The sequence below is a fragment of the Hakea prostrata genome, chromosome 2 (genome assembly GCF_041222555.1).
Source record: "Hakea prostrata isolate BN-2017 chromosome 2, UWA_Hpros_2, whole genome shotgun sequence".
Taxonomy (NCBI): domain Eukaryota; kingdom Viridiplantae; phylum Streptophyta; class Magnoliopsida; order Proteales; family Proteaceae; genus Hakea; species Hakea prostrata.
Window position 1 is genome coordinate 10,870,393 of NC_142601.1, and position 72,089 is coordinate 10,942,481.

General features: G+C 37.9%; 3 protein-coding genes across 6 annotated transcripts in view; 1 reads left to right on the forward strand and 2 right to left on the reverse strand.

The window, feature by feature from the left end:
- Positions 1 to 3,554: 3,554 nt before the first annotated feature.
- Positions 3,555 to 50,206, reverse strand: LOC149023707 (RAP release 2, galactose-binding-like domain protein, putative (DUF1997)). Of its 3 annotated transcripts, none has more exons than XM_089144209.1 (7): positions 49,823 to 50,206; positions 49,547 to 49,737; positions 49,350 to 49,395; positions 36,488 to 36,570; positions 36,260 to 36,376; positions 24,375 to 24,435; positions 3,555 to 3,675 (listed from the first exon to the last, which is right to left on the reverse strand). In XM_089144209.1, exons 1-7 carry the CDS (start codon positions 50,043 to 50,045, stop codon positions 3,659 to 3,661), a joined length of 738 nt encoding a protein of 245 aa, XP_089000335.1. In that variant the 5' UTR covers positions 50,046 to 50,206; the 3' UTR covers positions 3,555 to 3,658. The 3 variants fall into 3 exon arrangements, with proteins under 3 accessions (XP_089000335.1, XP_089000334.1, XP_089000336.1); XM_089144208.1 differs by lacking the exon at positions 3,555 to 3,675 and adding an exon at positions 23,691 to 24,048; XM_089144210.1 differs by lacking the exon at positions 3,555 to 3,675 and having other exon boundaries at positions 24,072 to 24,435; positions 49,823 to 50,205.
- A 359-nt stretch (positions 50,207 to 50,565) lies between these two features.
- Positions 50,566 to 51,351, reverse strand: LOC149023708 (histone H2B.3-like). The gene has a single exon (XM_089144212.1). The coding sequence runs from the start codon at positions 51,252 to 51,254 to the stop codon at positions 50,808 to 50,810; it is 447 nt and encodes a 148-aa protein (XP_089000338.1). The 5' UTR covers positions 51,255 to 51,351; the 3' UTR covers positions 50,566 to 50,807.
- Positions 51,352 to 63,944: 12,593 nt separating this feature from the next.
- The window catches only part of BTR1L (binding to TOMV RNA 1L (long form)), an 11,070-nt gene continuing 2,925 nt past the window's right edge, over positions 63,945 to 72,089 (forward strand). For both annotated transcript variants that reach the window (XM_089144213.1, XM_089144214.1), the window contains exons 1-5: positions 63,945 to 64,411; positions 66,848 to 67,086; positions 67,202 to 67,308; positions 68,308 to 68,501; positions 69,381 to 69,505. In XM_089144213.1, coding sequence (XP_089000339.1) covers positions 64,330 to 64,411; positions 66,848 to 67,086; positions 67,202 to 67,308; positions 68,308 to 68,501; positions 69,381 to 69,505 — 747 coding nt within the window. In that variant the 5' untranslated portion in view covers positions 63,945 to 64,329. The remainder of the gene's footprint in view (positions 64,412 to 66,847; positions 67,087 to 67,201; positions 67,309 to 68,307; positions 68,502 to 69,380; positions 69,506 to 72,089) is intronic.

Genomic DNA, 72,089 nt, shown 5'->3' on the forward strand with positions numbered 1-72,089 from the left:
GCTAATCATTATCGAAGGGATAATCATCACATAACCTAAAGGTTATCTCAGGAGTCCTCTACTAGTCCAAACTAGTAAAGTCTATTGCTCAACGGATCTAACTGTTAAGATCCAACGACTACCCGAAGAAGGCTCAAGTGCATCCAACGAAGGAGATTCGAAGGTACACTCTATATAAACCTCACTACCATACGAGGTGAGGGGATAAAAAACACACAATCTGAGACTCAGATTCGGATACATACTGATAGATGTAAACTATCAACGGCTTACGATCTAGATCACCTTTCCCAGTTCTTTATTCCTTAGCTCGGGGGCTTTGGGGGGGCGGGTGTGGTTATTTTCTTCACCCCGCGTGCGTGGCTTCTTTTTTTTTTTTGGGGGTTCAGGGGGGGGAGGGGGGGGGGGGAGATCTTTCCGGGGAAAAAAAAATATAAAAAAAAAAAAAAAAAAATAGTTGTTATTATAAAAAAAAAAAAATATTTTAAAAAAAAAAATATATATTTTTTTTTTTTTTTTTTTGTTTTGAGTTTAAATTTTTGTGGGTTTGTGTTATTAAAAAAAATTATTTTTTTTTTTTTAAAAAAAAAACACCCCCTCTCCTTTTTTTTTTTGGTTTTTAAACATAAAAGGACAAAATTATCTTCAGATTGTTTAATGACAAAAAAAAAAAGTCCCCCTACATATTCTATTTCCATTCTTATGCCAAGGGTTCGCATTGCCCAGAAAAGAAATGTTGATGAAGAGCAAAAGAGGAACTTTACTCACTCATTACTGTTGCAAAAATTCCACCTGAAGGGCTGAAGGAATTTGGTTCAAAGGTTATTGAAGAATGTAAATGAGCAAATGTTAAGTAGGATGGGAACTTAGAGAATTTCAACCAAAGTATATGAGAATTTTTGTTTGTTTTGAGATCAAAACTTAGAGAACCCAACGCTAGTCTATGCTCTTTTTCTTTTATTCTTTTTGTCTGATGTTCATCCGGGTCAGCTTGTGCGCGAAACTTTGTTGTCCGCAAAGGTCGAACCCATGACTTCTCCATTGAGAAATATGGATCTTACTACTCTACCAACCCTGCATTAACACGCTAGTCTATGCTCTACCAAGACTTTAAATCTCCTTGAGGACAGGGGCAAAATTCCACTGTATATTGAGATTATATACAAAAAAAATAGTTGTAGTTAAAGGTCTTCGTTAGTTAGCCTGAAAAATCATGCATGCGGTTAAATGCTTTTCTTTCTTTTTATTGTAAACTCAGATTTGCTCATTAATATGATCTTCTGCTTGGAAATAAAATAAAATAAAAACTTTCTATGCACCACAGGAATCAGGTGTGACAGGTTTTCATTAATTCATATGGTTCTGTAAAAGATGAAAAATGAGGCTACAGTGCATTGGGAGGAAACATCCGGGTGAACTGGTTATTGTGATTTTCGAGTTTTTTGTGGTGCCTGGCCTTTGGCCTTTGGCCTTGTCTTCTTGTTTGGTTGCAGATCGAAGGGAAGGTGCTTCCTCAGAATGTGATAGTATTGTTAAATTGTTCTCATTTATATTTATAATATAACATTCTCACCTCGATTTAAAAAAAAAAACCAAAGTTAATTTTATTAGAAAATGACAACCTCACCAATATGTGAATAAGAATTAGAGCAAATTTAGACCCGTAAATGGATAGCCCAAATCCGCCTCCGAATTCGCATCCGTATTCGTTTTAGTGTATCCGTATTCGGAATTTTTCTTACCGGATTCGGATTCGGATAATTGCTTATTGGATCAGATAATATCCGCATAAAAATTTATCCTGATAAAGCAAAGTATTTAACATTTGTTTTTCTCTAAAAATAGATGATAATCGGATTCGGATACCAGTAATAGGATTCGGAAACGGTAATCGATAATCGAAAATTGTAAATTTAAAATAAAAAAATGACAATCACCAATCAATAATCGGATAGTTTATCGGATCGGATTATTATCGAATATCCAATAAAGTTTTGGATTTGAATTCGGATGCTTTCTCTAAATTTTTGCCGGATTCGGATTTGGATAGCGGTTTTGCTAGTCGGATTTCGCTCGGATACACCAGTATCCAAATCCGAATCCGATCCGGTTTACAAGTCTAAGCAAATTGCAGAGATGCCTTAAATGAAAGTTTTAAAGCAATGACACATCACTTTTTTTTTCTTCTAAAAACACATAGATCATATTCTGTTAGAATGGATAATTATATTATCACAAAGACTATTATACCGTTCCAAGAAATCTTATTTTTATTTACCAAAATAAATAAATAAAAAGACATTCTTTTGCGGTTATATGATGACGTTGTTAGATTTTTTTATCTTTTTCCCTCTGGTTTTAGTAAGGGCATTTTTTGAATTAAAGAAAAATAAATAATGGATTAACTGTTTTACTGATATAATGGACTTATGGTAGGGTGGACTTATGTGCTTTAATTTGAATTCAAATCTCTGAGCGGCGAATCGTTGGTTAGTTTGAATTTTTGGAATGAAATTTCAGATTATCCAAAAAATATTAGTGAATGGTCAAACTTTAATGCTTTGAGAGGGGGAATGCCTCCATTTTAGGTACAAATGTGACGCCGGCCCACCAACGCCCCTGGACGGTTTGCCGGCCGGCCCTGTTGGGGCTCAAACAAAAATGGGCTTTCATGCCTCCATTTTAGGACCAAGTATTCTTAAAAAAATTTAAAATGTCATAAAATAGCTTTAATTAAGATACTAGGTTCAAAAAAAAAAAAAACCAAACAGATTCTATTACAATTGCTTAGAGATTGATAAAGAAAAATATGCAAAAAAAAAATTTAGAATTATCTGATCCCATTGGTGACCCAAAACTGCTAATGTTTAGAAACATCCAGAAATCTTACACTTCAGACATTAGAGAAATTCCAATGCATCATTGATAGTAGTTGCAAAAGTTGATCTAGTGTCATTGGTTCTAGACACTATGGGGATGACTATAACAAAATAAAAATCGGTAAATTTAACTATGATGATTTCTTATACTCGAGTAAGAATAATATAGTAGTAATAAAATTGGTAGAAGATGTGGAACCATCCTAGCTGATGGAGATCCAATAAAATGTGATGTTTATACTAACTATTTTATTTGGTATACCAGAAAAATGTTATCCTCAGGAAGCAAGAAAAATCCAACCATTCCTAAGGCTTTGCACTCATTCGAGATTTGTATGGGATGGAATTTATATTTGAAGAGGCTTTTTTTGTCCCTTAGCTTGTGTTTGGTTGTCAAAAGATGGACAGAATAGAGAAGGGTATCTAGAATCTAGACTAGAAAAAGAAAATGATATGATGGAAATAAATAAGGAAATAGAAAATCTGTTAATTTTTTGGTTAAGATAGAAAAGAAAATAGAAAAAAAAAATTATAAAAATATAAACATACATAACCAAGGCAGAAGGAGAGGATTTGAGAAAAAGGAGATGGCCTGGTCACACGTACAGATTCTGGAATTGGAAATTTTTAAAATAGAATCCTCAAGTTCTCTTACCAACCCAATGCATAAACAATTTCAAGAAGACAGACATTGTTGTTTTGTTTCTATTCATCTTTCGACAACCAAACACAGCCTTGAATTATTTCCAGCAGATGCGCACCCAAAGATCCGGGGAGACCTATAATGCCATAGTACCTAAATAAATTGAGCCAAAAACAGAAATCAATACAAGTGTTTGAAGGTCAATTTTTATCCACTGCAAAGCCACACTTTAGCCTTCATAGCATACAAAACCACCATTTCTAAAAGGATAATTATCCATTGATACTATAAGTGAGCATCTCCATCCTTTAGAGGGTGGAATCCTTCCATGGAAAGCAGAAGCGAAGCGAATAACAGACTTTTTGAAAGAAAGGATTTGCAGGAAAAGTGTTCTTATCATACAGGTTGATTGATGTATGTCATGCCCAAATGCTAAAGTAGAGAAGTAGCAGAGATTCATGGAAGTATCAAATCGCACCAGTCCCAACAGGCTGCCTCGAAGTGTCACCTGAAGCCCAAGCTTGATAATCCTTGACTAGTTGAAGAACCAATTAAAGAAAACAAAAATGTCAATAAGTATGCCAGATGAAAGAACCAACACTTGTATCATCTCAAGTAGGATTTGTCCACAGGGCCAATCTGAACAGTCATTGAACAAATCAAGACAAATAGATTTTGGGTCTGAATGATATCCACATCGTAAACCAATCCAAGGATGAAGATACTTTCCTAACAAAAGGAATTGTCAGTAATTCATCCAAAAAAACGAAGGAATTGTATGTAGGGACCATCATTTCCTAACAAAGAGAGCCTAAAAGAAGTGGTCGCCTACTTGGATAGAAATGGTAAATAAATGTAGGGTGATGATTATAACCTTTTGATAATTAAGTTTTGATAACCATATACTTGAACTTGATTTATTATTGTCCTTTTAATTATGCTATATCATGTGTTGTATGGAATTCTCACTGAACCTATGTCTTGCGGTGTATCACCTCAACGGGTTTTTGGGAATTGCCGGATCCGGCTGGGTGGGGTGTGACAAGTTGCATCCTTAGGGAGCCCCATTTTATCAGGATTCAAATGCATTTTCACTACTCTTCCCTGGTCACCAACAACCTTTCTAACATTGCCAAGAGAGAAATTTTCATAAATAACACCTCTAAATTGGACACAAACAACTATGGGAGGGAGAATGTGACCTTCCCTCCTTGTATTCGGGTATGGGGCTAATAGATAAATGGAGTAAACAATTTCCAAGCCACCAGAGGGAGAGAGAAAGGATCCCATTTTTGTGTTCCTCAGAAACACAAACAGCTCCGAACAAATTTAAGCCCATCACAAACACCGACTCAACACCAAGGGGAAGCCAAAAATCCATTAACTTCTTACAAGTAGTTACAATGGAGTCCTTAGTAAAACCGATTAGATAGTTGTTGGTGCTAAATTTGCCAATAGCTTTGAACCGCAATCTTCGCACCAAGCTCTTCAGATCTGGATCGATCTGATTTGTTTGATTCCTCTGCTAGTCTCTCGTTCACTGGAAAATGAAACACCGGTTAGAAACGGAGCCGATCATCTTGATTGGCGTTGCGTCTCCGACGGTCTAGTTAGATTTATGAAGACAGTTCTTCATAGCTCGAAGAAGCTTCTGAGGTGTTCTAATGGAGTAAAATCAGGAATGAATCCAGTGTTTGAATTGATCTGAGAGACTTACCCCTGTCGAGTCCTTTGCTTCCTTTTTATATAGGTTTTCCCGCTTGTAGTGTTTTCAACCGTGATCGTCGGATCGTCGCTTATGAATGAATGGCTATGATTAGCCTTTCTTTGTAAATCTTGAGCGGGACCCATAGATTACTTTGTTTAAACAATTGAACCCAATCGCATTGTCATTGGACCGGAGTGAACCGGCTTGAACCGGGACTGGGATATTTTAGTCACAACACAAGCCCCCAAGCTTGCTAATCAGGTTGAACTCATATGAGACTCTGGTCGGGAGGTTTGAATTTTTCTTCCAAGCAACTCCAGAATACTATATTTAACTCTGATCAGAAGACTATATATGTTGAATCTGAATCATTCAATCAGAATAAAGATTTTCTTCATATTTTTCCTTTGTGATTGTCGACTCTTGATGTTCCTCGTTAACCTTTGCATTGCCTTTTCCACGTAGCTAATCTTCTCTGGATCAATACTTTATAACTTTTCCCAAGAGATTTATGATTTTCAAAAAACGTAATATCCAGGTTGTCAAATCATCATTAACTCGAACGTTGATATGTGGTTCATCTTCTATGTAAAATCACAATTTCTCGATAACCAAACCATCCTCCATAATCATGACGTTTATGTGCTCAGCCCCCAAATCATCTTGCAGACCAGCCGAAATCTTTGTCTTGTCAGAACTTTTATACATTCTTAAATATAACTTTTCATTTTCCTTGACATTATCCCCTTTTGTGCCGTTTGATCATAAATTTTGTCTCTTCCCAACGTACGGTTACCATGTCCTTCCCCACTCCTCTTATATCATCCTTATGTTCTCAACCGCAATACCTTTAAATCCACCGATTGACTCCACGTGTTGGTTACAAAAAGTGATGACCATCGATCTTGAAACATCGTATATTTCCCTCCACTTTTCAAGAAACCTCCTTTGCCTCTCTTCATTCTTTATATTTATTCATTAGCTGCTATCTGTTCCCGTCCGTACTCTGTCCGCTTTCTTCGAAAATATCAAATATATCCATCCGCCATTTTCTATTATTCTTCTTCAAGTTTCCGTCTAAGTTGCATTTTGCAAATCTTTCTCCTCTTTCCTTTCTGTCTTAACCATGGACGCTACAACTATTCCTTCAATGCTCAGCATACTTCTATACAACCCACTGTGCTTTCAAGTGCCAAACAACCGAAAAATACCTTAGGTACTTCCTCTTCCGATCAGACTTCTTAGACTAGAAACCCTCTCCTTATGCCCACGACGAAGTTATTGTTCCTTATACGCCTGTGGACATGTCCAAGGAAAAGAAAGACCCAAAATACACTAGTCCAGAATTGTACCCAACCAAGGTAAAGAAATCTCACCTGTTGTCTTACTTAGAGGATTATCACTTTCCCTCCGATGCCAAGATATGGGTCCCTGAACCTGCTGATTGTCCTTACACTGTTGATCCAAGAGTCATTACTGTTTATCTCTATCACCTTGAATCTGGTTTTAGAGTACCTTTAGTCCCAATAGTCCAATCCTTGTTGGACTACTACCATGTCTGTCCTTCTCAGCTTACTCCAAATAGTTGGAGATTTGTAACTGCTTTTTTGCCTTTATTCTTAGAATGAAGCGTCTTCCCTATGTTGAACTTTTTAGAAATTACTATACCTTGAAAGTATCCCGCGAACATGGATACATTCACTTTGCAAGAAGAACATGCATTGCGAATGAACTGGGTAAAGAGTCCCGGATTTTTATTGATTCCTCCATCCCTCATGATAACGAGCAGTGGTGAGAGAAATATTTTTTCTGTGCCATTCCTAATCCAAATTTCCGTTCCCGTTGGTGCCTGCATTCCTTGAATTCTCTTCTTCCTCTGAACAAGCGTCCTGAACTCAACGAGTATGATCGAGAGACTTGGGGTTTGATTTCTACTGGAGTTCCGATTGACGCAGCCGACCTAAAAATTGATGCAGGTCTGGCCAACCATGGTCTTTTTCCAGGTAAAGAACAATGATGATGATTCACTCTTCTTATTTTTTTTTGACCTTGTCTTCGCTCTATATATATATATATATATATATATATATATATATAGGAACTGTTGTTCATCAAGTCCCCAGCGTCGCCGAACTTCGAAAGGCTGTTTCAGAAGAAGAGAAGTTTGATCTCAAACTTGCAAGATATGTTAAGAAGAGAAAGCATGCTACCCTCCGTCCTTCCAGTTGACCGTAGTCACAAAAAACCTTCCGAGAAAAAGGCTGTTGAGAAGAAATCTTCTCCTGGTGAGGGAAAAACTGACCAAACACTAGAAGACATTGTTAGAGAAGAAACTGTTGAAGAAAATCCTGACATTCAGCTTGTCAAAGTAATTGCTAGTGATAATCCTGCTGTGAAGACAAGAACCTCCAGAACCTCCAATACTTTGAGATGTAGACTCCGGTCTACAGGTCCTGCTTTTGGTCGGGGATTATCTGGTTCCAAGAAAAGAAAGAAGAAAGAATTTGGTTCTTTTCTTGCTGAAATTCCTATTGAACAAAGTAATCTTCATGAAGAAGCCCCCACTGGTACTGATAATATAGTTGAAGAAATTACAGAACTCGTATTTCCTTCCAGAAAATAAGTTTGCACTCCTCCTGCATCAGCCGAATTACCCCATGATGCTTCTATTCTCCCAGAAGAAATGGTTGAGAATGAAGGTCAAGGTAAGGAAACTCCCGATTACTCTTTTGACCATTTGAAGAAAATTGCTAAAGTTATCCTTGCTCATGCTGGAGGTGACATTATTGAATAGATTGCTGATCAGTTGTTTGATGAGAATGTTGTTGTGTCTGATCCTCTTTTGGAAATTGTTATTGGAGAGAATATTTCTAAAAATATTTCTCAAAATGAAAATGTTGTTGTGAATGATGCTCCTACTTTTGCTTTCCCTTTACCAGATCTTGTTGTGAATAATGTCATTTCAGACATTAACATGGCTCCCGTTATTGAAGAAAATGTCCAAAACATCCCACGAAATGAAGAATCTTTTGATGCTGCTCCCCTTGAGGTTAATGTTGTTCCCCCTGAAGTTAATGTGCCAGCTGATCCTCCAATTGGTCCTGGGGACCAGGAGAACATTGCAGCCGGAAACTTTGATATGCAAGTTGACTCAAATGATGCTATTGTGAATGTTGGTCCTCATGATATAATTGAGGCCGCCAATCCTCACCCAATTCCTGATCAGTTAGATGATACCTAGAGTGTTGCTGATTCAGGGAATCATTTTAACCCTGAGTGGATCTTGAAGGAGAACCATACAGCTAGCCATAACGGGGAAGTTGCCCGCGAATGGAAAACAAAGGGTAGAATCCCTCATGATAAAAGAGAGACAGCTCGTATGACTGATCCTGACCTTTACTCTCATGCATGGGGGTAAGGAATCGATTTCTATTTCTCTTATTGAGACTGACTTATTAATTGCTTCATTTATTTATTTTGTTTGGTTTTTATTGCTTGACTTGCAAATGTTTTGGAGCTGCTTTTAATGCTTTTTTTGAAGTGTTGGAAAGAGAAAAAGTTCTTTCCCAGGAAAATGATAGTTTGATCAAAAGGAATTTTGAACTGTTCAATGAGGTACAGGAACTCATAAACAATTTGAAATCTTCAGAGAGAAAATTGACAGCTGCTCAATTCAGAGAGATAGATTTGTGCAATGATATAGATGATTTACAAAATGATTTCCAACTCTGCTCTAACCTATGCATTGACTTGCAGGAAGAAGTTTCTCTTTTAAGGATTTCTGTTTTAAACCACAAAGATGAGCTTCTACAGCTCGAAATGTTAAAGAATGATGCTCTGGAAAGGGCTAGACTTGCTATGGTTGAGAGAGATGATCTTAGAGAAAAATTAGCCAAGGCTTTTGCTTGGTCGAAAGGCGTTGAGAAAGAGAAAAGTGAGCTCTTCGGGTTTTGTAGGAAAAATCTGATTTGGAATATCAAAAAGATAATTTGGGATTGAGATTTTGCGAGGCTTTTGTAGAAAGAGATAATCTCAAGGTCTCTCTAGATTTGATTTCTAAGGAAAAAGAAAATCTAAATGTTCTTTTGGATGAGACTTTGAAGAATAAACTGCTATGCTTGAAGAAATACAATTAGAAATGAAAAGATTTGAACTAGAAAAGAAAAGAATTCATAATGAACATCAAGTTGTCCTTAGTTCAGTTACCTCATCAATGGAGGAGGCAGGAGATAATTCAGCTTTCCTTGGATTCTGCAAGAACGTGGTAAAGGTCTGTTCTGATCAAATCTTTTCTGAAATTCTCAAAATTTGCCCCAATGTGGATTTCAAGCTACTGCCTCCAGAGTTTCTCCCGTCTAGAAAGTTTTTTGATCTCATAAATTTAAAGCATCCAGATTCTAGTAGTTCTTCGGAAGATGATAATGATGAGACTGCCAGTTCTGACAACAATTATTCTTCCAATGATGATGAGGAGGAGGAGTCACCTCCAAAAGGTGATAAGAATGCTGGTACAGATAGCAGTCCACCAGCAAACCCAGATGTTTAAGAGAATATTTTCCTTTGTCCTTTTAACTTACCTTTTTGTTAACCTTTTGATACATTGGCTCTGACTTTGTTAATCTCTTTTTTATATCAATAGAACTTCCCTTCCTTTTCTTTTGCTCTCTGTGGCTTTGATAAAATAATATTTTGAAGAAAACCTTTGCAACGTTGATCATAAAAATGAAAAAATAGCAGCAATCTTTAACCTGTTGCACATCTGATCACACACTATGCTTCTAACCATTTGTTGTACTTCTAATCCGTTGCTATATCTTTGATCAGTTGCTAATGAAGTATTCTTAGGAAAAAGTAACTGATAAAATGTAATTAAAATCTTCAATATAACCTGTTTTGTGAGAAATCCTGTTGATCAGCTCCTCTGCCCTTGATCGAAAGGCTGCCTCGAAAGGCTGACTACTTGAGCTTGACTTCGGCAAGTTGGGACCACCCTCGGAAGGAATGATCCTTGATTAAGCTAGCATGACCGTGCCTCGGAAGGCTGGCTACTTGAGCCTAACTTACGGAAAGTCGAGACCACCCTCGGAAGGAATGATCCGTGATCATCTTCGGAAAGCATGACCAGGCCTCGGAAGGCTGGCTACTTGAGCCTGACTTATGGAAAGTCGGGACCACCCTCGGAAGGAATGATCCGTGATCAGCTTCGAAAAGCATGACCAGGCCTTAGAAGGCTGGCTACTTGAGCCTGACTTACGAAAAGTCGGGACCACTTTGGAAGGAATGATCCGTGATCAACTAGCATAATCAAGCCTCGGAAGGCTGGCTTACTAGAGCCTGACTTCGGAAAGCCGGGATCACCCTCGGAAGGAATGATCCTGGATCAGCTTTAGAAAGCATGATCAGAAAACTGGTTCGACGAAAAAGACCTTTTACGCAATTTGAAGAAGAATCTTTTGGTGACGATGGTTGATAGAAATAATTTCTTCAAGAATATCAGAAAATTCTGCTCCCTTTCTATTGATAATACTTCTTGAGGTGAATTACATTCCATGGTCGCCTCAAACAACTTCCATAAACATCTCTGAGCCAATATGTATTTTTGCTCATAGTCTTTGTTACCACATATGGTCCTTCCTAGTTTGCAAAGAGCTTTCCACAGTTCCTCGGGTCCGATGTTGATTTTTTCCTCAAGACCAAATCTCCAACTTTAAAAGATTTAGGTCTGACACGAGCATTATAGTATGCCGTTGTTCTCCTCTGGTACTCTATATTTTGATACAGAGCCTTCTCCCTAACTTCATCCAAAAACTCTAGATTTACCCTCAATCCTTTTTTGTTGGTTACTGGATCGAACCTCTCTGATCTATCTGACCCGACTATTACCTCCACTGGAGCCAATGCCTCGGATCCATATGCCAACTTAAAAGGTGTTTCTCCTGTTGGTGTTTTGAATGTGGTTCTTTATGCCCATAACACATGAGGTAACTCATCAACCCATAGGTTGTTTTCCTCATCCAGTCTTCTTTTAATTCCCTGTAAGAGAGTTCTGTTAGTTATCTCGATCTGATCATTGCATTGAAAATATGCCACAAAAGAGATTTTGCATTTGATGTGGTAATCTGCACAAAATTCCTTGAACCTTTCATTGTCAAACTGAGTTCCGTGATCTGTCAATAAGACTTTTGGCAGACCATATTTGAAGATGACCTTATTTCTGAAAAACTTCTCAATTTGATTTGTTGTGTTTGTGGCTAAGGCTTCTAGCTCCACCCATTTTGTAAAATAATCGATTGCAGCTACCACAAATTTTCTTCCTCCAAACGCAACAGGAAATGGACCAAGTAAATCCATCCCCCACATTGCAAATGGAATGGGATTGAGAATTGATGTTAGCTGTTCTGCCGGTTGATTTTGGATTGGAGCATGAATTTGGCATTGATGGTATCTCCTTACATATTCAATTGCTTCAGCTTGCATTCGTGGCCAATAGAATCCTTGCCTCAGAATTTTATAGGACAAAGCTTTCCCACCTAGATGACTTCCACAGATCCCTTCATGGACCTCCGCCAGAGCATACTGTGCATCAGATGGTCCCAAACACTTCAAAAGTGGCCCAGCAATCGTTCTTTTATATAACAGTTCATTCTTTAGAATAAACTTTGCAGCTCTTCTTTTCAAAGTTCTGGCCTTTTCTCTATCTTCATGGAGAATATCCCTCTTTAAGATATTATATAATAGGATCCATCCAAGACACTTCTGTATCAATTTCCATTATCTTTGGCTCTGAATATGCTGGAATATCCAGCTCCTCAATATGTACAGCCTGTGGTAGAGAAGTAAATTTTGCGGATGCTAACTTTGAAAGAGAATCTGCCATTGTGTTCTGATTTCTAGATATTCTCATAATTGAGAATTGTGAAAACCACTTTTTACATTCTAACACCTTCTTAAGATAACTGATCATTCGATCATCTTTCGCTTCATATACTCCTGTGACTTGACTGACCACCAGCTCAAAATCGCTTTTCACTTCAATGTTTTGCACACATAGGGATTTGGCCAGTCGTAATCCCGCAATAAGAGCTTCATACTCTGCTTCATTATTTGAAGCATGAAAGTTAAATCGAAGAGTGTTCTAAATTACAAATCCAAACGAACTTTGTAAAATCACGCCTGCTCCTGATCCCTGAGAATAACTTGATCCGTCTACATGAAGAATCCACCCAGTAGATATTTCACTAGAATCTTTCTGCTCTTCTGGTGATGAAATACTTTCAGCAATAAAATCAGCTAAAACTTGTGCCTTTATCACAGTTCAGGGCTTATAGTCTATATCATGTTTTGTTAATTCTACTGCCCATGATACCATTCTCCCGGCAAGATTAGGCTTATGTAATATTTTCTTTAAAGACCAGTTAGTAAGAACAATAATTGGATGAGCCTGAAAATAGTGCCTAAGCTTTCTGGCCGCTATTATCAAAGCTAAGGCCTATTTTTCAAATTCTGGATATCTAGACTCTACATCTAACAATGTATGACTTACAAAGTAGATAGGATTTTGGACAGTACCTTCTTCCCAGATTAATACTGCACTCACTGCCGCTTTCGAAGAAGATAAATATATCTGCAAGACTTCCCCTGCCTTCGGCTGAGATAGAATGGCGGACTGGTCAGCCTCCTTTTTAATTCTTCAAACGAACTTTGACAGTCCTCTGACCATCTGAATTCTTTAAGTGCATTTAAATTTTTCAACGCCTTGAAGAATGGTGCACACTTATCCCCTGATTTGGAAATGAATATGCTCAATGCTGCAACTCTGGATCTCCTTCATATTGCTGGGTGCCGACATATCTAGAATGGCTTTGATTTTTTCTGTATTTGCCTCAATACCCCTCTGTGTAACCATATAACCCAGGAATTTACCAAATGAAACTCCAAATGCACACTTCTCAGGGTTAAGTCTCATTCCATTCCTTTTGAGTACATCAAAGCATTCCTTTAGATCAGTGAGATGATCATATCTAAATTGGCTTTTTACGAGAAGATCATCAACATAAACTTCCATATTCCTTCCGATATGATCAGCAAACAACTTATTCATTGCCCTTTGATATGTTGCTCCAGCATTTTTTAATCCGAAAGGCATAACTTTGTAACAATAGCTTTCTCGATTCGTCATAAATGCCATGTGAGGTTGGTCCTCCTTCTTCATAAGAATTTGATTATAGCCAGAATAAGCATCCATAAAACTTAACATTTGCTGACCTGATGTGGCATCAATCAACTGATCAATTTGCGGCAAAGGATAACAATCCTTGGGACAAGCCTTGTTCAGATCAGTATAATCCACGCACATTCTCCACTTGCCATTATGCTTCTTCGCCATTACGACGTTTGCCAACCATTTGGGACATTCAATCTGCTCAATAAATTTTGACTTTCTGAGCTTTTCCACTTCGATTTTGATCACATCATGTTTTTCTGATGAGAAATTCCTCCATCGTTGTTTTACTGGTTTAGCAGTATTGTCTATCTAGAGACAGTGTTTTGCTACCTCCCTGTTCAAACCTGGCATGTCTTTTGCTGACCAAGCAAAGACATCTGCATTTAGTCAAAGAAATTCTTTCAACAGGTCCTTGTCTTGATTGGTCTAATCAGCCCCAATCATGGTTCCCCTGTCTGGATTTTCGAGATCAAAAGAAATTTTTTCTAGCTTCTCCACTGGTTCTCCTCTCTGAATTTTTTCTTCATCCCTATTATCCATAACCTCAACAGTAAGGGCAAGAGCTTTACCTTGTGGCTTAGAATCTTTCAAGAAGTTGTATAGCTTTGCCTCGAGGTTCTTTGATCAGACTTGCATTCTCCAATGCCTCATTCAGTTGGGAATTTTACTTTTAAATGCCTCGTTGAAACCACAGCTCCAATAGAATTCAGAGTTGGCCTCCCCAGAATTATATTGTAAGCTGACAGATTCTTTATCAACAAAAATTTAGTAATTGTTGTTACTGTTTGTGGATGTGTCCCCAATGTAATTGTTAACTCCACAATTCCTTCCACCGAAGTAGATTCTCCAAAAAATCTAAATAATCTTGTTCCACAAGGTTCAACCATTGAAAGGCTTCGTAAGACATAATGTCTACAGAAGACCCCGTATCAATTAAAACCCTGTGAATATCTCTGTTTGCCACCTCAATGACTATAATGATGGCATCATCATGCGGCTCTTGAATTCCATCCATCTCCTCCTCCGTGAAGACTATTTCCTTCATCTTCTTAATTCTTTTAGGAATAACATGAGATTCGACAGCATTGACATACCTAGCATGAGCCTTAGACTTTGAAATTGAGTTTAAATCTAAACTCCCCAAGATGATCATGACAGGAGACTGCTTCTGCTGAACTTGTTGGTTTTCCTAATGTTTAGCATTTTCATCTAGAGAACCAGATTGAAAATCTCTCTTCGCCTGGTCCTCCTTCACTGGTGTCTGGTTATTCCATCTTCTCGGCTGATCAGCAACATTTCTCTGGTGACCTCCATTTTCCTTTGAACATAATGATCCAGCCTCCCTTGACTGATTGATCGCTCAATTTCATTCTTCATAATTCTGCAATCATCAGTATCATGACCATGATCTCTGTGATACCTGCAAAATCTGTTTGGATTCTACTCATCTGCCTTTGCTATCATCGGTGCTGGCCATTTTACAAATCATTGATGTTGAATTTGCATCAAAATTTCTGATCTTCTAGTATTAAGAGAGGTATAATTTTCCAGGAATGGTCTCGAAATATCCCTTCTAATTTGACGATCATGACCATTTCTCAGATAATTTATGTTGTTTCTTCGATCTCTCTGATCAAACCGCATGACTCCATCTTCCCTCTTTTTGCTTCCATCACCATCAGTCTCCTTCCTAGCCTGAAGGATATCTTTCATGTTTGCATATTGATTACACCGGGTTGTCAATTTTGCAATGTTCATCGATTTGTTCATGATCAGAAATTCTAACAAATGATCGTCCGTCAAACCTCTGAACATAGCATCATAAGCTACTACTTCATTTAAGTTATTTATCTGAATTGATTATTGATTGAATCTCTTCATATAACTTCGAACTGACTCTCCTGACTTCTGACTAATTGCAGCCAGATTATCCACTCTTTTGCTACTTTTCATGCTACTTTGGAATCTTGACAAGAATATTTTTGTCAAATCTCTAAAATCTCTAATGGAATCCGGTAACAGACTGAAGAACCAAGTTGTTGCAGGACCTTTCAATGATGATGGGAAGGATCGACACTTTAAAACATCAGAATTACCTGCCAACATCATAACATAATTGAATTGAGCCAGGTGTTCCAACGGATCTAAGCTTCCATCATACATTGTGAACACCGGATGTTTAAAATTATGCGGCAATGGTGCTGACATGATGTCTTTAGAAAATGGATTTTGATTCATCGCTTCTTCCACTTTTTCTCCATTGTCTTTGTTCGTCAATCGTTGAATTTGATCGTCCAGGATACGAAATCTTTTACTGATTTCAGATCCATGAACTTTAGATCTGCTACCTTCCGATCTCCTTGCTTCTTTCTTATCTCTCCAACTTCCAACAGTTTTACTCTTTTTACTTTGAATGTGGCTTAATCGATCATCCTTAGATGATCCTTGATTTTCTGATTCCAGAGGAATCTAATTTGGATCTGCACTTTTTCTTGATCCCTCCCTGAGAATTGATCTCCTTTGGCTTTCTCTTGACCTCTGGATCTGAGGATTCGGTACAGAAATCGCCTCAGCTCGAGAAAGAGTTCGAGATCTTCTAGCTGGTGAGATCAGAACTCTTCCTTTTGGTTGAATTTCGACTTGCTTGATGAACGACCTCATCAGATTTTGCGTTTCAAGTATTTGATATTGCATACTTTCAAATCGTTCAGTGATTTGATTCGGATCGAGTTCCAAATGAGAAGCAACCAACGTATCTGCGAGTTGTTTCTCCTATCTTTCGAAAATCTCAGCAGGATGAGGTGAGCGATCTTCCGTCATTCTTTACTTTTTCCTAGTCTGCATTGTTGGAATTTGCAGTGTTGGAACTGTTTCTCTTGTTCTTCTTTTCGGATTTACTCTCCTCGGCTCCCTCTGGGCTTGCTTCGCCATTTCAACTAGTAATATCTCCTCTCACTCAGGTGATTGAGCCATGAACATTTGTTCTAAACTTGTTCAAGCTGATTTCCCACAAATGGCGCCAAAATGTTGGTGCTAAATTTGCCAATAGCTTTGAATTGCAATCTTCGCACCAAACTCTTCAGATCTGGATTGATCTGATTTGTTTGATTCCTCTGCTATTCTCTCGTTCACTGGAAAATGAAACACCGGTTAGAAACGGAGCCGATCGTCTTGATCGGCGTCGCGTCTCCGAGGGTCTAGTTAGATTTATGAAGACAGTTCTTCAGAGCTCGAAGAAGCATCTGAGGTGTTCTAATGGAGTAAAATCAAGAATGAATCCAATGTTTGAATTGATCTGAGAGACTAACCCCTGTTGAGTCCTTTGCTTCCTTTTTATATAGGTTTTCCCACCTCTAGTGTTTTCAACAATGACTATCCGATCGTCACTTATGAATGAATGGCTATGATTAGCCTTTCTTTGTAAATCTTGAGCGGACCCATAGATTACTTTGTTTAAACAATTGAACCCAATCGCATTGTCATTGGACCGGAGTGAACCAGCTTGAACCGGGACTGGGATATTTTAGTCACAACAATAGCCAAAGAAAGTGCAATCGAGCTCATTAGCAGGCATAGGTAGATTACCTTTTGTAACTCTTAAAGCCAATAAAGCCATCTGGATGTTTCCATATTGCATACCTGTTTGCAGATTTTTCATTATACCTGGAAAAGCCATGGCCCCATCCATTGTTAGGAGCAAAAGGTGGCCTATAGGACCTGGCAGCAGGGTGGTGTTGCGTGGTTCAGTGTTGCGTGGTTCAGTCAGATTGTCTCCCCATCCTAGAATGTCAAAGAGAAGGGAGAAAAGGTGGCTTGTTTTCTGTGTACAGTTATCTAAAATGGTGAGGCATAGAGGATTTGCAACACCTTCAACAAATATTGGTTGGTAGGATGAATGACTGTAACTTACAACAAATGTTAATGCATGGCTTCAGTAGGATGTTTAAAAAGATAGTTGGCATTGCACAGAAAGGATTAGATGCGAGAGAGATGTTAAAGAGTTGAGGAGTAAATGGGTGATAATTTCCTCAGATGCACTTTGGAAAGTAGGTGAGAGAAGTGTGTAAATTTAAGTGGTCTTGGCTAGGGGAGCAAGAAAATTGAATAAACCAAATAAACTTAGGGAGAAGTCAGCTATACTACCATGTACCTGCACAGAAAAGTTAAGGCTTGTCCTGCATCATCAAATGAAGCCCCTCAGGTAGATTAGTTTAGTGACATTGTATGCCCCTTGTGGGACAGCAAGGAAAGAAAGCCATAATGAAAGCTAACAGATCCATTCGGAAACTTTTGGAAGTCACTGCAATTCGGCTCAAATTTCAGATCAGTTTGGATACAAGAGAACTAGTGCAACTCAAATAAAGAAGATATTATCAGTAGCAGCAGTGATATTCAATAAACTTCAATCCATACTAAAACTCTTCAAAGAAAATAGATTCTCAGAGAATCAGAGAGAAAAATTTTGCGATGTGTTGAAACGTAAAATAAAAAATCTTTAAAAAGCCCACAACTGAGCAAAATCCTTCACTTTTTTCTTTCAGATACAAAGTCAGTTATTTAAGCGAGAAAAACTCTCATACTTGTTATCTATGTTCTTATTGGTTCTTCTGTTCTTCAAAGACGACAATGTCAGATTTCGAGAAGCAGTTGAAAGAGATAGCCAAGAAACTCGAGTGTTTCTTCAAGAAGCCTTTTGTTATCTACAGTGAAAAAGGTAGAAAATGAAGGATGAAGTAGTCTCCTCTTTTATTTTTTCTTTTTCAAACGATTTTGACTATAGGATTAAAATGATCCAGATGTAAAAAATCAAACGACCAATTGGATCTAACAGTAGGGTTTTAGTACTGGAGCAAATAAAAATTCATAGGATCACCAACAAATTCCACTAGACATTTCCTTCAGTTCCATTAGTTGATTGGTGATAAAAGTTTAACAACTCTTCCATTTTCTGTCTATCATTGCTGAATATGAAATCATTCCAGACATTGTATTCTCTTGATGTTCTCATCCATCTAATCCATCCACTTATTAAACTTATCAAACTCTTTTCTCATACTCGTTTTCATGGCATCAATCTTTCTTCGCCTTCGCTTTCATCTGGTTGAAAGGAGAAGGTTGATTTAACTATTAACAATCTATTGAGAAAATATGACTAATCCAAAATCAAGATTCCTAATTGAACCAACTTTTCATTTATTCGATTATCAGGTTGAAACCAGTTTATCACAAACCAAAATTAAGAAGGCCTATACCTTCGTTGCCCTTTGTATAATTGGGTCATGCTTAGATAATAACTGGGTGAAATATATGGGCTTCAAATCTGGCTGTGTGATTGTTTAATTCCAACACCTTTTTAAAACTAAAATCCATTAAAATTGAGTATTTTAGTTCCTCAAAAAATTAAAACACAATTTTTGGAATGTAGAAAGTAGAACACACATATAGAATTGGGTTTAAAGAGAATAGAGTACACGAGTTGTTTAAATGGAATCGGAGTCCTAACAAATTCGGAGTTTGACTCTCTACATGCTGATTGATGTACATGTCTAAGGGTCTGCGCAGCACTGAAGCAAGACCCACATGACCCCTCCTTCTCAGGCTTCGTTCGCAGACTGAAAAAGCTAGAACAAAATGAAGAAGACAATTAGTTTTCCTTTGATTCTTCAATTCAAATTGTTTTTTTGAACCAGTTTGGTTTTGAGTCGAACCGAATGACCCGCATGAGCCAAACCAAATGAACCGATTATTTAACTTAAAACCAAATAGACCTCACATGTTGTAAATCAATGGCTGTAATTTGTTTATATTTGCTGGCTCAATCTGAGCCGTTCGCAGCTTAGTGATGCATATTAAATGCACAACCCTGAAGCAAAATCACATGTCTAAAGGCTTTGTTGAGAATCAGCAAAGATTCATGAAAGTCAAATCTCACCAATTCAAAAAAGATGCCTTGAAGCGTCACTTGAAGCCCAAGCCTGAGAAACCTTGACAAAGCTGATGAACCAGTTGTACAAAACAAAAATGTCAATGAATATGCCAGATGAAATAACCTAATGTTTATTTGTAGTTAGTTTTTATTCAATTAATCAAAATTGCATTAAGTGGTAAGTGGTATGTGGATACATAATCTTATCATTATTAAAATCTCTTTAATTATAATTTAACTAGAAAAATATTAAACGGTTAAAATTAAGAGCCTATGATAAATACATACTTATAAAGTATGTTTCGTAAGTGATTTTCTCCAATGCCTTAGTCTTCTCATTTGCAGTCTTGTTACTTCTATAATCACGAATCATTTTCACAATATTCAAGCAAAATATGTCAATGTTTATAAAAGTGAAAATGGTATAAATAAATACTTGGACAAAAAGGAGTTGTTATAACCAAATATCATGTGATTTTGTGCGTCTCTATTCATACCATCAACATGTCGTCTATTCATACCATCAACATGTCGTCGAAGCCTTATAAATTTTTTTTTCTTGTGACATAAAGCTTTACATACAGTTAACCATAATGTAGGGTTAAAAAAAAAGTCTTTTATTCGTGGGTCCTCTTAGTAAAGCATAAACTAACGTTGGGTCCCCTTAGTGCAATAAATTACATTTAGATCCCAAAGCAATTAACACCGCCTCCCACTTTAAGTTTCTTCAAATTTCAAATATGGAGGATAAAAATACCCCTCAGGTTGTTTAATGAAAAAAATAATCTCCCGACATATCCTATTTCCATTCTTATGCCAATATGGATGTTAGGGTTTGCATTGCCTAGAAGAGAAATGATGAAGATGCAAAAGAGGGACTTTACTCACTGGTGACCATTGCAAAAATTTCACCAGAAGGGCTGAAGGAATTGGGTTCAAAGGTTATTGAAGAATGAGAATGAACAAATGTTAGGTAGGATAGAGAACTTAGAGAATTTCAACCAAAGTATCTGAGAATTTTTGTTTGTTTTGAGATTGAAATTAAACATATGTAAGAATGATTTCTTCCATTTCAATTCCTCATCGTGCCCTAGTTTCTCTTTTTAAATATATCAAACAAAAAGAGCATTGTCTTTGTCTGCTTTGTCTCCCAAGAAAAGTCTGGAAGTGTGGATTATCGTCTCCGAATGGGATCGCTGGAGGATTTGTTTGGGCCTGGGGGGTTTTGACCTTTTGGGCATTGGAGTTTGCCGGCTAAACCATAATGAAGGCTTGGATAGTTTTCCTTTCTATTTTGCAGTCAGAGCTCGTTGCCTTAAACTCTTATTGACACTAGGGTTTCACTTAATTTTGCTAGAATCAAAAGCCTAGGTTCGTTTAGGTATTACAATCTTTGTCGTAAGAATGAAAATAAGATATGCATGGGGGACTACTTTTGTCATTATACAACCTGAGGAATATTTTTGTCTCTTTAGGATTGAAATTTGAAAAATACATAACCATAGGAGACCGTGTTAATTGTTTTGGGACCTACACATAATATATTGCACTAAAGGAACCCAACACTAATCTATGCTCTACCAAAACTTTGAATTTCCTTAATGAAAGGGGCAAAACTTCACCATATATTTAAGTTATATACAAAAAAATACCCCTGAGGGTGTAGTCTACCAAGGTCTTCGTTAGTTGGCCCGAAAAGTGATGCATGCATGTTTCTCTTTCTTTTTATTGTAAACTCAAATTTTCTGATTAATATGATCTTCTGCTTGTACAAAAAATAAAATAAAAACTTTCTATACACCACTGGAATCAGGTGGATAGGTTGTCATTAATTCATATGGTCAAGGTTTAAAGTATCCCACGATACTATAAGATACTAGCCGATACGTATCCATATTTGAATGAATCGATACAATACATCTCGATACATCTCTCCATTGAATTACCCTAAAATATATTAGCAAGAGCGATACAATACTCGATACAGGATGATACGTCTCTTAAAATCACTAGACCGATACGATCCTCGATACCAATACTTTAAACCTTGCATATGATACTGTAAAAGATGAAAGAGGAGGCGACAGTGCATTGGGAGGAAAAATCTGGTTAAAAAATCGGGTTAACCAGTTATTGTGATTTTCAAGTTTTTAGTGGTGCTTGGCCTTGCCTTTGGCCTTGTCTTCTTGTTTGGTTGCAGATCGAAGGGAAGTTGCTTCCTTGGAATGTGATGTATTGTTAAATTGTTCTCATACATATTTATTTATAATATAACATTCTCACCTCGATTTTAAAATTAAAAAAACAATGTTAATTTTATTAGAAAATGACAACTTTTTTTTTTTTTGTGTCTGAGGTTCATCAGAGCCAATTTGGGCATAGCTTGATTACATCTTTAGAGGTAGTTTTTGTTGTCTATAAGAATTGAACCCATGACTTCTCCACTAAGAAGTATGGATCTTACCACTCTATCAACCTTGCATTGACAAAAAATGACAAACTTCACCAATATGTGAATAAGAATTAGAGCAAATTATCCTAGGCCCCCCAAAATTGAGGCTTTAAAACACTAACACCTCACTTTTTGTTAGTAGGTAGTTATATTATTGCAAAGACTATTATACCCTTCCAAAAAATCTGGACTTATGTGTTTAATGAATTTTTTACTGTTTTACTAACATAATGGACTTATGTGTTTAATCATTTTTCTTTTATTTTTTAGTATGAGGTTCATCCAAGCCAACTTGCGCACACCTCGATTACATCCTCGAGAGGGAGCTTTGTCATCCACAAGGGTCGAACCTATGACCTCTCCACTGAGAAGTATGGATCTAACCACTCTACCAACCCACCATTGATGTGTTTAATAAATTGGGGTGTATGTGTTTTTCAAACAAAAAGTGAGGTGTCATGCTTTAATGCCTCCATTTTGAGGTGCCAATGCAATTTACTCTAAGAATTATTAAAAATGTCATAAAATAACTTTAACTAAGATACTAGGTTCATAAAAACCCCAAACAAATTCTATTACAATTTATTACCAAAAAAATATTCTATTACAATTGCTTAGAGATTAATAAAGAAAATATGAAAAAAAAAAAAATATGGAATTATCGGATCCCATCGATGACCCAAAAATGCTAATGTAACAAACATCCACAAATCTTACACTTCAGACATTAGAGAAAGTTCAATGCATCATTGTTATTCGTTGCAAAAGTTGATCTATAGACCCTATGGGGATGTCTATAATAACAAAATAAAAATCGATAATTTTAAGAATAATATAGTAGTAATAAAATTGGTAGAAGATGTGGAACCTATCCTAGCTGATAGAGACCCAATAAGGGTAGTTTTCATCCGGACCCTGGTCCAAGTTACTTTTAGTTCAGTTTAAGTTTCTTTTTGCAAATGGCTCCCTTGTGATTTCAAGAAAAGATTAAATAAGGACATGCTTAACAGAAATAGTTAGTTTAATAAATTTTGGAACAAAAATATCCTTGTGTCCATTAAACGTGGCCTAGAGAGGGCGAGGGAGGGAGCTGGGATATAAAAAGCGGCAGCTGGAGGAGCTTCGATCTGATGCAGTACATACTCGTGGCCATTCAAACGATTGATTCTAGGGGCTCTACTCGACGATTGATTCTAGGGGCTCCTCATAGCCCATTCCATGGAAAGTATAATTCTAATTTACAAGGTTATTTATGGAGATTAGTTAGTCCTCCTCCCTAAAATACTTCGTTAAAATATTCCATCCTAGCTTGTGCATTGAAATTGCACCAGATAATATTAAAAAATTCTTAATAAATAGAATAACCATGACGCGAAGACAAGTAGACAACCAACTAATTTATTGTTTACGTCATGAAAAAAAATAAAAAATAAGGATTGGATTTAAAGTCCAAAGAACACAAGGGTATTTTTGTCACAAAATTTATTAAACTAACTATTTCTGTTAAGCATGTCATTTTTTCATCATTTCTTGAAACCATAGGGGAGCCATATGCAAAAAGAAAACTTAAACTGGACTAAAAGTGATTTGGACCAAAACTCAGGGTCCAGATGAAAATTACCCATCCAATAAAATGTGATATTTATCCTAACTATTTTATTTGGCATATCAAAAAAAATGTTTTCTTCAGGAAGCAAGAAAAATCTAACTATTCCTAAGGTTTTGCACTCATTCGAGATTTGTATGGGATGGAATTTATATTTCAATAAGCTTTTTTGTCCCATGGCTTGTGTTTGGTTGTCTAAAGAAGGACAGAATAGACAAGGAAAAGGTATCTAGAATCTAGACTAGAAAAAGAAAATGATATGATAGAAATAAACAAGGAAATAGAAAATCTGTAATTATTTGGTTAAGATAGAAAAGAAAATAGAAAAAAAAGAAGAAAACTGATAAAAATGTAAACATACATAACCAAGGCAAAAGGGGAGGATTTGAGAAAAAAGGAGATGGCCTGGTCACACGTACAGATTCTGGAATTGAAAATTTTCAAAATAGAAACTTCCAAGTTCTCTTACCAACCTAATGCATAAAAATTTAAAGAAGACAGACATTGTTGTTTTGTTTCTATTCTATCTTTCGACAACCAAACACAGCCTTGAATTATTTCCAGCAGATGCGCACCCAAAGATCCGGGAAGACCTATAATGCCATAGTACCTAAATAAATTGAGCCAAAAACAGATGTCAATACAAGTGTTTGAAGGTCAATTTTTGTCCATTGCAAAGCCACACTTTAGCCTTCAGCATACAAACAAACAAAACCACCATTTCTAAAAGGATAATTATCCATTGATACTATAAGTGAGCATCTCCATCCTTTAGAGGGTGGAATCCTTCCATGGAAAGCAGAAGCGAAAAACATACATTTTGAAAGAAAGGATTTGCAGGAAAAGCGTTCTTATCATACAGGTTAATTGATGTATGTCATGCCCAAATGCTAAAGTACTGAAATAGCAGAGATTCATGTTAGTATCAAATCGCACCAGTCCCAACAGGCTGCCTTGAAGTGTCACCTGAAGCCCAAGCCTGATAATCCTTGACTAGCTGAAGAACCAATTAAAGAAAACAAAAATGTCAATGAGTATGCCAGATGAAAGAACCAACACTTGTATCATCTCAAGTAGGATTTGTCCACAGGACCAATCTGAACAGTCATTGAACAAATCAAGACAAATAGATTTTGGGTCTAAATGATATCCACATTATAAACCAATCCAAGGATGAAGATAATTTCCTAACACAAAGAATTGTAAGTAATTCATCCCAAAAAAAAAAAAAGGGAATTGTAAGTAGGGACCATTATTTCCTAACAAAGAGAGCCTAAAAGAAGTGGTCGCCTACTTGGATAGAAATGGTAAATGAATGCAGGGTGCTGAAACATGGGTGCAATAATGGAACCTTCCAATAATGAAAAACTAGAGACAGATTCCAAGGGAGATGTCAAATTAAATCTCAAGTCCCAAAACATTCAGAAACTTAAAACTATCAAAGGTACCAGAAGCTTGCCAGAGAGTCACTCTTCAAACAATTTCTGAAGTGTTCAGTTGCACTAATGGACTTTGATCTGCAATACCTATTGTTCATCTTCATACATACCAAGTTTCTCAAGGATAATTGATTTGGTAACAAAAATAAATTGTTGTAAAATGGACAAAAGTCAATAGCAACTTTCTTCAGCCCACAGTTACTGATGTATACAAGAGTAATGACAGATAATATTTTAATTTGTTCACCAAGCATCATTTTCTGAAGGTGATTCTCTAACTGGTTTAAATCATCCCATCTAGTTGGTGATAATGTGAAACAGCTCCACTTTGGTTGAGGAGCTTAATCGATGGTGATTTGCTACATCAGACTCAGTAGGGCTGCAATAGGGTCGGGCTGGGCTGGGTTGGGCCAGGCTTTTGCAATCCCAAGCCCAACCCTATATATTCTAATCTGAGCCCATTCTTGCCCGACCCTAGTTCAGAGCCTAGGATTATTGTCCCTAGCCCTAAAGCCTACAAGGCCAAGACAAGCCCATTCCCGCCCTGATTGGCCCTAATTGGGCCAAGTCGGGATGGGTTGGTCCTGATTGGTCCTATCCTGGCCCTGTCCCCTGGTCCCAAACCCTGATTGGCCCTGTCTCTAACTCAAATTGGCCCTCTCCTGGCCCCGACCCCGATTGGCCCTATTATTGGCCCTAGTCCTGATTGGCCTTGTCCTAGCCTTAATTGGCCCTATCCTTGGTCCTAAAATATCAAATGTAAATTCATAAAAATTCTTAATGTACCCCTTTTTAGGCCCTACCAACATAATATTTTTCAAAAGACTAATGGCCTTTAAGATGTATCCCCATTTTTTCCAAATTTGATTCTAAAAAAATCCACATTTAATTGAATTAGAAATTTATTATAAGTAACTCATAGTTATTTACATAAATTTTATAACAAAAATATTGAATGTTGCTCAACGTGTAAATGACTAAGCGAATAATTGAAATCCGTTTTCGAATCTGCATTCGCATCCGCTTAAGGGTATCCGAATCCGTTTGATCATTAATAGGATGTGGATATGGTAATACCCTTCAAGACTGATTATTATCCAATTAAATTACTTATTTAAAATTATTTATTCTTTTATAAATTTTTTACTTAAGATAAGTGATTTTTTTTTTTTTGGATTTTCTATTGAAATAAATATTAAAGTTGTTAAATTCTTAAATTCCAAACACATATCAGGGAAATAAAATGATAAAGATGTCAACAAATAGTCCAAAACTTGTATTCAATCTGTATTTATACCCATTTAGATTTTAGAGAAATAGTGAAATCCATATTTTCTAGGGTTTTCTAATTTGCTATTCGATGAAAATTAGGATTATTATATGTAAGCTCGAAGGGAAAAAGAACAAGAATTGTCTCGATTCTCAATTTCTAAGACAGTGGTCAAACTTCACTCTAGTCTGTCTTTCCCCCAAGTTTCTCTCTCCCTCTCTCTTTTTTGTTCTGTTTTCTTCTGTGCTTTTTCTCCAGCGACAAAGAGTTGAAATTTATCATGAAAGAGAACCAAGTAGAGAGAAGAATTGTAATTAATTCTAGACATATTTGAAAACCAAGTCAATTGTAGAGAAGGTCACATATAAAGTCTTTTGTAAACTTAGAAACATTAGAATTCAAAAGGGATCTGATAAAATGAAAAGATTATCTTCAAAGTCAAGCACTTAAGCCATAGGTATGTTTGTTTTCATTCACAACTGTTGAACAAATTGATATCCTTATTCAACAAAAAAATCCATATTCAAAACCTTGTTAACAAGCAAATCAACGATAATCTAGTATTCTACAAAAAAAAAAAAATCCGTAGTTAAAGAAAATGATATTTTAGTTACAAACATAGCTATCTGTCCTTAATAAATTTTTTTTGAAATATCACATTGGAGGCAAAAGAAAGATGTCAATATACATGATGAGAAGTTGGGGTGTAGATTTGTTAAATATTAATTTTTTATATACTAGTTTTTATTACTTATGAAATATTCTCTTGCTTTGTCCAAAAAGAACAAAAAAAAAATTTTGGGAACTTATATTAATGTTAATAAGAAGATTAGGGTAAAAATCTAATACATGATCAGGATCAAATTAACATTAAGACTAGGGCCAAAATTAGGGTCAGGATTACTATATTAATTCTGTCTTACTATATTAAGACCGGGCAAAAATCAGATGGATGCTTACTATATTGGTAATGAGGTTATAATTTATTTTTGTTAATTTTCTACAAAACATGATCATGTTTTTAAAATTTGACACGTGTCAAGTATCCACCAATGTGGATTATAATTAATTCTTCTCCATGTGGGTGGAAGATCATCAGGGCCAGGATCAAGGCCAAAATCAGGGCAAAAATCAAGGGCTTAGATCAGGGCCAGGATCAAGGCCAACAAATTAGGGCTAATAAAGGCCAAAATGGGCCAAAATCAAGCCCAAATTAGGGGGTCGGGGTAAAAATCGGGCCGGATCAAGATGGGGCATAATCAGGGTAAATATCAAGGCTAGAATCAGGGCCATAATCAAGGCCAAAATCAGGTCCAAAATCAAGGCCCAAATTAGGGCTTGGGTCAGGGTAAAAATCAGGGACGGGTCAAGATGGGTCACGCTGGTCAAAGAGTAATCCCAGGCCCACCCTGGCCCTAGTTCATGGCCAAAATCTTTAGCCCAAGCCTTGTTCGGGCTCAGGGCAGGTCAAGGCCGCCAGGGCCAAACTTGCACCCCTAAACTCGGTGGTGCCATTAACCAAGTCAAGAAACATACTCAACGCTAACTTGCTTATTATTATATCAAACTTATTCATATCATCAACTATCTTAAGTATAATGGGTGAAGATCAAAGCTAATCACTGCAAGCCAATATGGGAACAAATGCATCTCAAAAAATTTACTTATAAAATAGACCTTTGAAACCAAACAGAAATATGCTAGATACAGTGTCAAACTAGACTCTAAAACCTGGTTTGGTACAATAAATTAAGAGAAAACTGTAATATTGTATCTTGCCCAGTGTATGGACCACTTGATTGGTTTGAACACCTATGCAAACTCTATATTCACCATAAAACATGTAATGAGTACATGAGTTATTGATAAAATGCCTCAAATAATATGAAATGGCTGAATGAGGAAAACAAGTTACAAGAAAGGGGTGGGGTTGCCTTAAGCAGGGTGTTCATGTCACCAACACACACAAAACACAGATCGTACTTTCTGTTGCAGCAACAAGGTATCAGAGCGAATTTCCATCCGCCTCTGTGCATCATTCCACATTTACTCATTCTGATTTGCAAAGACACAAAGGGATTGTTGCTATCCTATAATGGTTGAAGAGTGGTTTAGGCATCTTCATCTACCTGTTGGTCTCTCCTCCCACCAGTTAGACTTCTAAGATAGAGTCCAACAATGACCAAGTTTATCTCTTTATCATAACCTTCCAAAACATTGAATTGGGACAGATTGACAGTCCCAGTGCATCACAGAGAGTGTGAATCAGCGACCATTAAAAATCCTACTGATACTATGGTACCTCTGGAAACAACATGCCACAAACTAATCAGAAAGAGCTGACACAAGCAGGGCTTTCTATATGGTCCAGCAAAAATTCCTACCTCCATCGAGCAATGTCTGTAATCAGGTCTTTGTATTTTATTCACTACGCCACTAACGTTTCAGTTGCTATGACCACCCAGGAAAACCAACCCCATCAATGGTTCTTGTACTCAGGAACCCTAAGCGCCACAACCAACAAACTATCAAGCACCCACTCAACAGAGATTACAATTATAATAAAAATCACAAACCTAACCCTGAATATATCAACAAACACAGAATTTCAGCAATCAACAATCCTATAAAAAGGAAATAGGCTTTGTTAGGTGTCCTGTCAACTTCCATAAATAACTACAGCCAAGAAGAACTTGAAATGTTAACGTTGTGGGGTGAATATGCTACAAAAGAAGGAAGTGAACTACTAGAGACTACATCGGAATTTAAGGCTTGGTTCTCCTCACAGATTCACCTTCTTGCAGCAATAGATGGTGAAACCTCGTTCTCTCTGTATTTCTCTCTCACCACCATTCAACCTTGCAGGCTTGCAGCGCAGGATGACCTTACACTCTCCTCTCTAATTAGGATTTTCTTCTTCTTCTTCTTCTGGCAATACAAATAATTGCCAAAAGACCCCACAAATAGACAACGACAAGATGCTGTAGTCAGCCAGTCATGCCCTTTTGCCATTGAAATTGAAAGACATAGCATCAACATCAGAAAGCCCCACAACAACATTGATCTATAAAACTGATTTGTAAAACAGAATTATTTATACACCCCTAACCATTTTCCTGCTTCACCTGACACAAACCATGGTGATATTGATGTCCACCGTACCCATAGAAGTGTCCAAAAGAATATTGACAATGCCAAATACATTGGGCATAATAGTTGAATTTCATGTGAATCATTCAATATCCACAGAATGCTACATCTTCCCTTCACTGAGAATTCTCCTGGCCCACAAAATATACATCATTAGTTCATTACAATGTAATGACTCAGCTATGACCAGTAATGACCCATGCAATGATAAAGCACTTAATTCTGATACCGGTTTTCACCAGCCAGAAATTAAGATTATCCAGGTTTTAACCATATGTTGAAACCTGGTAATTTCTCCAAAAACAACTCAAAAGGTATGAGGGTATAAAACAGATGGAAGAGATCGAGACTAGTACCAATAAAGAATGTCTGCCACATCTGATTCCTCCTTTCCTGGCCAAGCCACGAAGACCACTGCCCCCCCCCCCCAAAAAAAAAAAAAAAAAACCCTTGGGCCCTCTCACGGAGGGGGGGGGGAGATAGAGGCCCCATTAGAACACAAAAGGGATGTACACAAACCCACCATGTCCTATACAAAGGCATATTGATGCAGACCCAATTCGGTTCTTTTTTCTAAGAACTGGCCTAGGCTTGGGACATATAGGTGGCCTTCATTGGGTGGGTTTCTTTTATAATCGACCAACTTAATGGACCTAAAAGATGGGTACAATGGTTGAGCACAAAAATTTCCTAAGTTTTAATTTTTGTCTAGTCCTCATTAGATTTTTTTTTCCCTCAAGCCTTAGAGTGCTTGTGTGTACGTGCATAGCCACTGCAACTATCGGTTACCAACTTTAGTCAGAGAAGATCCAAGAGTTGAGTATTATATTGAAGTTCTTTGTGAAATCAAGCCAAATCCTTGCTATAGCTGAATACACAGACTTCAAGAAGCCATTCCAAAGTTTCATAAGGCCCCTCATCCAAGTATTTGGTAACCTATGCTCCATTCCCCTTCTCGTATCACTTTTTTTTTACTTTTCTTGAATTTTCTTGCATTTTTGGACTTTTCAAGAGACCCAAAATTCAAGGTCAAATCTACATCAATCTAACCGTTAGATCTATCCCACACTTTAGGTACATTATCCTTCCAACCCTAGTGACCTTACATCCTAGCTTGACCCCATTCTCACCATCCACTTTCGATATATATATATTCGTCCTTCCTAAAATGCTCAAAACAAAAACCTTCATATCTTCTAATGTAACCACCCAAACCATCATATCCCCATATTATTACTTATATTCCCTCCCAAGCTTCAACCCATTCTGACTGCTATAGACCCCAATTTTCCATCTCAAGGAATTTATCCCATATCCAGGGAACGAAAGTTCACTCCAGTTTGCTGGTTCGCTACCTAGCGAACTGGGCGAACTAGCAAAATCTCGCAGAAAATTTGCCCAAATATCGGCAGATTTCGACCCCCCATTTCGGGGGGTATTTTTTGTCATTTTGGGCTGAAACTCGGTGTCCACCCTAACTTGATGCTAATAAACACACTAGAATGGCTGGTCTTGCCTAAAACCTCACCCAAATTGGTGTTCTTGATCGGCACATACCCAACTGTATATGAGTAAAACTGGAATTTTATAACATTATTTTAAACAATTAAACCAACATAAATATGCACAAGGACAATAAAGTGATAAACATCATTATAAAATACTAGTATACAAATACAACTAAGTATACTTGTGCAGGCACCACATGTATCATGTTAATACTCAATACCAAGTACTATGCCTTGGTGGATCCATCAACTCTGTGTCCTGTGATACTGTGGTACAAGGCCCAAAGGCTACAAGCATGAGCTTCTCCTCCATTATTTTTTGGAAGTCACTGCATGCCATCTCATGCTGATGGTTATTGACGTACAGAGAAACCAAAGCTCTATAATTGGCATCATCTAGGATGCAAAACTACTCCCATCAAGGGGATAATGTGAACGGAGATATGGAATAGAGTCAATAAACCCTGGTGGGTGTCGTGGTGCTGGTGGTGGTTCATATGGTGGTAGGATTATATGATCCAAATGAAATCAATACGCTATCTTTAACATAGCAGTCATCTCCAAGCCAAATGGAGGATGATGACCCCAACCATCATAACCCCCATAAGTAGATGTGAAGATCCGTCACTATACCCATAGTAGTACGCACTCCTAGAAGACGGGTATGTACCATTGTGTCTATAAGCAGAAGGGACACCATAACCATAAGCCCCATAGCCATAAGCAGATGTGGAACCTACAGACTCCTCCAAGCTCATGGACCTCATCGCTCCCGACAAGCTGTCCGTAGAATCGAAATGGTCGTATGAGCCATACAATTGAATATCGTCACTATAACCATAGTCATACGGCCCATACCCATGCATGTGCTACTGCTCCCCCCAATGACCCTCCCCCTCCCTAGTCGAGTGTAACTCGTAGACGACCAAGATAAAACTCACCACCATGATTGTCATCCTGGGTGGCATGCGTGTACTGAGTCTCTCCAGTGTATCTCTCTGGGGGATGTTATGTCTCTGATAATGGAACATGTAATCACTCATGTATTCCTCCACTACCACCACGAAGATTGTCTTCATCATCATCATCATCCCCCGAGTCTGACTGGGACTGGGAACAAAGTGTCACCTGGATCATCCTCATGCGTGTCAGGCCCCACCATCCAATCCTCATCCGCAATGGCAGCAGCCGCCTGTACATGTGTCTGCCCCTCTTAAGATGCCATGTACTCATCTACATCAACTCCCGCAGCTTGAGCAATAATAGGGTCTGGCCTAACTTTAGGCTAGTCTAACACTAGCTCACCCCTGTCCAATAACCAATCAGTGAGGGGATGCTACTCATTTGCATTGACCTAGAAGATATTGTAGAGCTAATGTCCCTATCCATCTCATGGTTAGCATATATACCCTGACATGCTCTAACTTCAGCCTCATATTGTAGTGTCAATACACGAGGTCATTCAGGTGCTGACTTCCCAACCTGTTCCTCCTCTTGGAATGAGTTATGCCAAATGTACTCCAGTTCCTCTCACACCCAAAGGCAGAGCAAGTCTGGGAGAGGATCTTCATTGTCACTCTCAGAGGTTCTCTGCATTGCCCCCATACAAAACCCACCACTCACAACTGCATTATCACAAATAAATTAAATTTATACTTTATGCTTAACAAAAAATCCTACTAATATAGTTCTATACTTATATGTAAAATGTAATAATAATATAATAATCATGCATCTAACCTGGATGATAATTTTGTTGGTTATGTACAGCAGCATCTGAACCAAAGGCCCCCAGTGCATCCCTAAACATCTTGATCTACAATCATTTGTATTAATGGTTAGCTAAATTCTTTCACAAATAAAAAGCAAGTACTAAGTTCTAACCTCCATATGGCAATTTGACTAGACTACTAGGTTCGGCTCCAACTTCGAGATAACTTGCATAACGGCATTGAGCAGGTCTAACCTCAACCCCAAATTTTCACTATACTGATATTTGGGATTAAGATAATAGGTTGCACTATTCACAAACTCACAGTTAGAGACTTAAACCTGTCATTGAATGAATTATTAATATCTACTACAAGTAACAAATTAATAAACAACATTAATTACTTATGCCCATCTAGTGTGCACAATATTCAGGTAAGCAGGGCAAAACCTCTAGGGTTAGCTCTTTGGATGCTATCTTCATTCACTCAAGGGTTGCATAAATGTGAGGCATTGTGGGCCCCCTCAAGGAGGAATCAACCATACACAAGACCTTATTTATGGGATCCAAGGTCTCGAGCACAATTGTCACATTCTTACAAAACTCATCAGACGAGATCGTCGTCAGTGCGGTGCGCCCACTACTTGAACTAAATTATCACAACACATTAAGTTAGTAATAAATACTACATACTAGATATTCATAGTATAAATGTATAATAACCTGTTAAATCAAATAGTAGAGAGAAAAAAACACTTACTTGGATCCAACCAATGAGAACCACTCCTATGATGCGAACATAGATCTCAGGCCCGCCTTCGGATTCAGAATACTGCTGAGGGCGACGAAATTCATGGCAAATCTCGTTGGACCGGGTCGCACTAACTCACCCTTGCATGCTCGCCTCATCATATTCAAAGCAGCGGTTTGATTATGGATGATTAGTTACCTGCCTAGCCCTCTCCACTGTGCTCTGGATAATACTAATCTTACCGATCTCCTTTAACATAAGGATGATACAATGCACTGCGCAGGGTGTCCAATAGAGATTATATCCAGGTGTATTCATCAATACCTCACATGCTTTCTTGAAGTAGGAGTCGAGCCGGGCAACAATCTGCCACCACATTATTTTTCCCAACCTCATCATCACATCCTGCAGGAGTCCAAGTATATACTTGTGGTCTTTTGTTTGCCCAGTAGCATTCACAGATTTCAAAAAAATGGTCCTCATGTCACAATACACTATAAAGTTGATGAAAGACTTTCTTGTCGAGTCGGCCCATCCATCACACATAATGGTGCATCCATATGACCCCCACATTGATCTCAAACCACCGATGTACTCCTACAACTCCTCCTTCTACTCAGTCAATAAGGTGGTCATCACCTCTTTAGGGTGGGAACCAGCATATCCAGGACATGTCTCTATAATAGTGCCAATCATATTCTTGTAATAAGGACCCTGTATTGTGTTTGCTAGAACCGAATTGTAGTACATCCACTTCACCATTGCCTTCTTCACCTTCTTAGCCATCCCTTTCCATGCACCTGTAATCTTGGGTTGTTTGGCCCCCTACCTTCTGAAAATATCAAGATCCTGCTCTAGGATAGGATCCATCCTCTGTGGATAGTCACGTGGTCCTTGTAGATCTGATATAGAAGTGGCCCTCTGACTCTGTGATCGGCTGAACATACCAAGTATACCACCCCTATCCCTAGATCCAGATGCTCCAACCCCATATCCAGATGCTCCAGCCCCTGATCCTGATGTTCCAGCCCCTGCAGCCCCAGAGGGACTAGCTCCTGTAAATCTAACTCTGGCCCTCTCCTGCTCCTGGTACTGCATCTCCCTGCTCTCAGCCATCGCCCGACTAATGTCCCTCTCCTCCTGCTCTCTGATATCAACGAGATCAACATCTCGATCAGAATCTGAATCAACTCTATAAGATGATGGTGCCCGCACCGCCTCATCAAATGTAGCATTCACCCTCCTCTTCTCTTGTTTCTTCTTCCCCTTTTCTTTATCCATCCCTCTAATTGCCTTCACTATATCAGCATGCACCTCAGTGCACATGGCCACATCTTTTATATTGCCAATGATGTGAGCTTTAAACCTATTAATGTCGCCTGAGTTCAACTATTTACCACAGAAGTTGCATTTTGTCCTACTATTGTTGCCATCAATAGCAAAACATTTCTGCCATACAGGATCAGACCCTCCCCTTCACTGCAGCTCCATATGGCTATCTCCCTGTCCCCGGCCTTTTTGTCCTCCCTATGAACCTACTCCTCTCCCATTGCTAGACATAATAACTGTTGCATCAAAAATGATTACACAAGCAATTAAACAATACCAAAATAATATTTTCTACAAAATGAATATTTAAATTTTTTCGACAAAAGAAAAGATTGTCATATCAAAACCGACAATGGAACCACATGAGCAGCACTTGAAAATACTTATATAGCTATTCCATAATTTTCTATAATTTTCCAAATAGTTTCCCTTATTTGTTCCTAATTTTTTTCTCTTTTTTCCACAATTATTTATATTTTATATTAAAATTAATAATTTTCAAAAAATAAAATATTATTTATTAGGTCAAAAAATTATTCCGACTCCCTCAGTGTGTAGAAAGGCCTATGGAGATCCAAATATATTTTTTTCAATCATGATACAACACATATATCATGCAAAAAGTAAGCATTTAAAATGTAGAAAAAAACATTTTTTTATGCCCAAAAATAAATAAATAAATTACTTGGCAAAAAAAATTCTGACCCCGTGAGTTTGAAGGTCGGCCTACTGTGTTTAACATATATTAATTTCATACCCATCCAACAACATTATAGCATGCATTTTGAAGAAAAAAATAGTTTGGAGAACAATAGTTACTTCTCAGATGAAAAACTCTACAAAACATCCAAATCTGTGTGAAATCCCGTTTGATCGTCGCAAACAATGCTACACCCATCAAGAATGAAGCGAGACCTATAGTTTTATGTCAAAGATCGAACGAAAATATGGCAAGAATGCCAAGAAATAGGAGAGAGAAGCTATGGGGGAGGTTTGGAGAAAAGAGAGAAAATCCCACAAAATTGAAGGGATAATTCACAAGAAATTCGAACGGTTATATGCCAAGAAATAGGAGAGAGAAAGTATGGTGAATTTCCTGCTTATATCGCCATTTTTCGAACGGTTGAAAATTCGACCATTCGGAGGTAAATAGTAAAATATCGCCGAAAAATCGACAATATCTCACAACCTCGAATTTTGGCATGCTTTTCGGTTCGCCTTTCACCAAAACGGCCGAAATTAGGCGAAATGTTGTACCATGCCCATATATCCTACGTGACGGGCTACATATTCTTGATATCCTATGTATCGTTTAAGATAGTATGAATTTCAACCATAGAGCCCTAACTTAACCTTTTTTAAACCCAAAAACGAAACCTATTCATCCCATATGACTTGGTTCTCTTAACATCTTGGAAGAACTGGCCCACATTCATTCTAGGCTATATCACACACACACACACACATATATATATATGAGAACCATGGTGCAGCAGAGATTAACCAAGTTACACTCCATTTGGCCAACGTAGAATGTATGCAGTCCAAATGGGAGCAGATACTGATTAAAACCGCAGAAGCAACAAGCAAGAACTTCAGTTTCCAAAGAAATGCACAAGAAAACTCGCAAAAACTATGATTAAATAAATAAATCTAGCAAAACCTGTGCCATAAATCGGGGAAGCATAATCCGTAGTATTTGTTCAAGGACTTGGGTTCCAGTCGATTTGATCACTTCCACAGGAATTGCTCGAAATGCAAAAGGTATCTCTAAAGTAACCTGAATGCCATATAAATATAAATCAGTTAAAGTAATAAATCACGGATATTCCTGTTGTTTATAGAAGTGGATGCACACCAGGTCTTAACTTTCAACTGGAAAGGAAGTCACCTCAATAACTGCATCTGAAGTGAGAAGCTGAACTGAAGAGTTACGCTGATCACGAGCACATGATATTTGATTCACCATGGAAGCTGCACGCACACCAAATCAATGTCAAAGCGCTCCTGTGAAAGACATTATGTAGTAAAATTCAGCCATCTAGAACCCAAAACCTATCAAATGCTATAATCGAGAGAAAGAAGCTCCTTATGTAAACTTAGCAAAACCAAAGAATATCCAACAGACTGAAGTAATGTTACCAATACAATAAACTCTTTTATAATTAGAATTCAAGGTTAAACATAAAAAATGGAAATATATAGATAAATGATACAAAATTTAAAAGAAAAATCAACATAAGGACTTTATAAGCATCTATTCACCAAGACCCAGCAAACCAACCAGCTTGTCACACTGCTAAACTAGCACACTAGAAACATTTGTTTGAGGGTTTGTCTTGGTTTGAGGTCCATGGGAACATGATCTTCTGTACCAGGGCATTATGTCTTTGTCCAAGTATTTAATTTTCTTATTTCTTACTATCCCCATTGTAATTAGACTTTCAAGTTCATATCGCAATTAGAATTTAGGCTTAGTTAAAGTATTTTGTTATTTTTTTCTTTGTTTCCTCTTTCTTTCCCGTGAATCTTTCTTTGTGTCAATTGTTCCTAGTTCCCAACCCCAAGCGCCTTTCCTTTTTTCTTTTCCTTTTGTTCCCTTGTTACCCATAGTTCTTTTCTGTTTTCCAGTCCCCCCCCCCCCCTGGTTACTCATCCTTCTTTTTTATTTTTCAGTTCCTTTTGTTCCCTTGTTACACAAATATTTTTGTGTTCCTTTGTCTTTCTTAACCATCGTTTTGCAGCCCCATTGGAACCAGTAGATAAACGTATTTCCTTGTCTCTCATTAGTTATTTCCTATTCCAATTCCTTTCTTTTTGCAGTAAGATCACTAAAATAATTTTCTAAGGTTTCTTTACCTTATTATTTGCCAAATTTCTTGTTAGAAATCAGGTCTTGCCTAGGACAGCAAAAAAAAAAATTTTTTTTTTTTTTTTTTGGGGGGGGGGGGGGTAGGTATTCTTAATTGAATTAGTATTAAAATGCCATGATCCCTATCCCCATGTTTCCCTATTTGATTCTAGCTTAGTTATGTTTATTAGTTTAGGACTGAAGTTGTTCTCATGTTTAATCAGATTAGGACTGCTGCAGTTTCCCCTTTTATTTATTACCTACCATGAATAGTTGTCTAACCTAAAAGTCTAGGAACCAGCATTGTAGGTCCCCTGAGCTGCATCACCACACAATGCATAACTCCAAGGCTAGACCCACATCAAGTCCCTAATCAGATATGTTCTCATCTGGATGGTGGTCCTCATACTCAGGCTCCTGAGTATCACCCTGCTCTAAATCCTCATGGTCTTGCCCTCCAACATAAATTTCTGTTGGGGCATTCCCTAGCAACATGTCCAAATCCTTGGCATTTAAAACATTGGAGCTGGCCAGTTTTTATGGGGAGAGCTCCCAAAATGACTTTACCCTTGTTGTCATTGGATGGTGTGGGTTATCAGGGGTCTTCGAGAATTGGATGTGTTAGGGGTAGACCTTCGTAAACTAGGTTCACATACTGGAAGCTCTTCTTTTGAGGAAAAGTCCTCATTGGTGACTCAAGTTCTAGAGAGATCCTAAAAGCTTGAGGGAAATCTTGTACCAGGTTGGGTGCAAGCCATGATCAAATATCTAAGTTAAGTCCAACAATGAACCCAGAAAGTGTCTGCTCAACATTCTCACGAGTACAGCTCCTAATCTTGAGTTCATCGAATTTGGATATGTACTCAAGTGTTGTTGATTTCCCCTGCTTCAGGGTGTGCATATCATTCAACAAGTTCAACCTATAGGTGATAGGTAAGAACTACCTCTTATGTAGTTAAGCCTTTCTTGCATCTCAGTCACTGGCTCAAGTCCTAGACTGGTCTTCTGCCCAAAAATCTTGGGCAGCTCCACTAAGTTCAATTTTAGCAAAACTAGAGCAAACCTTTTCAGACAAATCATAAAATCGAAGTGCCTATCCATTTGCCTAATTCAATCTAGTAGGACTTTTGACACCTATAACATCAAAAGATGGGGCCTCTACTTTGCTACCCTCCTAATGTCAAACCCTTTATTGTAGGGGTCCAAATCATCATTATACATGTAGGTTGCATGGTACACGTTGGACCAAGGTGCTCATGTGCTCCATGACCTCTACCTCACCCATTACCATGGAAATTATCCCCAATCCCATCAAGACCTTCAAACGGGTTGTCAAAGTTCTGGAAGACATATTGAAAGTTTCCATTCTTAGGTCCATGGCCTTGAACAGTATGTTTTATGTTGAGAAAATCAATTGTAGTAGAATGACTTAATCAATCAATGTAGTCTCAAGCCCTCTATTTATAATAAGGTGGAAAGAGGACTATTACATAAATACCCTTACTTGGGTAGCAAGAAATAGAAAATTGCACGAACCAAAATTCTAACAGAATTGAACTCCTAGTAGAACTCAATCAGCACTCCTCCTCAAGCTAAGGCATAAATATTAGTCATGCCTAATTTGCCTACAATGGGAAGGAAATCTCCTTCCTTCAAACCCTTAGTGAAAATATTTCCCACTTGGTCTCCGAACCTCACAAAACTCCGCCAGTGTTTTGCTGCCGGTCCCAAGCCCGGGTAAAGGAGGAGGGTTGGTGCGTTAGGTCGGCAGCCGGCACCGGAAAAAATCTAGCCAAACCTTTTTTCATGGATTCAACCTTATATGATAAAAGCTATGCTAGGGCGTTCCCCGACAAAAGAAGCGACGCGCTACACTATGGCCCGGGTGTAGTGATAAGTGGGCAAGGGTTAGCTAGGGCGTCCCCTGTAAGTGACGCGTCGCATCGGCGCCCGGATGAGGTGATAAGTAGGCAAGGGTTCCCGCGCCATGGATGAGTGCGGGTAAAGAAGCTAGTCCATAAGCGTAGGATTAGATTGGCATCTTGGAACATAGGATCTTTAACTGGTAAGAGCTTAGAATTGATTGATGTTATGAGGAGAAGAAGGATTAATGTAGCTTGCATCCAAGAGACTAGATGGAGTGGTAAAAAAGCCAAAGAGTTGGATCACTTTAAACTTTGGTATATTGGGGATAAAACAAATAAAAATGGAGTGGGTATAATAGTGGATAAAGATTTAAAAAATGATGTGGTGGATGTTAAAAGAGTGGGTGATAGGATTATTGCTATCAAGCTTGTAATGGAGAAAGAATGCATAAATATAATTTGTGCATATGCACCTCAAGTAGGATTAGATGAAAGTCTAAAGCTAGAATTTTGGGAAAATATGGATGGATTAATGCAAGGAATTCGTCAAGGAGAAAAGATTATCATAGGAGGTGATTTAAATGGACATATTGGAAAAGATCAAAGAGGATATGAGAGTGTTCATGGAGGATATGGTTTTGGAGAAAGGAATGAGGAGGGGATTTCAATTTTGGATTTTGCTACTGCTTTTGATCTATCTATATTAAATACTTACTTCAAAAAGAGAGATGAACATTTAATTATTTTCAAAAGTGGACAGCATAGAAGCCAAATAGATTTCTTCCTAACTAGAAGGACTGATAGATTGTTGTGCAAGGATTGCAAGGTGATACCGGGGGAAAGCTTAACTGCACAACATAGACTAATGGTCTTGGATATGTGCTTAGTCCCAAGAACACATAAAAGGTCCAAGGTAAACTATCCCAAAATAAGATGGTGGAATTTGTAAGGAGAGTACTCTAAATCCTTCGTTAATGAAGTAGTCAAACAAGGAAAATGGGATTTTAAAGGGGATACCAATGCAATGTGGAATGAGATGGCTATGTGTATTAAGAAGGTGGCTAAAGATGTTCTAGGTGAATCAAAAGGAAAGATCCATTCTTATAGAGAGACGTGGTGGTGGGATAGTGAGGTTCAAGCTGCCATTAGGAATAAAATAGCTAGTTTTAAGACATGGCAAAGAACTAAAGATGTTGAGGATCTTCATAGGTATAGGTTGGATAGAAATGAAGCTAAGAAAATTGCAGGAAAAGCAAAGGAAAGGAAGTATAAAGAGTTATATAATAAGTTGGGCACAAAGGAAGGGGGGAAATCTATTTATAAGATAGCTAAGATGAGGGATAGGAAGAGTAGAGACCTTGACCATGTTAGATGTATTAAAAAAGGAGATGGTAAAGTATTAGTTTGTGAGGAGGATATTAAGAAAAGATGGGAAACCTATTTCTCTAGTTTACTAAATGAGCATTCTTCAAGCACTTATGTTTCAGACGATTACACTTTTCACCAAGGCACCAATGATCTTATATTGCCTAGAAATTAATATATGTTTAACTTAGGACTATGATCTATGATTGTGTTTAGTTAAACTTTATCTTTTTATTATTTGCTACCATTTTTTCATTTTCTGATTTTAATAATTATTTTATAAAATTATGTATTTTTATTTTATGTATATATGATATATAGGCTCCAACTTAATGTATGTGAGACACCATCACTTGATCTAGTCAGTCATTTTATTTGTTGACTTGTTGTATATGTAACCATTCTACCAAATAATTAATATATGCTGATGATTCTATGCCTATATGCAATACAGTTTGCACTTGTCGGAACCAGTCATTTGTTAGTATACTAGAATGATAAATTTTCAATGATTTTTTTTTTTTGGGGCAAAATATAAGTTCTATTGTGTTTATTATGCTTGAAATAGGTAGTATGCAAGAATCCAAATCATTTTGAGTCCATATGAGGCCTGAAATTGAAGTTCCAATTTCTAGAAAAAAGTGTCCAGTTTCGACCAAAATTGCGACCGAAACTGATTTTATTTGTTTCTAGATTGTTAGGGATCTAAATTGAATGTAACCTGTTTGGAAACTTTTCCTAAACATAATATTGTAATTGATCCATACAATCTATCTTGAAGGGGAGATCAATGATTCCGCAGGTTCTCTTCTCTTCTTCAAACACAATAAAAAAGCTGGAAAAAATAGAAGAGGTGGTCAGATGAGAGGGGGAGAGAGAAGAGTTGACGAGAAGAAATGAAGTGGAGAAGAGAACCTATAGAATTGCAGATCTCCCTTTAGGCATAGATTATATAGATCATTTACAATATTATGTTTACGAAAAGTTTCCCAGATAGGTTACAATCAATATAGATATTCTCCCTAACAATCTAGAAACAAATAAAATCAAATCTATCCCACATATCTTTCCTAAAATAACCACAAGACTATTGACCAAGATACGATCATAAATATCCTGCAATATCTTGCTGACCAAATAACACAAAAATATTATTCTAATTCCATTGTTTAACAAAAATGGAGGAAAAAAAATTACCTCCTGGTTCTTGATGGGGCTGTAAAACAATGGTTAGGAAAAATATCAATAACAATGGGAGGGATAAAATATATACAGTGAGACCAAGGTAAACCATAACTATTAAAATTATGGAGGGGAAAGCAAAGGAACACTAAAAATATTTTATGGGTAACAAAAGAACGAAAGGAAAAGGAACGCAAAGGAACTTGGGGTTGGGAACTAGGTAAGACAACACAAAACGAGGACAGCAAAGGTTGTGCTAGATTGAAGAAAAAAGGGAAAGAAACCAGAAAAAATAAATGAAGGCATTAAGGCAGTAAGGTCGGCCTGACAGAAAGAATGAGAGAAACAAGAAAGAAAATAAAATAAAGGCAGTAGAATCCGCCAAACAGAGAAAGAATGAAAAGAAACAGTATAAAGAACAAAAGAAGAAGGAAAGAAAAGAGAAAGAAGGCAGTAGAGGACTGCCAAACAGAAGGGGGAGATACCTATTCACGCAAGAAAGAGAAAAGAGAAGAGGAAGAAACTTTCCGAGAGAGAGAAAAGTGTTCACACCACAAGAGAGAGGGTCTTCCAAGCAAGGAAGTCTTTTCTTTTCTTTTTTTATTCATTCAATCAATGATTGATTCACAAACACAAGGCTTTAAATAACAGATTTTAATCCATCCCAACACTACAACTGAATTCTCAAGAAAACCCTAAATAACTCTACCCAAATTTAATATTTTGGGGCAAAATTTGGAACCCCCAAAGTACAGTTAAATAGATATAACTCATGGGCTAATTGGCTAAATATAACCAATGGATCAACCTAAACCCAAGTACCTTTAGATAACTCAAAGTTGAACCAATAACGAACCTTACCATCCCACTAAAACAAATAGAAAGACTTCATAAAATTGACTTTGGGCAGTACTCCTCATCAAAAACCATAGGACTCTGGCAATTCGGTAACCTTTGAACTCGTTGTCCACCCACATAGGTGCGAGCGCGGGCTAATCTATATGCTGGCATTGCTGATCGACTCAAAACTCACATAAGACTGATGTCCTCATCATGTACAAGACAAGCTCATTGTTTCCTTCCATTATCGACTACAGGGAAAGAATAATGTTGGAAAATGACATGTCAGCATTTTGCCACATCGGCTTCCATTGATTTTGATAATAACAAACATGAAACTTGAATTCACCATGTTTTGATGATAACAAACATGAATTAGAATTCACTATGGAAAAACATGTAAATAACATGTATATGAATGAGTGTTTATTTTACTATTAATTATCATTCATATCTTCCAATCATTCATGTGTTTATCATCATCAAAAAGGGGGAGATTGTTGGAAAATGCCATGTCAGCATTTGCCACATCAGCCTCTATTGGTAATGATGATAATAAACCTGAATTACTAATGGCTATATTGAGTTATGATGTTTTAGTTCAAGATGAGAACAAGTGGACCAACTCCAAGTCAAAGCCATATGCAAGTCAAAGCCAAGATCATGCCAAGATAGACATGAAGATGGACATGAAGTCTAAGTCAAGATGACCATGCCAAGATGGACATGAAGACCGTTGCACAAAATCAAGTCGAAGATCAAGTCGAAGATCAAGACTTAGGCTGAATTAGGGCTTAGGACACTCTCTCATAAACATTCATGTAAATGCATCAATTATATGTAATTCATATTACTAGAGTGACCTAGGACATGTTAGTGAGGTGTACAATGCTTAGGGTTGACCAAAAAAGTCCAAAAACCCAAGCCATGTCCAAGCCCCAACTTAATTCAGCAAAACAGGGCTCAGACGGATGACCGTCTGGGCAGACGGATGCCCGTCTGGTTCAGCATTTCTGTGTTTTCAATCACAGAAGGCCAGACGGATGACCGTTTGGGCAGCCGGACGTCCGTCTGGCCCTGACTTAGCCAATAACGGCTAGTTTGCAACGGCTCTTTTCTGAGACGGATGTCCGTCTGGTGTAAAAACAGCCTATAACGGGTAGTTTAACAGCTCTTTTCAGACGGACGTCCGTCTGGGCTGAAAAGTGGACTTAAAATGTGTCCGTTTTCTATCCGTTGGGGATTGGGTTTTGGCACTCAAAGGTGCTCTATATAAACCCAATTCACCTCATTTGAGAGCAAAGAACACACACACTTGATCACCCACTCCCCAAGTGATCCTAACACTCTCAAATTGCAAGAAAGCCTTGTGCTTTGCCTCTCACCCTCTCCCAACCTTGAAGAACAATACCAAGGTACAAAGTAAGCTTGTGAAAGTCAAGTTTGAAGTGATTGAAGGCGTAGGTGGTGCATACAACTCCATTTGAGCATACAACTCACATTACATCACATTCACACAAGAGGTAAAGTGTCACACCTCTTGTAAGGTAACATCCTTCCTTTGTAATTGTTTCAATTCTAGTCTAGGTAGATTAGAATTGGTCTTTGGTGCTCTTGCCCGTGAACAAAGATTGCTTGGGTGCTCTTGCCCGTGAACAAAGATTGTTTAGGTGCTCTTGCTTGTAAACAAAGATTGTTAAGGGGTGCTCTTGCCCTACTTGCTAAACAAAGATTATTGTAAGGGTTTGATCTCTACCCATTGTATTGAAAGAGAATCATTAGTGGAAATCTCCCTTGAGGCCAAGAGAGGAGTGGACGTAGACTTGTAAAATCGAACCACTATAAATCTTGTATTGTGATTGCTTGTCATTGTTTAAATTCATTTGAATTCTCAATTTACCTTGTATTTCCGCACAAACCAAAAAATTGGGACAATCCACTAGTTGCAACCTAATCACCCCCCTCTAGGTTGCACCAACAAATAAGAATACAGAATGAAGGATTGAAAATATCAAACAAAGCAAACAAACCCAAAGAAAGGAAATAAAACCAAAAACAGAGAAGGATTGATAGCGTAGTAGTTGATTGAACCAATTCATTGTAATTGCAATCCGTTGGTTTTAGGGTTTAGTTGAGGACTAAGATGTATGCAGTAATGGGGAGAGTTTGACTTATGAGGTCATTGGAGAGTAGCTACTGTATGTGCACAAGGTCAGCCATGGTTGGTGAGTTTCATTGGCAACAAAAAGGATGTGGAAAATGCCTCTCACATTCTTCAGAGAACCCAAAAGTGAGGCCAAGATCTAAGAGATCTTCATGCTTAAACTGGGTTCTACCATAATCGAAAGGAAAGATCATTTTTCAATAACAAAGCAAATAAATTTGTTCCGAGTTTTTCCGATAGACATAGGCATTAGGGATTTCCATAAAGAGGTTGATGGTTTGCCTTTCTGAAATAAAGTCAAATAGTTTTCCTATCCTCAGTTTAAGAGTATGTGCTCGTTAGAGTCTCCCAGCATAACTATTTAAACTAGGTTCTCAACCACAATCCATAATCAAGTTTTACTTCATTATGGCTTCTCTATTCTTTTGATATTAAGGTCCATAAATCAAAACGAACAACTAAAAAAATATTTTTATGGTAGAAAATGAGAATGAAAAATGATAACAAAAAGAGACCAAATCCTGACTATCCATCTATTATAAGCTAGTTGCATGTCAGGGAAGAGGAGAAGAAAATCAAAAACTTAACTTCTGAGCTCTTGAATACATTCCAAAAACTCTGTGCTCTTAAATATATCCTGTCCAACCTCAACTCCAGTTAGAATCACTCTTCAGAAAGATTGAAGCCCAAAAAGTGAAGAAAATCCAATTTCAAGACCATCTTTTTTCTAAGCTCTTGAATGACAATCCCCACAAGAAAAGGAGGCCTAGTTCTCAATTTACCATCAAGAACCAATCTCAGAACATCCAAAAGTACAACATATGACGTTGCACAATTCAAATCGAGCAGAATCTTTAGAACATTAGTGTGTAAACCAGTCCAGGACAATTCCAGTGGCCGAAATAGGACCTAGGGTGGCTGCCCAACATCCCATGGCCCTGCAAGAATTTTTGGATAAGGGTGTATTGGTAATTTTGGTCTGTTCTAGTTGAGTGCAATTAAGGTTGGTTAGATCCAGTATGCTAATACGAATTTGCTTTAGTCTTGAATAAGTCATGGAAGAGTCTAGCCAAGTTAGGAGTCCCAATTAGAAAGGCATTCCCCTTAGTTGTAATTCAAGGCTCGTTTGGTAATTTGAATCATCTTAGGATGAGTTAAGTTAGAGTCCTTGCTAGAATGAGATTCCTAAGTCAAATATTCCAATGTTGAGTCCTAGTATGAGTCCATCCTTGTAAGGCAATAAGTATACCCCATTGTTTGTAAAGAGGACAGATTTAGATTATTGAATAAACTTGAGATTGAAGTGAAATAGTGGAGTCGTGGGTTTCTGAGAAAGGAAGCCTGCAGCTGCTGTTGGTGCTCTGCTTTGCTGCAAGTTTTAAACTCCCTCTCTCCCTACAAGTACATATCACCCATCCCAGCCCCTATTCTTCTATTCCTTTCTTCTTCTTCACAGCCCCCTCTTTCTCCCCTCCCTCATCTTTGACACCCCCCCCCCAAAACAAAAAATCCCAAAACCTGGTACCCTTCATCCCAATCCCAGCCTTCATTCCCCTTCCCCCCTCCCTTAGCCTGCAGCAGCCTTACCCTAGTTCCCATGCCCTCATTCTCCCATTACCCTTCCATTCCATAACCCTAATTCTTCATCACAGCCCCCTTTCTTCCTTTCCCCTTATTCAACCTTGCAGCCGCATAGTTTTCTCCAAAATTCTAAACCCTGGGTCCTACACTGCCTCGTCCAAACCCTGAACCCCAGGTCTCACAAACCATCCATCCAAATCCCACCCTTTTTAGGATCCAACCCTCCCTCCCCTCTCCTAAGCTTCAACCCCAACCTTAGCCCTATCCCCTCACCCAAAACCCTAGAAAATTCTGCACATTATCTTCTTCACCAAAACCCTAGAAACCGTAGCCTTCTTTCACTTAGATCTTCAAACTCTTCAACTAAATCCTATTTTCTTTTAGAGGTCTCATCCCCCACCCTTCCTGTAACTTCAACCTTAACCCTACCCTGAGCCACCTCCTGGAAACCTCTTCAATTAAATCCTATTTCCCCTAGAGTTCTCATCCCCTACCCCTCCTTTACCTTCTACCTTAACCCTAACCCTAGCCACCCCCTGGAAACCCTAAATTTTAAGAAACCCAAATCTTTCTACCCCTAGACTTGAAGAATTTCAGTTATTCTAACCTTTAATTTACAGCCAGGTTCAGATCTGAAATTCAATAAACCCTAGACCCTAAGCCATACCCGTGAGCCTTACACCTAAACCGCTGGGTTGTAAAACCCTAATTTTACTGCTGGTTCAATTGAATTGATCCTGAAGACTAGCCCTTGATTAGAGGGTTACATCAGTTAGTCCCAAAGCCAGCCCTCTTAATTCTAAATATCATCCAAAGGATCGGTTATGGAGTCAAGATGAGAACCCTGAGATCATATCTTGCAGATGTCACCAGAACTAATTGAAACTAGTACTCACAACTCATTGTAAGAAAGCATTTAAGAGGCCAAAATCTAAGCTTTCATGTGTCTAATGGAAAGGCTTCCTTCAGTCCAAATTTCACAGGAAAAGGCTAGGGATCAAAGAGTTCAATGGAGCTCAATATACTATCAATGAGATTGGCAATACCATCAAAACAAAATGTGCTTAACGCTTTAGAAACTGAGATTAAAGGAATTGAGAAGCCAAAGTAAGAGACAAGAAGAAGATAGAAAGGAAGAAAAGTAACAGGAGTAAGACAAAGCAGGGAAAGACGATAACTGATACAGATGTGAAGGGGCAGACAGCATGCACAAGCATGTTAATGAAGCAAACTCAGATTCTTCTGCTTAACTAAATATAATAACCAAAACAAATTGAGTAATTAAATAGAAATCAAATCCCCTATGTACGTCACTGTGCCTGAAAAATAAATTACAAAATGACCCCAAGTCCCCAACTCATATTGTGTAACTGCATCACATCATACAGTTTAAACAGAAAAATCTGTTATCAGCCAGCTCACAATGGTAACATTTTCTTGTTCATGCTTTATGGTTAATTACGAAAGAAGAAAAAGGAGGATCAGACTAAAATGACAGGTAGAAGTCATGAGTTCTTCATGAGTTCTTTTGACATGTACTTCTTCATGAGTTCTAAATTCCACTTTCCAATCAGGCCAAGCTAGTATCTTTTCTAACACAACTTCTAGCATTATTTAACACGTAACTTCTCATACAGCTAGAATACTGATACCCAGAAAAGAGATAAAGAATGTGTGTTTACCAGATACATGGAAATCTCAACATAAAAGACATAACCAATGCATGAGGCTCCTGCTATCATGGAGTCTGGCAAGGGTCACAACGTATGCAGCCTTACCCCCACATTCAAAGAGAGGCTGTTTCCAGACTCAGATTTGCAACCACTCAGTCACGAAGAAGTAACAGTACCATTGCACCAAGGCCCAAAGACCCAACCTAATTTAGTTGATATCCAACTTTAAGGAACAGGAACAGATCCACCAGTTTGATCCAATCTGGACAAGACCAATTCTTGAACCAACACCCTATTCATGGATCTACACACCGATCCCAGAGGCCTATCCTGAATCAGGATCAGATCAGAATGAGCTGAGACTGATCCAGGTCCCAAAATTTCATGTTCTTGAAACCCTGATCAAGATCATTATCCACTTCAAAAGTACAAAAAAATGTAGGTTAAAGAATTAGAAAAACATCTATGATATGGGGTCCCTAATAGTGTCACTTGTTCAAATCATTACAGCCTCAAGAATAGTCAACTAGGCCCCATCAAAGGATTATCCACACCAACCACCAAAATAAGGACAGCTGATCTAAAATAAAACTTATTTGGGCTTTCTGAATTTGAATTATGTTGAACCATTCAAATAAATGAACATACACATGGTTGGATTAGTCCCATTGCTGATGTTTCTTCCAATCAATCCATAGATGAGACTCTCCCAAGTCATGATACTCTCATGACAGAGCATGGGGTAAGTTGAATGCACCCAGACCTTCAGAACAGACAGATGGATGCCCAATCCGAAATTGCTTCCATTAACAAATACGCAGCATTAACATTCAAACCTTAAATGAATCAAATCAAGTGTATCAAAATTATGGAAAAACAGATCCTGTGGCTGATGTTGTTCCATTAAACCAAATTCCTAAGCTAGGACATTTACCAAAAACCCAAGAAGGTTTTCAAACTCATGATATCTTCAACATAATAATTTAAACGAGACTGAAAATATTGAACTGCTAGATTTACATGCTAACTCGTCTCATTGCAACCAACTCAGATCCAGTTCCTGTTGGGTTTAACAAAGACAAAAAAGTAAACATCTACCACCATGCTTTGAAGATTATCATTCATTAGTCAACATAACACAAAATACGTAAATTGGCTTTTGATTATACGAGATATTTAAAAAAGCAGAAAAAACATTGACAAAAAATTTATAAAAAAAAACCAATACATACCGTCAAACTTCTCATTCTGTGCAACTACAATCGGAGAGCCCTCTAGCTATGATCGGTCACCAGATGAATGAAGGAAAAATCAAAAGTCACTTGCCACATAAGAAATCACATTTATGGCTCCTCCTAAGAAGGACTATAAACTAAATGTATCAAAATAAAGGGAGTAACAAAGGGGAAGAAGCAAACAGAGTCCATACCTTGCATGACAAGAGCCTAATGACACAGCCATTCGGTTGCTCTTCAACTCTAACTAACAGAACTGGGCAGACCTCAAAAGCAAAGAACTTAAACCTGTACACATAACACCGGAAGGTGTTGTCGTCGACTCGCTCTATTCGCTGGGCATCCAGTACAGAGTACTGACTTGCAGGTAGGCTCATATATTCACCTGCAACCAGCAAACTTAAACTGAGAAGTCAAACATACACAAACAACAGAACAGCCGAAGCTTCAACCTGTTCCAGAAAACTTACTTAAAGGGCGACCAAGCTCTCGAACTGAGACAGTTTCAGACCGCCTAGCAACAAGACGAGCCTTCGAAGTGGAATCAGAAGCAGAAACACGTAAGGATGCCTTGAAAGCACTGTTTGCGGCCAAAGCAACGGTCGATTTTGCATTCCCATAACACAAAGGAGCTTGAGGCTTTCTTGAAGATATAGAGATTGAACCAAGTTGTAAAGAAGGGTTCAAAGCCATTACAGTTTCACTTTCACCACAACTGCTGCAGCGAAGTGCCGGCGGCGGAAGTTGAACTCTGTGGCTCGAGATAAGACCACGGGTGACGCTTCAGTCCAGTGGCTGTGAACATAAAACCGGTCAATAGAAACACAGCGCGATCCACGAAATCTAATAATACAATATTACTTCACTACCCCTGAACTTTCTAAGGAGCGAACGGAATGAAGAGAGACCAATGGGGCCACCTCAGCTAAAAGCTTATCATGGAAGCATCTGAAAACGACAATAAACCGCAATCTCAAACTGGAATTTTTTCCAACAGCAGAAAAGCGTTCGGTGTGCATTTTCAGAATTGATTATGTGTAAGAAGTAAAAAAGCAACCCGAAACTCCTCAGATCTCTAATTCCTTGCCTGGTGCGTTACAGATTAGACGATTCCAAGAAAGCGAAACAGCTATACTTTGCCGAGGAACAAAACAACACTTTCAAATTCCAACAGGAGAAAAAGCAAATTGCTAAATTGATTACAGGGAAGAAATTAGGTCAAAAGATGCAGATCCATTGATAACAGATGAGTAAAACTTACACCAGAGGGAGAAAGCAAAATGTAAACCAGAACAAACCCTAAAAGAAAAGCTAATCTTTACAGCCAAGAAACCCTAACTGCAATACATTGGTAACCAAGCAGATCATCCATACAATTACTCCTATTTAGGTAAATAAAGAGCTTAGAAACCCTAGAAACAAAAAAAAAACCAGTAACCGCTATCTACGAAACTCTTAAGAACTGGTGAACTTGGTGACGGCCTTAGTCCCTTCTGAAACGGCGTGCTTTGCAAGTTCTCCCGGCAACACCAAGCGAACGGCAGTCTGGATTTCTCTGGAAGTGATAGTAGGCTTCTTGTTATACCTTGCAAGCCTTGAAGACTCTTGAGCAAGCTTCTCAAAGATGTCGTTGATGAAGCTGTTCATGATACCCATGGCTTTACTGGAGATACCAATATCAGGATGAACCTGCTTTAAGACCTTAAAGATGTAGATCTTGTAAGTCTCAATGTTCTTCTTCGATCTCTTCTTCTTTTTGTCAGATGAAGCGGCGTCCTTCGGCAGCTTCTTCTCGGCCTTGGGCTTCTTCTCGCCTACAGGAGCCTTCTCAGCTTTCTTCTCCTCTGCAGCTGTAGATGCAGGTTTCTTCTCTGCGGGCTTCTTCTCAGCCTTTGGCGCCATTGGGAAATTGGGATAGAAACTCGGAAAGAGGATGTGAAAACACAAGGAAAGGAACGTTTCCAAGAGCCGTAAAACCCAAGAGTAGATTATCACGGTTTTGCGTGCTTTGATTCACAAGACGATGCTGCTTATACATATTTGAAGCTGACTTGATTGGTTGGTTCTCTTTGGCGCGGATCTAGGATATAAACCGTCGATATAGAGAATATAACGAACGGATGAGATGAATCCGATTTTAAGCGGGAGTACCAGATTTGCGGGAAGGAAACATTTGGAAATTCCTTTCTATTTTTTCTTTTTTTCTGTTGAAAATAGTTAAAAATGGGCGAAAAAATAATTACATAAATCCAAGAGCCAAAGATCAAAAATAGACCAGTCTAAAGGTAGGGCCCTCCTAGAGTACTAGCAACAAAGTCCGCAACAAGATTGGCCTCTTCAAAAAGTATAAATGAGTTTTTTTTTTTTTTTATACTGAAAGAAAACTTAGTATTAAATAAGAGAACAAATACACAGACTATTAGTATCTATGACTTCTATTCTCCCTTGATGTTCTATGGAGGATATATATGTTATATATATAAGCCATTCCTGGAGTGTGGTCTGGGTGAATTGTTTCAGACTAGGTTTCTTAATATTACAAAATATATTTATCAAAATTGGGACATAATCTATTGGCCATTTCATGTGGTTATGTGGTGAGAGTAGTTCTAGCACTTCCTTTTCATTGCTCCATACTTCTTCTACTTGTATGTTGTAAGCTAGTGCCTTTTCTATTCCATCCATCATTCCACTTAGGATAGCCTCCACGATCTTTCCCTTCTTCAGTCCTCCTGCACTGAGATACCTTAGGTGTCCTTCCCAGAATAGTCCCACACTCCATCCAGTACTCTCTAATGCTGCATTATGTACCCCTACAAAAGTATAAATGAGTTGTACAGAGAACCCGTTCCTCAGGCTAACGACCACTCGAATACATTCCACAACCCCACGGGCTTTAGTTGAGGTCCAAAATGTTTGGAATTTTGAAAAATATTGAGGGAAAAAAATCAAATGATTTCACATATATAGCTATCTTTTCTTGAATCCTATAACTCATTAAGGACTCATATTAAGATTTTTTTTTCTAAGTAAAAATTAATTATTACCTCTCTTTTTGTCTCTACTATTTCAAAATAATTAAATTATGTTTTAGTTTTACTCTTTTAGTAACTAAAATAGTATTTATTTAATAGGACTTGAGTGTTCTATTTTACATCGGATCATGTTTTAAGATGTAAAAAAAAATATAAAAAAAAAAAACTAAATACACCAGCCTCATTTAGTTATTCCTATAAAAGAGTGAGAAAAGGGAAGAGGGAAGAAAGAATTTAGGGAAAATTAATGATTATCTGGTTTTAGATTTCATTTTACAAAAGTAGCCACCAAATGTTTCTTTTTCCAAAACTAAATAAAAATAAATTTGGGTTAATGTAGTCAAAATTGTGTTTATCCCTCCTCTTAGGGGTTCGGCTCCTCTCCAAGGAAAATATCTCCTAGTGCAGTGTAAGACTACGTCACCTAGAATATACTAATCTAAGGGCTAGGGCGAAGATTAAATTCATTTTCTTTCTCTATGAGTGAAACCATAAAATCCAAGATAGAAGATAACCCAAACCTAATTTGGGTTTCATCTTCCCTTTTCATCTTTCTCATTTGCCTACGAGAGAAATTCCTACTTAGAATCAAATTGGATTTTTCGAGTTACAGAGATCCACTACTTCTTCATTTCTCTTTCTCGCTCTATTCCTTGACCCTCTCTTTTGTTCTCTTTGTTTATCGCCTTTAACTGGTCTTTCTCCTTTCTTTATGGCTATAAGGTGGCATGTGTACTGTTGTGGAGAGCAAGAATCCCGAGAGGCCCCTCGGGAGCAATACACACCCCCGCTCGGGTAAGTGTGCTCCCTTCCCTTGGGAAACTCAGACAACTCTTTCGGGAGAAAGCACATACCCACTCGGGCAAAGGTGTATTAACTCTTCGGGAGCCATGCTTGAGAAGAATACGAAAGATGAGAAGACCTTCAAAACTAAGTTCAAGAGTAACGTTGAAGAAGACCAAGTCAAAAGAGTTAGTTACAAATAACTACTCAACATATCTGTTCCGAGAATTGGGGAGATGAATAAGCGAATAATGGCTCTATCTGGCCTGCCAAAAAAGGGATCGCTATTCCGAAGATATCTCACCCACTCTTCAACTAACTATGTGAGATCTAAGGAAACGCCGCCTCCAGGTATCTTCTATATAAACCCACATCCTACAAGGAGAAAGGTATGAGATTCATCTTACCAGTTATTCATTACGTCTTGAGAACTCTCTCAAGAACTCTTATTGTTGCCTAGGTTGACTTGGGCGTCAGAGGCGGTTCCCCAGCCAAAACTTGGCCGGTCCGTTCTTGTTTTCTTTGTGAGTGCAGGTATCTCAGCTATTCCAACTTGGCTGGGGAGCTCTTAAGGTGGTCATCTCAGTATCCGGCCCTTGAAGAAGTTCTAGATGCAACATGTACCAATAAACAAACTTCTTGGTACAGACTTTAACCCTTTGTATTCAAATCTCTTATTCTTTAATGTTGTTCTTTCCTTCCTATTCAATGAAGAAACAAAACTAGATTCCCCTTCTTCTTCAACCATGCAAGCCCTCTCTGCAAGTAGCAGTGGAAGGAGTAGTGCTTCAAGTCCACCAGAATTCTAGTTCTAGATGGTTAGGACCCTTCAATCCCCACCCCCAACTCCTTACAGCTGATGAATTGTTCCTTGATAGTGTTCTCCTCCCTTCACAACTCCTTCCACAACATTCTGAAACACTAGACCAAAACAACACAAAGCCGATTCAGAAACCCCTAAGCCTAAAGCTGCTCTTGAGCCTGAGATAGAGCTAGAACTTGGATGGGTTGAAGTCTTTAGCAGTGTTACCTGGGTCGACACTAGTTTTGTCTACTTCAAAGTGATAGAGACATTTAGGTTAGAAGAGAAGAAAACACGTGCCACAAGTGAAGAGAAACAGAAAGACAAGGAGAAGGAGAAGAAGGAAGTGGGAAAGAATTGTAATGGTGGCAATGTTACCTAGCATGGACAAGGAATTTCTCTTGCAAGCAAATGAGAGATGAAAGAAAGGGAAAGATGAAACCCAAATTGGGTTTGGTTTCTCTTGGATCTTGGATCTTGTGGATTCACTTATAGAGTATAAAATGGAATTTAATTGGAGCCCTTAGATTGGTATATTCCACGTTGCGCACTCTGACACCTCATTGGGCACTCTGACACCTCATTGGGCACTCTTTAGGAGATATTATCCCTAGAGAGGAGCCAAACCCCCCCCCCTCCCCTTTATACATTTTTACTCTCGTCTTCCACCTTCACCAAGGAATTTGAAAGGAGAGTACTCTAAATCCTTCGTTAATGAAGTAGTCAAACAAGGAAAATGGGATTTTAAAGGGGATACCAATGCAATGTGGAATGAGATGGCTATGTGTATTCAGAAGGTGGCTAAAGATGTTCTAGGTGAATCAAAAGGAAAGATCCATTCTTATAGAGAGACGTGGTGGTGGGATAGTGAGGTTCAAGCTGCCATTAGGAATAAAAAGGCTAGTTTTAAGACATGGCAAAGAACTAAGGATGTTGAGGATCTTCAAAGGTATAGGTTAGATAGAAATGAAGCTAAGAAAATTGCGGGAAAAGCAAGGGAAAGAAAGTATGAAGAGTTATACAATAAGTTGGGCACAAAGGAAGGGGAAAAATCTATTTATAAGATAGCTAAGATGAGGGATAGGAAGAGTAGAGATCTTGACCATGTTAGATGTATTAAAAATGGAGATGGTAAAGTATTAGTTTGTGAGGAGGATATTAAGAAAAGATGGGAAACCTATTTCTCTAGTTTACTAAATGAGCATTCTTCAAGCACTTATGTTTCGGACGATTACACTTTTCACCAAGGCAATCGGTGTCCGAACTTATATACGTAGAATTTCGATGTCCGAAGTAAAAGAAGCTTTAAGGAGGATGAAACTTGGCAAGACACAAGGTCTTGATGAAATCCCAATTGAAGTATGGAAGAGCTTAGGAACCCATGGACTAGTTTGGTTGACTAAGTTGTTTAATAAGATTATGAGCACAGGGAAAATGCCAGATGATTGGAGGAGAAGTGTTGTGGTTCCAATTTACAAAAATAAAGGAGATATTCAAAGTTGTAATAATTATAGAGGCATTAAATTGATGAGCCATACGATGAAATTATGGGAGAGAATAATTGAAACCCGGTCGAGACACTTAACTACGATTCCGGAGAACCAATTTGGGTTTATGCCGGGAAGATCTACAACGGAGGCTATTTACTTAATTAGGAGACTTATGGAAAGGTATAAAAAATGTAGGAAAGACCTTCATATGGTATTTATTGACCTAGAAAAAGCTTATGATAGAGTCCCTAGAGCGTTAATTTGGCAAGTACTAGAGAAAAGAAGTGTTGCAAGTAAATATGTAGATATAGTTAAGGATATGTATGATGGTTCGGTGACTAGTGTTAGAACAGTGGGGGGACAAAGTAAGGAATTCCCGATAACAGTTGGGCTACATCAAGGGTCAACTTTAAGCCCATATCTATTTGCACCGGTAATGGATGAATTAACCAAAGACATTCAAGATGAGGTCCCCCGGTGTATGCTTTTTGCGGATGATATTGTGTTGATTGATGAGACCCAAGTGGGGATTAATACCAAATTAGAATCATGGAGAGTAGCTTTGGAATCAAAAGGCTTTAAACTTAGTAGATCGAAGACAGAATATTTAGTTTGTAACTTTAGTCATGATCGGGTGAGATGATGAAGTGGTGATACTTGACGATAAAGAGATTCGTCGAGTGATTGTTTTAGGTACCTAGGTTCAATCATAAGTAAAAGAGGTGATTTAGAAGATGAGGTTTCCCAAAGAATTAAAATAGGGTGGATGAAGTGGAGAGGTGCATCCGGGGTCTTATGTGATCGGCGTATTCCATTAAAGCTTAAAGGAAAATTTTATAGGACCGTTGTCCGACCAGCTATGATGTACGGTGAAGAGTGTTGGGCTGTTAAAAAGAATCATATCGATAAACTCAGTGTAGCAGAAATGAGAATGCTAAGATGGATGAGTGGCAAAACTAGGATGGATAAGATAAGAAACGATCATATTAGAGTTGGTCTGGGAGTTGCTCCCATAAGTGATAAGCTTAGAGAAAGTCGTTTGAGGTGGCACGGCCACGTTCAACGGAGACCTATAAATGCTCCTGTTCGGAGAAGTGATATAATCCATATTGAAGGAACTAGAAGAGCTAGGGGTAGACCTAAGATAACCTTAGGAGAAGTGGTGAGAAAGGATATGTATAGCTTAGGCCTTGTATCTAGCATGGCCTTGAACAGAACTGATTGGAGGGCAAGAATCCATGTAGCCGACCCCATTTAGTTGGGAAAAGGCTTATTGTTGTTGTTGTTGTTGTTGTTGTTGTCTTCCACCTTCACCAACACTAGCATTTTCCGACCTTGGTTGATGCCAATGGTGATATTCCTTCCTTGTCTGACCTTGCTCGAGCCCGCAATTGGGTCGACAACCACGTTGCTCCCTTCCACCCCTAAACCAACATTAGCTACATTGTTGTTGGCAATGAAATCTTGTATTCTTTTAATAATAACCTCACTAGCAAGCTTGTGTCTATAATAACCCTCATGTTCCTAACCCGAAACCCGAACTACAGGTCCGAGTACCCAAAGCTCTAGCGGGAAAAAGTTGTGGGCTATCCTGATTGAAGCCCATGTTCTGGCCCTAGAGCCCATGAATTTGGATATTGTTGATGAAGAACATGCCTTTCTAGGAAGCAGAAGAAAATCCAGCCAGAACCCGGATGGATTGGGTAGATGGATATCCAACATGAGAAATATCAAGTTGGGAGATATCCATGAACAAGGTACGACCCCTCCACATGTTGGTTAAGGTTACAACAATGTTAGGGATCCACCAAGAGTGTAATACCTAAGTACTGAGAAGTATCAAAGGACGGTTGCTTAAGGTGGTCGATTGAACAAGTGACCAGCCATGTGAAATCTGCCAAATTTATAAACCGTTAACCCATGATTTCAGGACCCCGAACTTGGGCTGTGAGTCGGCGACAATAGTGGGCCATTCGAGTCAAGCCCAAAGACTCGAATATGGACCCAATGCAAATGGATGACCCTAGTGATGACTTGACACATCTCCTATAATTTAAGAGTAGAGAGAAGGTTAATCACGATGGATTTAAAAGGTGATATTGGCACGTCCGGAAATTGATGATGGAGAATCCAAACGATGAGGTAATTTCACCCAAGCATAGATAATCAAAAGACCTTTCTTTCAAGCCGAAAATCACTGGAATCAGACCTTGGTTGGCTAGTTGAACGGCCGGTCGACCGCCCACTACCAAGTTCGGGGCAGAATTGGGTTTTTACTGTTTAAAACCCTATTTTAAGTTCATATTCTCTCATACTCGCATTTTATAATGCTAGTGCGAGGTTGAGGCTAAGGGAGGAGGAGAAACCGAGGGGAAGAGTGGATTCTAACCATATGGAAGCCTGCTGAGACCCAAACCATAGCGAAATCATTAGAAAATGTGAGAATCCTTAAACCCTCTTCTTTAAACATAGTTTTGTGGAGTTTTCTTCACTTTGAATGTGAGATTTCGGTAGTTGAAGCATGTTAGGTATATTGAATGCTCTTAAATAGTTGTATTTATGCTTTCCTCTAGTTTGTGAGTTGTTTGTGCGAATCGTTGCAAACGATTTCGCATTTTGACTCTCTGAGGGCAATTTGAAGAGCAAAAATTTGGGGATTTTTTTATTTAGAACTGTTGAAAACATGGACTAAGGTTTTCTAATTAGAATAGGATTATGTTTCCTAATAAGTCTAGAGTTTTATTTCTATTTGTTTCTTCCACGTTCCAACTTCACTTTTTCAACCCCTTTTTTTTTTCGTTTTAAACCAATGTAATAATCATTACATTAAAAACAAGTTAAAAAAAACTTTTCTTCCTCACGGTTGACCCCCACCACTCAACTTTTTTTCTTCTTCGTCTCTTTGATCCGATCCGCTCAAAGCATACGAAATTATATATAAATAAATAAAAAGATAAAAAAAACTTCACGATTCTAGATCTGGAATCGTACTTTCAATCAATCCGTCGAAGCCTTCTCCATTCTCATTGCACCTATCATCTCCTTTTTGGATCTTCGCACACCTCCGGTGACGATCCACCGAACCTCGCTTTGATACCACTTGTTAGGGATAATGGATGTACAACCACGAATAGAGAAAAACATCAGTAGACAATTGTACTCAAGTCTAAAGATGCTGACTTTTCTTTCTTCAATGATTCTTCACAGAAGAACATTGAATCCTAAACTCAAAATTTCCTCTCTATCAAATATGCAATACTAAAAGTGGACATGAAAGGTTGAACAAGGAATGAAATGAAAATGAGGGTAAAAGTCCATGAAATTTGCAGATCAGCTAGAAAATCAGAGGTTCAATTTCATAACATTCATTCCCTTTCTACATTAAAAAAAGAAAGAATGAAAGAATTGGAGTAAACTTCAAATTTGTTGTCATTTGTAAGATTTCAATTCATAAAAAGCTATGGATAAAAATTCAATATGTTTAACTCGTGAACAATCTCAAAGGGAAAAAAAGCAAAGAGGATAAAGGCTTGGAGAGAACAATAATATGGGTTCTTTTAAAAGCTTTAAACAATGAAAGTAATAATAATAAAAAAGGGTCATCATACATCTCAGCAATAGCCTCCCCTTATCACCTATACTACCAAGGGACCAAGCACAAGTTTTTCTCAATCACCCAAGCATTCTCATATGCTTTTCAAAATGTTGAAGAGAAAAACTCTATTTGCACGTCCATCAGAAATTGGAAATTCATAATTCTTCATCTAATTTAATCTACATAATTGTATGTCTATTTCATACATTTCTTTCCTTTCTTGCGAAGAACATTAACTGCAAAGGAAAGGTTCTTCTCATCTCCTCCATCCCTTGATTGTCTAAAGGATCACATCTGGAGTTCATCCCCTTCTTGTAAGCAGTGGTACTCCACCAACTTCCACCAATGGGTGCGAAGTAGAAATATGCCATACCCAGTCATTTCCCACCAACTGAAGTTCAGTGTCCACCCCTTAGGCTTGAGCCTTATCTCCATTATCCCATACCAAAACATCCACTTCTGTAGCAATGCCTTTGAAAACTCTATCCTTCTCTTTTCTTGTTAAACCATCTTCAAACAACTTCACCTGTTTTCTTGGAATGAACACACGATCATGGCTCCTACTCATATCAATTTTCAATAGCCATTTCCCTATTACCCATCCCACATCTTCACCACCAAGCTTTCTAATCTCATTCACAAGCTTTGTAGGCATTGCAGGTGGAGGTAGAGATAGAAGTGCAGGTGCATCTGAAGCTGGATCAATATTTTCCTCTTCGCCTGCAAAAGATGAAAACGATTTTCTCTTTTTTCTATTTCTTCCTTGGTGTCTGCTTTCAGGATAATCATTGTTGGTAGCATCAAGCAGGTTTTGATCAAATAGTGTTGCTACACATTGACAAGATTTTTCCTTCTCATTTGAGATTTCAAGCAAACAAGAACACTGCTTCCTGATAAACTCTTGCATTTCTGGACTGTGAATGTCAAGAATAGCAGGGTTTAGACCCATGGCTTCCCACTCTGCAACTACAAACTTTCATAGACATTCCTTGCCATTCATAAGCTTCATGTTTTGCGATATGGGCAGAGTGCTGAAACCCCCATTTGTCTCATTTGTTCTCTGACTTTCTCCTTGCCCTTTTTACTCCTTTTCTCCTCTGTCATCGTCAACAATTTCTCCTCTGCAACTACGAAATCCTAATGAGAATTGAAGCTTCTCCTCTTCTCTCATGTTGTCTCGATCAAGTTCAGGAAATGGAAACTCACTTCAAGTTTGAATCCTAAGGAGGGAAGTCTTGAGATACTTATTGCTCAAACTTCTATATCACTTAACTTTCAAGATTGAATGGTACTAGAAAATGAAAACTATAAAAAATTCTAATTTGGAATGGTAAACAAAATACATTTTCTCTTCAGGAAAATAACAGAGTCCGAAAAATCAAGCAGCACTAAATAGAACCCTAGAAAACGAGAGTGATGAGTATACAGATGAATGCAACTTTCCAAGTGGTATACAGATGAATGTTTGGTCATGGGTTTTCTCATCAACTCCATTGAATCTAGCATAGTAGAGAGTTATCTCCTCCTTCCTGATGCAACAACTATTTGGAAAGTTACTAAAGATACATACTTCAGAGTTGGCAATGATGCACAATGCTTTGAAATTAGACGGAAAATCAATCAATTACAGCAGAAGGACCTTCCTCTTTCTCAGTACTATAACACTATTTGGGGATATTACCAGACTTTAGATTTCTATGGGAAGTTTACACTGAAGAATGCTGAAGATACTATTGCCTATCAATAATGGGAAGATAAACAGAGAGTTTATGATTTTTTGGCAGGATTGAATATAGAATTTGATCAAATTCGCGCACAGATCCTTTCTAGAGAGCCTTTCCCTTCTTTGGCTCAAGCCTATGCCATGGTAAATACCGAGGATAGTCGAAGGATAGCTATGGTACACATTCAAACATCTGATAGATCTGCATTGGTGGCTGGTTATGGCAATAATAAATATAGTTATTGTAATTTTCGCCATTAAGTAAAGTGCGAGTATTGTGGAAAAATGCGTCATATAAATGACAAGTGTTGAAAGTTGCATGGACGTCCAACAAATTCCCGTGGAGGAGGTAGAAATGGAATCAAGGGCAACAATCAAACATCTGCAAATCAAGCCAGTTCTGACACCTTGAGTACTCCAACACCTCTTTCCCCATATGAGCTCCAGTACCTTCGCTAGTTGATGTCCAGACTTGACTCATCTTCTCCAGTACCCACTTCTAGTGCAAGTATATCCTTTGTCATTGTTCCCTCTGTTGATCCACAATTCCCCACAAGTATTTTTGGTTGTCACAATGTCAATTTGACTTAGCCCTCCTAGGTAATCGACTCTGGGGCAACCGACCATATGACAGGCTCATCTATTTTGTTTCATACTTATTCATCTGTCCTTATTGCTCAGGATGTTCGAACGGCTGATTAGTCTCTCTCCCCTATCTCTGGGAAATGATCTATTATCTGTTTGCCTTCTCTTACATTATCTAATGTCATACATGTTCCTACGTTTTCGGCTAATCTTTTATCTATTAGTAGCCTTACTCGTGATATGAACTGCAAAATAACTTTATTTCCTTCTCATTGTGTGTTTCAGGACCTGGAAACGGGGCTTACGGTTGGCAGTGGTAGACAGAAAGGGGGCTCTACTTAATGGATGGGTTCCCATCAGCTCTTTCTATGGTCTCTAGTTCCACCTCTCCTGCACTTTTTACCTTATTACAGTGGCATAGTCGTCTTGGCCACGTTCCTTTACCTATTTTGTCCAGATTATTTCCTGATTTGATTAAAATGTGTAATTTGAATGATTTTTATTGCGAGACATGTATTTTGGCCAAACAGACCAAGCATGTTTACCCTATTTTAGATAATCGTAGTAAAATTCATTTTTCAGTCATTCACTCTGATGTGTGGGGTCCTTCTCGGACCGTGTCTGTATCTGGTCATAGATGGTTCGTTACCTTTATTGACTGTTGTACTAGGATCACATGGGTTTACTTACTTCACCAAAAAAATAACGTTTTCTCGTGCTTTCAAAATTTTCATAATATGATTAGGACTCAGTTTGGGGCAATAGTTAAAATCATTTGTACGGATAACGGAACTGAGTACTTAGGTGGTGCATTCCCTTCCTACTTAGCAAACCATGGCATCATACACTAAACTAGTTGTGTCGACACTCTACCTCAAAATGGGGTTGCCGAATGCAAGAATAGATATCTACTTGAGGTAGCATGTTCCCTCATGTTTTCTATGCTTGTGCCTCTTCAGTTTTGGGGTGAAGCCGTTCTTACTGCGGCATATCTAATTAACTGAAACTATTAATTATTGAATTGTTCTTTTGCTCTTGATTGTGGCATTGTGTGTTTTATTCATTATTGATAATGTAACTGGTGATCTTGTGGGTGTGGATCATACCCACGAGTTGTCGGGGTATGTTCGATACCGACGGGTGGGGTGTGATAATGTCAGCCATGGAAACCCCCTATCTTGCACTTACACAAGTAGGGATTGACAACATTTACACTATAAATAACATAGCTTCACATCAAGCAAGGAGAAAAGGATTTGTTATGAGCTTTTGATAACAGAAGATGAGAAATATGGAGTTCATTCTAGATTTACTAGAAGAAATTAGTATGGAGTACTTGACTCGGCTGCCTTACACGACACACCAAGTTCTCGCCCCAGTTTGCAGTTGGTGGCGACAATTGTTTGGGAGACCAGCATTTTACCAGCTCAAGAAACAATTTGGGAATACCCATAAAGTGGCTTGCTTGGTTTAGTCTCTCCTTGTCGTTAGTGACGGATAGAATCCGGCTTCGTTTATGATTTCATAGCTAAAAAATGGTGACAAGGCCTCTATTATGAGGTGCCAGAACAATGTTTTGCTCTTATTTTTAATATAAATTCTTCTAGGTGTGTATGAACATAACTTGAATACGAATATTGGACAACTACTTGGTTAATAAATATAAATATTAGTGTTTTGATTTGAGAATTACTTATAAAAATAAGAAAACAAATCCAACAAATGGAGCTTAGTTAGAAACTTAGAATTAGTTGGTGAGATAATAACTATTCATAAAAGGTAATACCATATCCGCATGCTATTAGCTTTTGGATAGCTCAAGTTCACATAAATACATATATGAATGCATACTTGGAAACGGATTCCAGTTATCATTTATACCCTCATGCTCGATAACTTATTCCACCATTATCATTAGAAAGTTTATATTCTTAAAAATTAACTACTAAGCAGGTTTTCTATTTTTAAATTATGTTAAATTACTATCAAGAGTTGGTCCATTGACAATGACCTATTCTTTTTAGTGAAGATGTACTATGATTCGCGAAGGCCTCTAATCCTCTTATATGAAAAAGTGATATGATTTCAATCTAAGGAATTAGCACTAAGGGCTAAGGCACACCTAAGTGATAAAAAAGAAGAGATATAGAAAGCTTTGGAGTCTGGATCCTCACCCCGTCGGGGCAGCACAGAGTGCTCCCCGACGGGCTTCCGACCACACAAACATGTGGGGCCCATATGTGAAAATTTAAATTTTTTCCAAAAAGTGTTTTTCACCTGTGGGCCCCACATGTTTGTGTGGTGGGGAAGCCGTCGGGGAGCATAGAGAGTGCTCCCCGACGGGTGAGGATCCGGACTCAAAGCTTTGGCCTTGGATCTACTGTCTAGTATGAATTTACATGAAGTTTAATTAGAAGGCAAAAGATCCATAATGCCAACCCTATTTGGTGGGGAATTTTTTTTTTTTTAATTTATTTGGTTGGGATTGATGGTTTGTGTTGTTGTGATCTAGAGACAATTAAAAAAACAAAAAACAAAAACGTTATAATCAAAACAAAGAGCGTGCTGGTCTGCTTCCGCGCGTAGAGCGCAGAGACGTTTTTCCTCTTGTAAGAAGGGGATTGTGAACGTCTATTACATGTAAAAACAGGAGATAAATACGGAGAAGCGGTTTCATGAGCGCCTGAACTCACGCTGCTTAACCCCCACAAACAAAAGATAAAAAAGTTAAACGAAGCACACAGACAGCAGCAACGCATTATTCAGTTCTCTCTCTCTCCTCACTCGACAGTCAGAGAGGCTCAGAAGAGAAACAACAAACAAATATCTTTGTCTTTCTTATCGTTTTTCCTCGTTCTCTCTCGATCACTTGGAACAATGCTAATGGGTTAATATTCCTCTTCTATCTGTTCATTTGCTATAGATAGCTCTCTTATTTTTGAAGACTCAACGCAGCAGAACGGAATGGAATCACCGGAGTCTTCTTATGTTTCTTCTCCGGAGGTCCAACCGAAGCGATCTGGACAACCAAAATCTCCCCCTCGAGGTGGGTTATGTCAAGCACGACTTACCATCCGCACATCGTTCATGAGATTTATTGCCTATGATTTAACACTGAGAGCTGCATTTTTCGGATTTATATTTATATGAAGGAATTTGCTAACAAGAGCAATGCTTTTGAGTTTTCTTTCTCGTTCTATTCGGAATTTTGTGAAATTGAAGACAATACCAATACTGACTTCCCTTTTTCGCTTAAGTTTTGACTCAAAACCCTAGCTCTGGGCTTTGAGTTTTGTTGGATTAGATAGTTATCCGCATGGTCCTGGGGGGTTTAAAAGTGGGTTCATGCAGTGCCTTATCGAAATGTTCCAGCTGAATTTTAAATTGTTTCTTTATGTTGAAATGCATTTTAATGGATGTGAATTACAAAATGGATTTTTGTGCCTTTGCCTTCACATGTTGTTCGAACTTAATTTTCTACAGTACAGCATTCCGTATAGTTATTTCTTTTATGGAATCTGCATGCGATTGCATCCCAGGGTTTGATGCTATAGAAAGGAAGAATGAAATGTCAGAGAACATGGATTTATTGGTCACAGAGCTGCCAGGGATGGCGATTCCCAATAGAATATGTTTTCAGGTGCACTCTTTGGCACAATTAGTGTAAGATTGTTCTCCATAAACTCCTTGTGGGACTGCATCTGAAGTGCAAAGTAATGGTGGAAGAGGGTCAGTGTGGTTGTTAGTTTGTTACATGATAGGAGCTTTTAAATCTATCTAAACATTTATTCTTCTAATGTCAAGTAGCTTCCTTGGATGCAGAAATTTCCTCAAGTTATAGTTAGGAAGAGGACTAGAAGTTGCAGATCAATATATTGCATATGTGCTTGCCCTGTCTTTTGCTGCAGAGTGGTGACTACTGACTTGTGTTGATTACCTGAATATTTGTGTAGTTGTGCCACACTGCCATCATTGCCAAGGAGCTGTATATCAGCCAAAGAGCTTATTGTCTTCATGTGATATTGTTTTTGAGTTTCATATTTCAGCTAGGATTTGTGTTTCATTCCTTTGAGCAGCATCTATTAGGATGCTGAGTGTTATTGGATTGTGAGATTTCCCTCCCATGTCTCTACTTCCCCCCTTTCTTCCACTTCTTGTTATTCTAATTTTCCTTCCATGAAAGCTCACCACAGCACTGCATTAGAACCAAAAACCAACCAGACAAACCAAACACATCTTTTCCCCTTACAGAACATAATAGCACTGAAAGTATTTCTTCAAAGTGCTACAAAGTGTGACCTTAACATCCAAATTTATTACAAAAATGGAAACTGACTAGGTTTTCCCGTATGGGTCCTAAATCCATAATATTTGGGCGTATTGAATGGATCATTTACAATATAAAACTCAAAGATACCAATCCCATACCCAGATAACCCTTTGGGCACTCAAATTAAGCCAACTTAAGCCAAACTTGGATCCACTAGAGCTGGTTTGGGAGTAGATCTGGTCTTGGGAGTAGCTCTACTCCAAGATACCAGGTCCAATATAAGTTAAAGAATGATCATAGTAGAGCTGGTCTAGGAGTACCTCAATTAATGATAAGATACGAGAAAGTCGATTGAGGTGGTATGAACACATTCAACTGAGGCCTTTAAATGCCCTTGTTAGGAGAAGTCATTTAATCCAGATCAAATAAATTAGAAGATCTAGGGGCAGACCTAAGATAATCTTAAGAAAAGTGGTGAGAAGGATATTCACAGCTCCGGCCTTGTATGTACTACAATCTCAAAAAGAGCTGATTGGAAGGCAAGGATCCATGTACCCAACCCCATTTAGATGGGATAAAGCTTCTGCTTGTGGTTGTCTTGAACCCTAGGTTTAGTTAAGGCCAAACTAATCAAATCCAAAACAAGTCCATCTTCTCTTCTTGATAGGGTTCTGCATTACTTTTTTTATCAATATGTGATTTTATAATTTACTCATAGTGAGACCTTTATGCAATTACATTTATTTCCATTATAGATTTTCCTCCTGTGAATGTCAATTTAACACCCTTTTCTGGTTTCTTCTGAAGCTCATAATATGCATTAAGATTTTTCTAAGGAGAAACCAAATATAGAAACATGTAATTTGTGGGGACAGTGTATACTTCTCAACTCTATGACTAATCTGCACAAACTTTTTTGATAACATCCAAGCTGCACTTTTCCCCCTTTAATAAAGTGAGCTTATATAATAAAGTAATGCTGAGGAAGCCATCAACTTTATTTCTTTCATGAACTGGGCTGACAAGCAATAGTTATACTGCTACCACTCTCTGTTCCCCTTGTTTTCCTCCATGTCAAAGCGAGACAAATGTGAAAGCATCGACACCAATACTTGAACAAATGCCCATGTGTGTACACACATGCATTCATACACTAATTTAAAAGGTTCATCTCTGTTCAGCTAATTGTTTCAGAAATTTTTGCTTTGTTAGATTACAAGGAGAAGCCTACCTACATGAGGTTCCTAGTGTCAAATGCGGCTGCAGGTTCTGTCATTGGAAAAGGTGGTTCCACTATTACTGAATTTCAGTCACAATCTGGAGCTCGGATTCAATTGTCACGCAATCATGAATTTTTCCCTGGAACATCTGATAGGATAATCATGATATCTGGAACAATTGATGATATCCTGAAGGCAATGGAACTAATTCTTGCCAAGTTGCTAAGTGAGGTAATCCTTGCATTTTTAGTTCATATCCATTAGAATTTTTTTTTCTTTTCTTATTTATGATTGGAGTTTTACTTTAGTCTGTTTTCTTCTCCTTCCTCATTGGGGTGCTTGTCAGGTTCATGCAGAAGATGGTGATGATGCTGACCCTAGATCAAAAGTGAGGCTTATAGTTCCAAATAGCTCTTGTGGTGGCATAATTGGGAAGGGTGGAGCTACCATAAAGTATACAATTTATTACTTTCCCCTTTCCGTTGAAATTAAATTCTGGCGCTTTGCATTCAAAGGTTATAAAAATTTACTAGTTAAGAATGTTCTGGCAATATGGATTTACTCTCTTACTGATATGATTTGAAAATTTTGAACATTGTCCATTCATGGATGGGGAGGTAGAGCTTGGAAGGGATGGTACATTTAGAATTAGAGTTCCATAGATGAAGTGTATTTGTAAGATTGACACATAAAATTTGACAAGATGATTATGTGTATGGCACTGAATATGCTTTATCATGCTAAAAGTGGGTTCAAAGGCAGATGATATTTAGTATAATCTGTGTATTTTCAAAATGAATGTTGAGGAAACAAGGAAAATAACCAGAAATTATTAAATAACATTTGAGACGGTTGGAGCAACAAATGCAATAGTAAAGGGGTGGTAATATTGTGCAAATTAAAGATGTAAAATGGTGAATGGAGAATTGAAAATCAATAGGCTTGCTTACCAAGATGGTTTAACAAGCCTCAAAACCACATTACTGCTGGTACCATACAATTGCATGGAATAATAATGCATCCTTGACTCAGTGAAACTTGAAATGATAGCAAATTAGCACTAGGGGGGCCAATGATGCCATGGAGATATCTGGTACAACCCTGGCCATGGCATGGGAACACTGCATATACCTGCAGATTTCAGTTCCATCTCTACTCTATATGTGATAGTGTGATCTACAATCCCAAACTACTTAGAATCAGAGCCATGGAGATATCTGGTATGACCCTACCTATCCAAACCATTAATAGAAGAGAATGTTGCATTGTCTATGTGATTATAATTCTAAATAACTATGAGCCACATCTTTTTGAATATTCTACCAATTATGGAGAAGTATATGCTATGGGTTTTTGAAGATTCTACTTGCTACTTTTGTTTGATTGGAAGCTATCACAATGAAAATGCATTTTTTTTATCAATCATTGATGCCCTATTTTGCCAATAAGCAGGTCATTTATTGAAGATTCCCATGCTGGTATCAAGATATCCCCTCAAGATCATAATTATATAGGATTGAATGATCGATTAGTAACATTGACTGGGTCTCTGGAGGAGCAGATGCAAGCAGTCTTTCTAATTTTGTCAAAGCTGAATGAAGATGCTCATTATTCACAGTCTATGAGTGCTCCATTTACATATGCAGGTGATCCTTATGAAAGTAATTCAAAAATTTCCTTTTTTCCTTTGCATTTTGCACTTCAACTGTCCACCTCTGATTGTTAGAGTGCCCATAATTCAGCATTTTGGGCTTTCTGTTTCTAGTCATTATTAACTGACCAGCTTTTTTGTCATGACAAAATTAGTCAATTCATGTTTCTTTTGCCATTAGGTTTAGTTAATGTGATTTTAATCTCATAACGTTTTACTATCTTAGGTTTTTAGTTATTCAAGAAGATCTTCTATCTACTCTTTTATTCTGCAAGCCAGCAGAACTGAATGAGTATGCAGAAATGGTTGTTGATAAATCTGCAATCATAATTTTGTAGGATAGCTGCTGGAGTCTTTTCATCAAGCTACGTAGGAATAAAGACTAGGAGCCCTCAGCTTTTTAATTTTTGAAAATTCTACATTTGTACTTGTAAGCGCTGTAACAAATTCAAAATTATTGTACTGCACATCTTTAGTATGAAATTTGCAATGCTTTCATTTTTAGCCTAGTCCTTATTAGACTTGATAGATGCTAACTAATAAGTCCTTTTTGGAGTTTATACACACTAATTAGTTAGTCCATATTTTGCAATGCAGACGCCATTGGGCTTAATTTTGTAGGGTTTTTTGTCTTATTATTCTATAAAGATTTTCTTGTGTTTGTTGGGTTGAAAGCCCATTGAAATGAGTCAGTTATTGAGTTATACCGTATAGGTTGAGAAAGTAAATCATCTGGCTTTCTATTCCTCTTGCTGATTTATTCAGAATTGTTTTATGGAGATGAAATGTGGCTGTAGATATACTGACATGTAGCAAGTGTTAATCTGCAACTGATGTCTTCTATCTTTTTTTCTTTCCCCATTTGAACTTTTAGGTGTCAACTTCTCTGGTTTTCATGGTATTCCATACGCATATGTGCTTCCTTCTGTTGGAACAGTTGGATACAATACTGTAAACTATGGACCAAATGGTGTAGGGGGGAAATTTCAAAATGGCAAGGTTCAGTCAATTCCTTATCTTTTCAGCTTCTGCAAACTTATGGTTCTTGATGTTATTATAGATCCTAGGCTGAGTTATGGTTTCAATGCATAACGTGAATATGCTTCATGATGCCTTCATAGAGATTTGATTAGGGTTTTTCATGTGGCTGAATCATTCTTTGTGTCATTTAATTCTAAAATGTTGTGTGATACCTGAGCATCTGAATTTTCAGTTGTTGACATCAAAGATGACATTATTTAGATAGTTTAATATGATCTTTCTGAAAGCTGGCGTTGTAATGCATTTGAATCTCTCTCAGGCAAGGTTAAAAAAAAACGGTTGAAATGAAAACATTTTTCGGAAATGAAAAATTTTGGCAAACAGATTGGAATAGTTTTGGTGGTCAAACAGTTGAATTTTGCCTTGAATCATCACTGCAAGCTTATTCAAACACAACTACCCATATCCAAACCATTAAATTAAAAGAAAAAAACCCGAAAAACACTCAGATTCCAGTTAAGTGGAAAAACAGTAAAAAAGAAAAAAAAAAAAAGAAAGAAAAAAAAAGAAGTGATGGTTCTATAACCAGAATGTGTAAGGACTGTAATGGGGGACAAAATAGAGAAGAAAGAAGGATAGAAAAGATAGGGGGAAGAAGGAAAAATCTTAGAAGAAGTAGTCTTAAAGAATAGGAAGAGAGAGAAGAACAGTCATAAGAAGAAGAAAAAGAAGAAAAGAGGAGGGAAGAGGGGGGCTGCAAATGCAGGAAGCTGAAGCCTTACTTCATTTTTTTCTATTATGGGCTCAATAAGCTAATTACAAGTGTTCAAATAAAAAAAAAACATTCTTCAATATGAAAACAACTATATTAAGACTCTTGGTAATTTAAAACTAACAAAAAATGGTACTAGGCTCTTAGGAATTTAAAATTAACTGAAACTGATCTTAGATAGCCTACCCAAATTAAATCTGATTACATAATTATCCAATAAATAAATAACAAAATCCTAATTATCTCTAAAACTCCCACAAAAACAATTCCTGTTTATCTCTTTACAAGCGAGTTGGGGCCCATGAAATTTGAATTAATCTCCTTGCAAGCTGGACTTGGGGCCCACCAAATAAGAAATATCATTTCCTAGGTTACTGAAGTGTGAACAGTAACTTCTGGTTGTGCTGCATCAATTCTTCCTCTCTTAAAAAAGAAAAAGGAAAAACACCTCATCCTCGAGTTTCATTAAAAGAAAATCTGCATTACTCGATGTGCATCCACAAATACAGGCTTTGATGGGTTGTTGTAGCATGTTCACAATCACTAAGACAAGAAATTAGGGGAAAGAAAAAAAAGGAGGAAGAGTAGAAAGATTTCAAGGAGGAGAAGAAAAGCAGGGAAGAGAGATAAGAAGGTTGAACAAACCAGGAGATAAAGAGGAGATTCACCTAGGTTTGGGCTTTGATACCAAATAATGGGGGATATAATAGAGAAGAAAGAAGGATAAAGAAGATAAAATTGTAGAAGAATTAGTCTTTAAGAAGAGGAAGAGAGAGAGAAGAACACTAAGAAGAAGAAGAACAAGAAGAAATGAGGAGAGAAGAGGGGGGCTGCGAATGCACGAAGCTCAAGCTTTACTTCACTTTTTCTATTCCATGCTCAATAAGCTGATTACAAGTGTTCAAATAATAAAAGAGACATTCTTCAATACGAAAACAACTATTTAGTACTCTTGGTAATGTAAAACTAACAAAAATTGTGCTAGGACTCTTAGGAATTTAAAACTAACTAAAACTGACCCTCGATATCCTACCCAAATTAAAAATCTGATTACATAATTATCCAATAAATAAATCACAAAATCCTAAAATTCTCTCTAAAACTCCCATGAAAACAATTCCTATTTATCTCCTCACAAGCTGGAGTTGAGGCCCACGAAATTTGAATTTATCCCTCGCAAGCTGGACTTGGGGCCCACCAAATATGGAAAAGCATCTCCTTACTGCATGTTACTGTAGCATGAACAGTAGCTCTGGTTGTGCTGTATCAGACTGTCTGGTTGTCAAGGAGGGTATCTAAGTGCTTTAGCTGTAGTAAGTAGGGCAGACTTGGAATGAAGTCTGAACTAGGGATAAAATGGGATCAATAAAGTATGGAAGGGCTGTTTTGAGAAAAATAAAACTCGAAGACGGTAAATATCATATGAAGAGGGCTGTCTTAACCTCCGAATGGTAACCAGGAGGCAGAAGAGAAAAAATACAAATGGAGGAGAGCTGCCAACTTTTGTTGCTGGGCCTGAAATTTCAGGGTAAGGGTTGCAATTTGACGCTCTAGCTGCTCCTGCACATTGCAGTTTCTAGTATCAAATAGGAGTATATAGTCCCTAAAATCAGACCTGGTGAACTTCACAGTTGTAGATTTCTTGAGAGGCTCAAATCCACGGCAAGGTAAGCTTTTGGGTATGATAAGGTGGTGCAAACCAAGGTAGGAATAACCTTGTTGGGCTTACCCAAGCAGGTGAACACTCAAGTCCAAACTTAAGTGACAAACCAGTAATTAAACACTGATTTGCAAATAAGGTGGCAAATCTGTAAATAGATTGTATCTTTT

Bases quoted from the DNA above. Each gene is read 5' to 3' on its own strand.
- LOC149023707 (XM_089144209.1), bottom strand. From the start codon at position 50,045: ATGGCTTTGAACCCTTCTTTACAACTTGGTTCAATCTCTATATCTTCA. The intron at 49,396-49,546 runs GTATGGACTCTG...GACCGATCATAG, and splicing joins TTAGGCTCTTGTCATGCAAG to CTAGAGGGCTCTCCGATTGT. The intron at 36,377-36,487 runs GTGACTTCCTTT...TATGGCATTCAG, and splicing joins CTTCAGATGCAGTTATTGAG to GTTACTTTAGAGATACCTTT.
- LOC149023708 (XM_089144212.1), bottom strand. From the start codon at position 51,254: ATGGCGCCAAAGGCTGAGAAGAAGCCCGCAGAGAAGAAACCTGCATCT.